We start from the raw sequence: 72,089 nt of genomic DNA on the forward strand, positions 1-72,089 counted from the left end.
ATGTAAATGTACAGACAGACACCTAACTGGACGGATACACTTGAATCACTGTTGGATATTATTTCTGGACAGGGAGGAAGTAATTCAGTTCAGTTCAGTTCATAGAGTGGGGAAAATATGTAAAACTTTCATTTTTTGCTCTTTTACTTCTGTATCATTTGCATATTTCACAAGGAGATTATTTCAGGAATTAACATTCATAATTTTTTATCTTAAAATCAGAGAACCAGTTCTAACAAAGCAACCACAGAAACGAGCTTATCCTTCTTCTAAGGCACATAAAACTCCATGTGTGATGTACTGTTGCACTAATCTCCACCAACATTTCTAAACAAGCATTTATTGCACACCTGCCAGGAATCATACTGGGTGCTGTTGTGTATTTTATCTCACTCGATCTTCACAAAATCCTCTTAAGACATAGATTCAATTTTTTATTTCAAAATTTTAAAACAGTACTGGGGGCACTTGGGGTTATTAGAAGGGAATAATTTATGTAATGCTTGATGTCGTACTTTTCTCATTTACCTTTTACCATAACATCCTCCTAAAATATGGTGAAATAGGAAGCTCAAGAGATTATTACTCCCAGTTTAAATGTGTGGAATCTAAAGCTCAAAAAGAATAAGTAATTCAGTCAAGATCACAGTGAATGATGAGCGAACACTATAAACAAGAATCCGATCTCCTGGGTCTCAACCTTATATTCTTGCCACCAGAGTGTGGCCCAACTGGCCTAGTCACATTGCCATCTTAATGCCAATATTTGTACATAGAGGCTTGGATATGAGCTCTTAGTGACCATCTAACCAGTGCCCCATCAATCCTGGCTACACAACAGAATCATGTGGGGAGCTTTAAAATACATTAATGCCTGGGGATTGTCCCAGACCAATTAAATCAGAACCCATACAGGCAGGGTTCAGACATCTGTATTTTGTAAATGCCCTTCAGTGATTCTAAGTCAGAACCAAGAGCCAACCTTATGAAGCCCAAAGGTGTCATCTGAAATGCTAACCCCAATTCATTGAAAGAGGTACAAGAGGGCCGTGTGGGAGGACGATGAGAGGGCATCTGGGCTCGGGGAGACTGTGTGAGCAGTGAGTGGGGTCTGCTGTGGAGGCAGGAGGATAGGTGACTCGGGAGACGTGTGCCGGGCAGTCCTGACCTAGGAGGAAACCGAGGCCGGAACACTTGAGTGGCTTGCCACGGTAACTAGAGGCGCTAGTGAGAGTCTAGTCTAGGCCCAGGTCTGCTAACGTCCCGCTCACTCCTCCACTTCCGTATGAAGCTGAGTAGCTCCCACACCAGTTCAGGAGCACCAGGAGGATGTCAGACCTGTGATTACCCTGACCGTGGCACCCATGACACACCTGCCGTCCTGTGAGTCTGCACCCAGCATCACTCACTGCAGCGTGCAGAGGCCCGCAGAGCAGGCGCGGCCCACGGCGGCCGGCGGGAGCCAGGCGCTTCCAGTCCCAGTGGCTCTCACTGCTGCCACCACTCAGGCTGACCTGAGCAGAGACCCGAGAGGAGCAACCCTGGGCCTGGGAGCTGCGGCCGCAGCCTCTGTTCATTACTAAGGCACGGGAGATGTCGCTCAGGAATGCACCTGGCAACAGGCAGCCAGCCACCTCCTGCCTGCCCCAGGCAATTTCTCTGGCAGCGTCCAAATCACTGCCTGTCTTTGAAGCCTCCGGGAGAGGTGACTTGTGTGTGTGTTTGTGTGTGTGAGAGAGAGTGTGTGTGTGTGTGTCTGTGTGACTCAGGGATCTGTCATAAACACCCCATGAGTCACCCACTTCCTGACCAACACACTGTGGAGACAGCTTCAGGATGCACAAAAGCACAGGAAAAGAGCCTTTGGGCCAGGAGCAGGTTATATGTTTTCAGGAAACTGGTTACTTTTAATATAAATACACACACACAGCCCCAAGCTAAAACTCAACAAGTTTAGGGTCTCTTAGTCGAGGCAATTCTGTTCGCAGTGGCTGTTTTCTATTGTGGCAAAATATACATTACATAAAATGTACCATTCTAACCATTTTTAAGTGTACAGTTCAGTAGCACGAACAGCAACCACACCGTTGTACAACCATCACCACCATCCATGCCCAGAACTTTTCATCTCCCCAAAGTGGACCTCTGTACTCAAAAACAAAGCTCTCCATTCTCCCTTCCCCCGCAGCACTATTAACCACCGATTTCCCTTCTGTCTCTATGAATCTGAAGACACTATCTGCCCATTGTGCTTTACTTCATGCATCATTTATCAATTCATCATTATCATTTTTAATGGAAAAAAGTGGGTAGTGCTTTGAATTCTTGGTATTTATTTCTTTAAGAACTCCCTAAATGTAAACAGAAATGATTCTCCTGAGTTTCTATTTCTACTGGGTAGCTATAGATGGAGAAATAGAGAAGGCCAGAGGGGGCTCCAAACGAACACAGAAGTGAGCTTCAGAGCACCAAACCCAACACACTCTAGCTGCTCAAAGAGACCCCCAAATGCCACAATCCAGTGCCTTCCCTGGGTGCGCAGCCATGACTTGGAAAGGCAGCCAGCTGATGTGTGAGCCACATCAGCACATGAGCCACACGGGGCTCCCCACCTTAGCAATTTCTCTGGGAAACCCATAAAAGAAACACAGAGCAAGCAATGAGCATCAGTGTCTTTGGCCCACACAGCTGAATGGTTGTTAACACTCTGTCGCGTAACACATCTGCAGACCAGCTCTGGCTCTGCACGCCTCTGCAGGAAGGGGAGGCGGTGCCCACAAGGACTGCAGCTTCTTCCAGGGGAACCTCACCAAGCACGCCTCCTGCACCCCGTCACTGGTCTTGGGCCAGTGTGGACAACCCCTCAGTGTACAGGCTTGAGAGAACCAGAAAGCGGTTCACTTCTGAGATGTCCTATGGAAGGTTTCTTCTAAGGAAAGATTTTCAATTTGGGTTCATAAACATTGTATCCCATGGCCCCATGACCCAAAGAAGGTAAAGAATCTCGGGATTTGTGAATACTTTCAGCTCAGACCATAAACCAACCACAACCAACATTGTAGGGAATACAAACACTTATGAAAGGTATAATCCCTTCCTTCAAGAAGCTTGAATCTGGTGAGGAGACTCAGTCTCCACGGAGGTGAGTCTGCCTACTGGATGCCGAACCCTCCTTGGAGGAAGGTGCTAACAGAGTTGAGTTCCACTGGGAAGGAAGGTTTCTGGAAGGAGTCCTGGAAATCTCAGGGGCCAGTTCTGTTAAAACACGTGGCCTTTTTTGGTGTACAGTCTGTTTTTTAAATTTCTGATCTTTAATCTCTTTGAAACAGGCCTTGACCATGAGCTACCAAGCCCATGAGCGGCTGATCAGTGAGAGGAGACCCACCCTCCACCCAGCTCTCCCTGAGGGAAGCCGAGGCGGCCCAGCACTGCCCATTTCTAGACGATCAGAGGCACCGTCAGAGACCTCGCCTGCTGATTCATTTCCACACCTTGTCGAGCTCCACCTACAGAACAATATGTAGAAACGTGTCAACAGCACACACCGAGTCCCGCCTCCACTCCCAACATCCTAAAGCAGCTACAAAGGAAATTAATGGTTTCTCCCAGAGGCTTTTATTTACGCAAATGTAAAACCCCTATAAATACTTTCCCAGATTTGTAGACCTCTTCTTCTTGTTTTCCTCCTGTTGCTTGGAATGAAAGAATGAGGATGGTACAAAAATAAGCCCCTTTAGTACTATGTAAGAGTGATAGTTTGGTGGCAAATTGCAGACAGTGGTTAAGTGAATCTAGGTGTGGTATTAGGACACTCATTGCAGTCAGTCACCTTTTCAAAATTAAACACAATCATGTCCCACACACACTTCCAACATCTCCCTCCCACTGCTCTCAGGACAAAGGTGAAATTCTCAGTGGGGCGTACGGGGCTTGCCTGCCTGTCCCTGGTGCTTCTCCAGCCTCATTCCACGTCCTTCTCCCTGCCCCACAGGTACGCCCCCGTGCTTTCAATTCTGCACTTGTATCACACTCCCTCTAGTCTCAGAACATTTACGCCTGCTATTCCTGCTCGGAATACAGTTCCTGCTCAACCCTTCATCTAGCTGATGCATTCTAGCCCTTGCATTCTCTAGAGCTCAACACAAACTTCATTTGCTCAACACAAACCTCAGTTCGACAGTTCCTGACCCTTGCATCTCCCTGTTTCTCTCCTTCTAGCCTCACCACCACACTCTCTTTCTTTATGTGCTGAATAAATGAGACTATCACTTCCTCTGTCACTCTCAGACCTCCTGTGAATACTGAGAAGTAGTATGGGATGGCAGATACAGAGTCAATGCATCAATCCAGTTTTCTAGTGTGCCCTTCTATATCACAGAGGCTGGAAAGATAAAAACCTAGTTTCCGGACTCCGTTTGCAAACGACTTGGATTTAGAAAGTTAAGAAGGCATGAGGTACGCATTCTGCTAGCACAGAGCAAAACTGGAACTAGAGCCCAGAGTTCTGACCTCCAACTTACAATGAATTATATTCTTAGAGCCAAAATTTCTGGGACTGGCTTCCTGATGATGGCAGAAGTAGACGCTCCCTGGGTAGAGCCAGTTCTGGGATCCAGCTCTGGTAGTCATTCGTGGAAGACCAGCCAGAAGACTGTTTCTTCTAAGCACCCGATTCTCTATACTAAATCTTTCTGCCTAAACTTCTAAAGTGGTTACTGTTACCTGCCCTGGACTCTGTTTGATATATATTGGAAAGAGCTTCTGGAACTATAAACTGCTATGGAAATGTGAGTTTATGGTTACTCATCACAAAACAGAGCTGCCTTCTGGAAAGGAGCCATGGGATTAGCCATCAGTCATAGAATGTGCAGTTTCAGGAAGAGTCACACTCTTGACACCGTCTCCCCTGTGTCAATAGCCGGTTTAAACCAGAATTCTCACCAGAAACACAGAAGTGTGCCTAAGTTTCACTTTGGAATCCAGCTTCCCTTCTATAGCCTTATTTCTCCCTATCTGGAAAACAGGAACAGTGTGAAGTTGGCAGCGTGTGGCTCCTGGGGAGGTTTTACTAGAAATGAACATCTCCTAGAGCGTAACCAGGAAGGGCCAACATTCCAGTATCAGGTGGAAAGCCCGTGAGTCATTCTCAGTGGCTCATACATCTCTCTCTCACTTTGGCGAATCTGCTCTGCACCCTTGATGCCTGCTCATCCTGCAGTCACTCCCAGCTCAGGCAGGGAGGGAGAGGGCTTCGGGGTCCTGCTCACTCCCCTCACGTTTTTCACCACACCGGGCAGACCATCTCAGCACCTGGTCATACAAGGCCTGGCTGAGGCTACTGGGGTGTCATCCAACAGGATGACAGCACAGAGGTCTTGCTTCTTCAGCACATAGTTTCTCCAGCCATCTACAAACCCTGGCTCAGCTACAGACAGCTCAGCTGGAATGCCCCAGGCGTGGCATTCATGAGCCTGAATGGAAAACCTGAAGCTCAGCAAGAGAGCTGGTGAAATTGAACAAACATCACCTAAAGCAGCCTCAGGGCCTCTGATTATAGTCCATCTCATTTTACCACTCCTTAAGGCTTGTGGTGATCACCTGCCAGGATGAAAGCATCTCAGCTCAAGGAGCTAGCAGGGCAGAAGGGATAACTGAGAGATTAAACACAGAGCGCTGGAGATGCGACTCAGGAGAAGTGGTGGGGACGGGGGGGGGGGGGGGTGGGGGGGGGTGGGGGGGGGGTGCAGGGAAGAGAAAGAGTAAATCCCCACCAGATAAACCTGTGTTCCAACTGGCCTGTATGAAAATGACCGCACGTCCCTTCAGGGTGAGAAATGTCCTTTTTTGATGGAATGGACAGCTCGTCAGTGTTCTTGGTAATACTGGGTACTCTGGCAGCAGTGTTTTGAGAATACTTCCTCAGACAAAGCTTGGGGCCAAGCTGCCCTTGGGGAAGGGGCAGCTGAGCTATAGAAACCCCCACATTCATCCTGTTTTCATCTAGGGAAGGTCCAGCCATATTTGTTTCACATGTTGCACTTCTTGAACAATTTCATTTTAAAAAAGAGATATTTGGGGTTTAAAAAGAGAGAGAGAGCTGGAAGGCCACTTATCTGAGAACAAAGCACTAGGCTAAGAATCAGGGAGCCTGGTTCTACCACTACTTTTCTGGGCAACCTTAGCAAGTTATTTCAGCCCCCTGGGCTTTAACTTCACCCAGACACAGGAAAAGTATTGGCTTCTAAAGGTTATTGTCACAGAGAACTAACTATATTCAATATCCACAGATAAATCATAATGGAGAATAATATAAAAAAGAATGTATATATGTGTATGACTGAGTCACTTTCTGTACAGCAGAAATTAACACAATATTATAAATCAACACAATATTGTAAATAAACTATATTTCAATTAAAAAGTAATTTTTTTAAAAAAAAGGGAAAAAAGGTCATTGCAAGGGTTCTATGGAGGAATGAGGCAAAGCCTGTATCCAGTAGTGTCCGTGGTCTCCTGGAAAACCCTCCCCAAGAGAAAGACAGAAGCAAATATACTTTAGACCGGGCTGGGACCCTAGAATGAGAAAGCACAGTCCCCAAGGACTGCCAGCTGAATTCTAGGAAAAAGGGACAGCAAATAAAACAGGAAAGGGCTACTGAGCTTAAAATTCATGAGCCACTGGGAGCAAAGCCTCACTGCTCTAGATCCATGCAGTGAAAAGCAACTCAGAGGTGAGATCAAGGACTCCCTGGAACTCTTTTGGGAGGCCGGTTCAGGTTGGGCACTGAGAGGCCCCCACGTGTGAACAGACACACAGCAGCATCCGTTCAGGGCAACTGAGCGACTGAACTGAACTGAACTGAGATCAAGAAAAAGTGTATTTAAGGACCTGGTGTTGTTTGACACAGCAGGCACGTGACAAGTAGTAGCTCTTATGCTTATTGTCAAAGTGATGAGCAGTTATATCTGCTCCTAGAAATTTGGCTTTGGAGTTTGATGAACAATACTACATATTTTAAACACTGATATTGAAATTCAGATCTGTAAACAACCTCTCGGGAGAGGTTTCATTACTTAATTTTAGGATGGCTCCATGGTAATACTGATACTTTAACCACCTTCCTATGGTAAAACCACCCTTTATTTTCCCCAAATAAATCTGAGGTTATAGTGAAAAATCATGTCAACAGGATACCGGGAGACCCAAGTATGTTGTATTGTGGTGTGGTGTGTTGTGCTGTGGTGTGGTGTGTTGTATTGTAGTGTGTTGTGCTGTGGTGTGGTGTGCTGTGCTGTGGTGTGCTGTGGTGTGTTGTATTGTGGTATGGTGTGTTGTGCTATGGTGTGGTGTGTTGTATTGTGATGTGTTGTGTTGTGGTGTGGTATGTTGTATTGTGGTGTGGTGTATTGTGGTGTGGTATGGTGTGTTGTGTTGTATTGTGGTATGGTGTGTTGTATTGTGGTGTGGTGTGTTGTATTGTGGTGTGTTGTGTTGTGCTGTGGTGTGTTGTGTTGTATTGTGGTGTGGTGTGTTGTATTGTGGTGTGATATGTTGTATTGTAGTGTGGTGTGCTGTGGTGTGCTGTGGTGTGTTGTATTGCGGTGTGGTGTGTTGTATTGTGGTGTGGTGTGTTGTATTGTGGTGTGGTGTGTTGTGGTGTGGTGTGGTGTGTTGTATTCTGGTGTGGTGTGTTGTATTGCAGTGTGGTGTGTTGTATTGCGGTGTGGTGTGTTGTGGTGTGGTGTGGTGTGTTGTATTGCGGTGTGGTGTGTTGTGGTGTGGTGTGGTGTGTTGTATTGCGGTGTGGTGTGTTGTGGTGTGGTGTGGTGTGTTGTGGTGTGGTGTGGTGTGCTGTGGTGTGCTGTGGTGTGCTGTGGTGTGGTCCACTCCACTCATGTTCACATTGTCTGAGCAGTTTCCTCATATGCCTAACAAGGAGATTAAAGCTAGAGGGGTTTTACAGATTTCTCCATTTTAACATTATATAATCTAAAATAATCTCTTTTTCCCTTATGCCCTGGTTTTGGGGTTTTTTTAACTAAACAGGGCTTCAGCATATATATATATGTATATATGTATATAGACATGTATGTACATGTATATGTATATATACATATATATGTGTGTATATATGTATCAAAGGGCTTCCCCGGTGGTTCAGTGGTAAAAAATTTGACTGTCAATGCAGGAGACACATGAGCCACGGGCTTGAACACTGGGTCAGGAAGATCCCCTGAAGGAGGGCAAGGCAGCCCACTCCAGTGTTCTTGCCTCGAGAATCCCATGAACAGAGGAGCTCTAGCTACTAGCCTACCAGGCTCCTTTGTCCATGGAGTTGACAACCAGTCTCCTCTGTCCATGGAGTCGACAACCAGGCTCCTCTGTCCATGGAGTCACAGTCAGTCATGACTGAAGCAACTGAGCATGCACACACTTCTTTAAATACCTTCTCTCTACATGCAATCACATTTCATATGTCTGGAGGTCAGGACTGCAACTTGTGGATCTTGAGGGAACACAGTTCAGCCAATGCTGCCAACAAGAGAAAGCCTGTTAGACAAGTGATGGCACCTTTATACAATAGAATAAATGCCATAGAGCCATTAAAGGAAAAGGCAGCACCTAAATCCTGAAATTCTACATCCTGGAATCATCCTCAAGATATATACAGTGGTTGTTGTTGTCTAGTTGCTAAGTCATGTCTGACTCTTTTGTGACCCCATAGACTGTAGCCTGCCAGGCTCCTCCATCCATGGAATTCTCCAGGCAAGAATACTAGAATGGGTTGCCATTCTCTTCTCCAGGGGATCTTCCTGACCCAAGGATAGAACCCAAATCTACTGTATTGGCAGGTGAATTCTTTATCACTGACCCACCAGGGAAGCCCCAAGATACATACTAAGTAATGAAAATTTTAAGTATAAAACAGTGTGCATAGTTGCTGTCATTTGCATTTAAAAGGAGAAGAAAATGATATACATCTTGTGCTGGTTGATGCATGGACTGTCTTGAAAGTCATATTTTTAAAAAAAAAAAAAGTGTCTCCAAAGAAAGGACCTGTTGGACTGGGGCATAGGAGAGGGAAAGAGATTTAACTTTCATTACAAATTTTCATGCAAATATTAAATATTCTGCATGAATGTACTGCCTAGTTTCTAAGGCCAATGAAATATTAAACATTAATTTAAAATGCTAGAAAAGTTTGGGTTTAGAAGGGTGCATAAACCACATTTAGGTTTGTTCTACAAAGCTCCAGCATGGCAAGGGGTTTTGCTTTATCTTGAATGATTTCCCCAGCCCTTGGATTGTTTCTGCACAGATACCTCTCCACAGATGTCTGTCTCCACGGCAGCTGGCCAGTGCTGCCTGTTCTCTTTTTGTAGTTCTCTCTCTCTCTCACACACACACACATACTAACATGATTGAAAGAAGAACTTTCCTGAATTTTGGAGCACTTGAGAGAGTTCCTGAAAGCACCTTGTCAGGTTATTTCCCACTGCTAGGATGAAGGAAAGCAGGGGAGGCATGGGAAAAGAGAAACCATCACTCCAAAAGGAATAGAGATGGAAGCACTGCAAAGCAAATAGCTGCAAATTTCACAAGTGTCATTCACCATCCACAAAGATTGCCTTTAGACAACATAATAATCCACTACGACATCTATTCTGTCTATGGGATTATTACAGCACAATTTTACCTTTCCATCTTCCACGGCATAGTATGATTTCTTTAATAGTCATTCTTTGTCTTTCCCAAGTTTTGGGGGTCAGACTAATTCAAATGATGACTTGGAGAAATTGAAGGGAGGGCTGTTGGCAGCCTGAAAAATCATGTGAGGACTCTCACGCCTTCAGCATCCTCACACAACTACAGGCCACTGCTCTCTAACCAGCCCTTTCCTTGGCATGACCTGGGATTATGTACTATGCTCTGTCTCAGGCCTGGAATATCGCTCCTTCTACCCTTCTCCAACCAAAGTCCTAGTTCTTCCGGGAAGCCTTGCTTGACCACAGCAACTTACATGCTCTTTCTCTTTTTTAAATTCATGTGGTGTAATTCAACAAGTGTTAATCAGGTCCCTGCTGTTGAGGTGGAAAGAACAGAGAACTATTCAACCTAATTCTCTGGGCTGGGGGGAAGGGGGACACTAAGAAGAAATGAGAGATAAGGGAAGAGACAAGGATGTCACAGGATCTGATACTGAGCCATGGTACAGCCAGTTTATGTGTGACCTTTAACTTCTAGAGATGGTTATTTCTGGTAGCAGTTGTAGGCTAGTGTCTACATGAGTCCTCTTCATTCAAAAACCACAGTGGGAGTAACCTAGAAGCCCCATTTCTAGCAAGTAGATGGGGGAAGACTTGTGCCATTACCATTTGGGTATGACACACATTACATGAATTTCGGGAATAGGCACAGGCTGACGAGGCCTGAAACTTACAGGCATGGGTTATACACACAGATGACCAAGACTTCACCCTTGATGTCACGGAGCCTGTATGAGTCAGGGTTCTCCAGGGAGACAGAACCAATAGGATATATACAGATACAAATGTATGTAAGGGGAGATTTAGGGGAACTGGTTCACAGGACTACGGAGGCCAAGAAGTCCCATGCACTGGCATCTGCAAACCGGAGACCCAGGGTAGCTTGTGATGTAACTCAGCCCTACCACAAAAGCCTGAGAACTAGGGGAGCCAGGGAGTAAGGCCTAATCTGAATCTAAAGGCCCCAGAAGCAGGAGCGCCAATGTCCCAGGGCAGGAGAGCGATGCCCCAGTTCAAACAGAGTAGATGTGCCCTTTCTCTGGTTTTTTGTTCCATCCAGGCCTTCAGTGGACTGGATGATATCCACCCACACTGGTGACAGTGATTGTCATCACCAGTTTGCTGATCCAAATGCTAATGCTAATCTCTTCTGAAAATACCTTCCAAGAATGATACCTATCCAAAAAATGCTATTTTACAAGCGAAGTGGACATCCCTTAGCCCAGTAAAGGTGACATAAAATTAGCCATCATAGAGACTGCAGCCATGAAATGAAAAGACGCTTGCTCCTTGGAAGAGAAGCTGTGACCAACCTAGGCAGCATAGTAAAAAGCAGAGACATCACTTTGCCGACAAAGGTCCATATAGTCAAAGCTATGGTTTTTCCAGCAGTCATGTATGGATGTGAGAGTTGGAAGATAAAGAAGGCTGAGAGTAGAATTGATGTTTTTGAACTGTGATGCTGGAGAAGACTCTTGAGACTCTTGAGAGTCCCCTGGACAGCAAGAAGATCAAAGCAGTGAATCCCAAAGGAAATCAACTCTGAATATTCATTGGCAGGACTGATGATGAAGCTGAAGCTCCAATACTTTGGCCACCTGATGCAAAGAGCTGATTCATTCAAAAAGACTCTAATGCTGGGGAAGACTGAAGGCAGGAGGAGAAGGGGGTGACAGAGAATGAGATGGTTGGATGGCACCATCAACTCAATGGACATGAATCTGAGAAAATACCAGGAGATAGTAAAGGACACAGAAACCTGGCCTGCTGCAGTCCATGAAGTCGCAGAGTCAGACATGACTTAGTGACTGAACAACAAGAGCCCCATCTCGCAGGAAAGACTGACATGTCAAAACAGATGTTCAAAAACAGCACAAGACATTGGGCAGCACAAAAGAAAGAGTGGGTACTTCTCTAAGAGAAAGCTTCCTGGTAGAAGCAAAGCTGTGAATAACAAGTTTAACTGGTAGACAAGGAAGGCAAGACACCACAGGCAGAAGGATCCTCAAGAAGAAAGGCATGAAGAAGTGAAGTGTAGGATGCTCCAGGTCAGAGCTGTTATAAAGTATAAAGAGAGCAGAAGTAGAAATTAAGAACGGAGAGAGGTATACAGAGATCAGATCATGGAGATCTTATATCTCAAAAAAGAACCAGTAGAGTTTCAAGGAAGAGAAAGGAAAAAAAGAATTTTCTTTTAAGAAAATTACCTTGGCAAAATGTGGAGGATATAGTGGGCTTCCCCAGTGGCTCAGACAGTAAAGACTCTGCTTGCATAGTAAACTGAGGAGAGGTTAGAGGCAGGCAGATCAGTTATGATGCTGTTAGACTTGAACTGAGGCACTGGCAGTGGAAATAAAGAGAAGAACATGGATTTGCAAGGTCAAGAATGTAGAACAAGTTTACGGTAGAGGGAGCTAATGGATACAGTTTGGTACACATTGAGTGTAAGATGCAGCAGGGCTACCCAGGTAGATATTTCCAATATAAGTTTTTGGAACTGGTGATGGCTTAGTCACTCAGTCGTGCCTGACTCTTTGCAACCCCATGGACAGTAGCCTGCCAGGCTCCTCTGTCCATGGGATTCTCCAGGCAAGAATACTGGAGTGGGTTTCCATGCCCTCCTCCATGGGATCTTTCCAAACCAGGGATGGAACCCCTGTCTTCTGCATTGCAAGAGGATTCTTTACCACTGAGCCACCAGGGAAGTTTTTGGACAGATGGTCCTAAAGTTAAAGAGAGAAGTCTGAGCCAGAGATAGGAATTTGGGAGTCTTGTGCATCCACATGGATGGTAACGCCATGGGCTTGGAGAAAATCAATGAGGATAGAAGGCAGGGAGCAGAGCAGAAGAAACAAGAAGATGGAATCCTGGCAGGAATGGCACAATAGATTAGATGGGATCTTGTAATATTTTCTGAATATTTCTCTTCCCAACTCAATTAAATTCTCCATGTTATCTTCTTCTTCTACTGTTAACCACTCCCTCTCCTTTTATTGGAGGGGGGCCATGCCTTGTGGCATGTGGAATCTTAGTTCCCCAACCAGGGTTCAAACCTGTGCCCTTGGTTTGTGGAAGTGTGGAGTCTTAACCACTGGACCCCAGGAAGTCCCACCCTCTCTCTTTTCAGCCTTCCTTACATCCTTTCCCAGGCCACTATGAACCTATTCAGTGTCTTTGTGCAAGTTCGAAAAGTGCACACCCTCTGAGCACTTGGCTTGGCAAGCAGCTTTGGATAAGTTAGAAAAAAGTACCCTTCCTTTGTACCAGTACAGAGCTCAATAAGTAGAGCCAAGATTGATTCACCACCTTAACCTGGGTCATTGTGCAGTACCCTAACACTGCTCAAGTTTATGGGGGGCAGCCCTGGCCCCCATTCAGCAAGATCTTCATAATAAGATTCCTAACAAGGCCCATAAGAGATACTTACAGATGACTCTTCAACTTCTTTGTGATTTAAAGTATTTTAAAGCAGTATTTCATTTCTTCCCTTTGTATCAGATTGTAATCTGACAGAGTTTGCTAATAATGGCCTTTCAAAACTGGACCCCAGCTCTTAACAGCTGAGAAATAAAAACACATGCTCATACACATGCAGTTCTTAATCCTTGTCCCTGATTCTAGTGGAAGAAAGTCCACAGAATCTTGCCTTTCAAAGGATAGCAGCTCTGAGATGCCAGTAACTTCACACTCTGTGGCTGTAACCTGGCCAGCTCCCAGCCACACGCCATGCCCAACCCATGTCTCTTTCAAGCCTTTCTTCAAAGCAGCTTCCTTCCTGCCTTTGTTCTCTGTTCTTTGGGAATAGTCTCTTTAGGAACAATTGATTTATATTATCATTGAACAGAATTGATTGAGATCCAACAGTCATCTTATCTAAACAGATTTATTCATGCCACATATCGACATGCAGTGTGCACAGTATAACCTTTCAGGCAAGGTCCATGCCTCTGCAAGCGCTCCTCCATGTTTAAAATTATGGTATAAATAATGATAGGATTCATTTCACTGATATTATTAATAATAAATTTCTGTGAATTTTATTTATTACACTCTCAAATGCCTGGGGTGGTTTTGAATGAAAAAGAGATTAGAGAGAACTTCAAAGAAGAGAGAACACTGGAATTAGTAAGCTTTGAAATAAGAAAAAAAGAGAGGAAAAATAAGACTGTTTTCAGCTGCATTGAAAGGAGCATTGAAGTTATCTAGACCAGTTAATTTTATTAAATTGTCATCCTCACATCTCGCACAAATAGAAGAAACTCACCCATAATCCTACCAGCCATCAAATTAAATTATTCTTATTTTTATGAGTTCCCCTCTAATCTTTGTCACATGTATATAAAATGGGTTCATAGTTTTAGTCACAGATCCTGCCTAGGTTCATCAGATTTCAAATATGAAATGAAATTCAAGTCAATAAGTATGAATTGAGCATTTATTATTACTTAAATCTCAGCCATGGGAAAGCTACCAGGCTACTGTTGCCCTATAGAGTTTAGGATCTCTGACATAGGTGTACCAGAGACAAAAGCAAGACAGGCTAAGAAGGAGACAGCTAGCTACTAGGAAAGAATGCCGGCATGAGGAGTCAGGTGCTGTGGGTTCTGATTATTTCAATCAGCTATGATCTTAGGCAAGTCTACCTCTCCGGTTGCTTCATTTCCCTCACCTGCAAAATGAAGGGATTGTACTGATCGATAGTTTTAAGCTCTGTTCCGCAAAAGGCTGCAAGAATATGCTGGGGCAGGAGGTGTGACGTCTCCCCACCTTCCTGCAATCAGAGCAGCTCCATCTTTGTCTACTTTTTATGCCGATGTATCAGACAACAAGACAGACCATGTGCATTCAGGGTGCTCTCAGAAAAGCAAGGACATAGGGCCACTCTGATTATCAACAGTATAAGCAGCCAGGGTTCAGAGAAGGGGGAGCTCAAGGAGGGAAGGAGAAGAATGGGAAAGGGCCATGGAGGAGCCAGGGTTTGGATGGTCCTTGAAGGAAGATGGTACAGAGGGTTTCCAACCCACAACAGTTCAGCTTACAATATTTTGACTTCACAGTGGTGCAAAAGTGCTGTGCATTCAGTAGAACTCGTACTTCAAAGTTCGAATTTTTATCTTTTCCTGGGTAGCAATTTGTGGCAGCAAGCTACAGCTCCCAGTCAGCCATGCAGTCACAAGAGTAAACAACCAATATATGTATGGTCACTCTGTACCCAGAAACCATTCTATTTTTCACCTTTAATACAGTACTCAATAAGTTACATGAGATATTTAACACTTTATTATAAAATAGGCTTTGTATTAGGCGATTTTTGCCCAGTTGTAGGCTAATGTGTGTGTTCTGAGCACATTTAACGTAGGCTACTCTAAGCTGTGATGCTTGGTAGGTTAAGTATATTAAATGCATTTTCAACTAACAATATTTTCAACATCCTATGGGTTTATCCAGAGAAGGCAATGGCACCCCACTCCAGTACTCTTGCCTGGAAAATCCCATGGACGGAGGAGCCTGGTGGGCTGCAGTCCATGGGGTTGTGAAGAGTCAGACAGGACTGAGCAACTTCACTTTCACTTTTCACTTTCATGCATTGGAGAAGGAAATGGCAACCCACTCCAGTGTTTTCACCTGGAGAATCCTAGGAACGAGGGAGCCTGGTGGGCTGCCGTCTATGGGGTTGCACAGAGTCGGACACGACTGAAGTGACTTAGCAGCAGCAGCAGCATGGGTTTAGCAGGATGTGATCCCATCAAAAGTCAAGGAAGACCTATACTTGGAAAGACAGAGGAAAGAGGTAAACAGAGCGCATTTCAGGGAAGGCATAGTGGTATGTTCAAGTCCCCAAAAGACAGGCACCCTTGGGCTGGAGCTGGGCCTGGGGAGCAGAGGAAAAGGCTATGGAGTAGGACAGAAAGAAGGGCACGCGTGCTTGAAGGGAAGCAGTAAATACAAGGCTGACAAAGTCAACTTTGGATTACTTTGTAAGATCTCCTGAAGATTTCTGAGCAAGGGAATGACATGCTAAAATTGGTGCGAAGAAGATTAGTCTGTCAGGGTTTCAAACGGCAAGCATTTCTTGATGCTTATTGAGGTGTCTGCCGGCACTGAGAATACAAAGCTGGAGAAGACAGCGGCTGTCCTTGAGGAGCCTGGCAGGGAGGAATGCAGAATGGGTTGAACAGCGGAGAGCAAGAGTTGGAGCTGGGTTAAGGAAGAAAAATTAGGACAGCGAAAGGGGGGAAGAGGAAGAGATGAGAGACACTGCAAAGTAAACATAAACAGGGCTTGATGGCTGGCTGAATAATGTAACTTGAAGAAAGTGAAAGTGCTAGTCGCCCGGTTGTGTCCAACTCTGTGATCCCATGGACTGCAGCCTGCCAGGCTCCTCTGCCCATGGAACTCTTCAGGCCAGAATACTGGAGTGGGTTATACCATTTCCTTCTCCAGGGAACCTTCCCAACCCAGGGATCAAACCCAGGTCTCCTGCAATGCAGGCAGGTCCTTTACCATCAGAGCCACTAGGGAAGGCCTAATGTAACTCAAAGAGAAGAGTAAATACTAACCACACTTTTTAATCCTGAAGCTTGAGAGTAGCTCCTTCTTTGGGAGCCACCAGTTGACCCTCTTTCCCAGCCTCCCTTGCAGCTGAGTATACCACAGAGGAAAGACTGTGAACAGAAGTAATGTGTCCCCTGGCCAGGTCTGATCCATAAAAATCTCCCACCTGTGTTTCTCCACTCTCCTTTCCATCCTCCTGATAAATGGAGAGAGCTCTAAGGCTGAAGGGGAGGTCAGATCCACAAGACTGAAGGAGGCCTACATGAAAGTCTGCCTGCCAAACAGAAGCACCGCCTGGGCTTCACATGGCTCACTGTGGTAAGCCACTGACATGCTGGCATTATTTGTTACCTCTATTAACTTATCCTGAGACGAAAACAACAGTCATGTCATTTTAACAACAAATACAGGAAGTCGAGATGGGCTTAGAGGATGAGATAATAAATTCAGTGTTTCATTTAGGGTTCTTTTGCTTTGAGATACTACTAAACCTAAGCTAAACTAACTTCTAAAGGGAGATAAAGGAGTTATTGATAACACTTCCAACTTTCAGTATAGCTTAGAAGGAAGTCTTTTCCACAAGGTTATGAGCCTCACTTTGATTGGTCCAACTTAAGTCACGTTCCCCACCTGAGAACCAATAATAAAAGCCCTCCTTGTCTTGAGCAGAGTAGCTCTGTACTCGGAAAACGATCAACTCTACCCAGAGCAAGGGTAAGGGAGATTCCCCAGAGGGAAAGCAGGATACCACTACTACAGAAGGGGAAATGGATGTCTGATGTTAAAAAGCAGTAGAAGTGCTTTACTTTCTGCTACAGGCATGCTTAATTATTTGGAATGTCCAAAAAGAAAGGATATGAAGTATGAAATTAAAACCTACATAGAACTGATACAAAGTTTAGTCCAGGCTGTGTGCATAAGAGATTTCCTTCCTTTTTTCTGACTCCCTAAATCAGAGAACATTAAAGGTAGAAAAAACAAAAAATTCCTTTTGGGGGTCTCATCTGATAACAGTGGCTTCACTGTGTCCCTTGCCTGTCTTTGCTACTGAGTCTTGATCTGAGAAGTTAAGAAAGTAACATATTTTAGGGACACAGGTGAGGAATACAAAAAGAGGTAATATATAATATTGAAAAGTATTTTGCAAACCTCACACTCCCATGGCCTTTTTTAAAATGCTGACTTTTAGACTCAGTTGATGAGGGCTGCTGAGTTGGGTTGCACAACCTCAGGACCAGCTTTCATTGAGAATTCAGATAACATGAAAACAGTGCCCCCTGGAGTTGTACATTAAACCACAACTGGATTCAGGAATTTTCTTTACATAAGAAAAGTCTTTACCTGGACACAGAGAATATGACTGACTATAATCTGAACCCAGCTTCTACAGCTCGGGAACATTATAAAGCCTTCCGCATACTTTTATAAAAATGCTTGATCTTACTTCAGACATTTACAGAGTGTATCCTACTCACTCCTGGATCATACTGCGTCCCCTGGATATGTCATGCCCCTCAGCTCCTCTCCTGAATCTGAGTCTGCCATCTTGGTTCCACCCTCTGAGGATCACTACAAAAATTTGCCTTAAACCAAGCATCTTATGAGCTTAAGAACTTAAGATTTAAGGTTGTCACAGAGGAAGAATCATATGTCAGACAGTAAAAATAAAATCCCCATTTGATTTTTCTGTTCTCTGCATAAACTCCTGTTTATAAGCCTCTCCTTATGAACTCAAAACCGCAAATTTATTTTGACCCCTTCCCATAAAGCTTTTCCTAAATCTTTCCCTGCTCCAGTCAGTATTTCAGTATCTTCTGTCCAGACTCCCTTTATAACATAACCATGCCATCCAAATTATTTTAACTTTAAAATAAGTCCTGAAATTAAGTCATGTAAAGCTTCCAACTTTGTTTTTCTTTTCAGGATTGCTTTGACTATTCTAGATACTTTAGTTTTAGACTTCCATTTTCAGTTTGTCAGTTCCTACCAAAAAAATCTGGGGAGAAATGACATCTTAACAAAATCATGTTTCTAATCCATGCACAAAGGATATTTCTCTCCATTTACTTAGGTCTTTTAAAATTTCAGCACTATTTTGTTCTTTTCAATGCTCAGGCCATATGCTAAATTTAACCCTAAGAATTTCATACTTTATGCTGTTATTTACATTTTAAAGTTTCAGTCTAATTGTATATAGCTATCGTATAGAAATACAGTTGTTTTTTATATGTTGAGCTTGTACCCTGCAACCTTGCTAAATAGGATGCAAAATGATATAGTCATGTTGGAAACAGTTTGGCAGTTTCTTATAGAGTTAAACATACACTTACCATATGACCTAGAAGTTTCACTTTAAGGAAATGGGAACATGTCCTCACAAAGATGGGTATGCAAATGTTCATAACAAACAAAACTAGAAACAACCCAAATATCCATCAACAGGTGCATAGATAAACAAATTGTGATATATCCCTACGAAAGAACACTACTCAGTGATAAAAAGGAATCAACTAGTAATACACACAGCAACATGGATGAATCTCATGGATTAATTTGAAAATTGTCCACAAAAGGAGGAAGACAAAAGAATATTATATGATTCCATTTATATAAAACTCTGGGAACTACAAATATATAATGACAGGAAGTAGATCAGTGTTTGCCTAGACCAAGGGTTAACAGTAAGAATAACTGGGAAGGGGCACAAGGGAACATTTTGGAAAGATATGAAAGTTGTGTGTCTCGGTGGTGATGACTACAATGCTATTTCCCCTTCGTGGATCACAGCTTTGTCATGGCAAAGGGGCTTGTGTAACTCAACAAAGCTATGAGCCATGCCATGCAGGGCCACCCAAGATGGAGGGATCATAGTGGAGAGTTCTGACCACTGCGGCCTGCTGGAGGAGGGAATGTTAGACCACTCTGGTGTTCTTGCTGCAAGAACCCCATGAACAGTATCAAAACGTAAAAAGATATGACTCCAAAAGATGAGGCCCCCAGGTTGGAAGGTATCTAATATGCTACTGGGGAAGACAAGAGGGCATTTGCTGATAGCTCCTGAACTGCTGGGCCAAAGCAGAAATGACACTCAGTTGTGGCTGGTGGTGAAAGTACAGTCCGATGCTATTAAGAACAGTACTGCATAGGAACCTGGAATGTTAGGTCCACGGAGAAGAAGTGACAGATTTTATTCTCTTGGGCTCCAAAATCACTGTGGACAGTGACTGCATCCATGAAATTAAAAGACATTTGCTCCATGGAAGGAAAGCTATGACAAACCTAGATAGCATATTAAAAAGCAGAGACATCACTTTGCTGACGAAGACCCATATAGTCAAAGCTATGGTTTTTCCAGTAGTCATGTATTGATGTGAGAGTCAGACCATAAAGAAGGCTGAGCACTGAAGGGTTGATGCTTTTGAGAAGACTCTTGCTAGAGAAGATGCTTGAGAATCCCTTGGACAGCAAGGAGATCAAACCAGTCAATCCTAAAGGAAATCAATCCTGAATATTCATTGGAAGGACTGATGCTGAAGTTGACGTTACAGTACTTTAGCCACCTGATATGTAGAACCAACTCATTGGAAAAGACCCTGATGCTGGGAAAGATTGAAGGCAAAAGAAGAGGGCAGCAGAGATGAGATGGCTAGATAGCATCACCAACTCAATGGACAAGGATTTGAGCAAGCTCCGGGAGATAGTAAAGGACAGGGAAGCCTAAAGTAATGCAATCCATGGGGTCACAAAGAGTTGGAGACGACTTAGAGGTGGAACAACAACAACACGATGCTATTTACATTAGTCAAAACTCACTAAATTGAGCATCAAAATGAATGCATCTCTTGCATGTACATTATACCTCTTTATTGAGAAACTGAAACTGCTCAGGCATTTAGAAAGCAAGAAGCATATATGCACCAAGAAACAACTGAACTTCAAGGACATAGCAAATAGGACAGAAAACAGGAATTCTTTCCCAAACTGACTGTTACCTCTACACACAGTGTTGACCAGTAGAACTTTCTGCTCTGTCTGATACAGTAGCCATTAGGTATATACGGCTATTAAGCTCTTTAAATGGGGTGGTACAAATGAGGAACTGAATTTTAATTTTATTTAATTTTAATTAATTAGGATATACATTTTAACAGCCACCTGTGGTTAGTGGCACATACTGGACATCCAGGGTAAGGAGTGAATTTCCTATGTCTCTGTGTGCCTGTTAATTCATCTCAGACCTGGTAGTAGCTCTTCAATAAAGATACAAAAAGGAAGAAACGAAATTAAACAGGATCCAAATAACCAAATGTTTACTGTAGCTGTGCCAAATGGCAGCGTGGACAGAACACCAGACGTGGTCCTTAGGGTTCCTCTTCTGTTAAAATTTGGCTTTTACTCACTGTAGACCTCGCACTGTCCTTGAGGCTAAAATGAGAAATGCAAGCAGGAAGACTAACCTTAAGCTGCAGAGCAGTGTGCAAACGGAAGGTGCGGGATGCGTTAACAATATGGTGGCCGCATCTGGGGCCACCAAGGGATGTTCAACTGCAGGATCAAGAGGGTAACGCTCAGGCCTTCCTGGAGCCACAGGAAGAGACTGCGTGTATACCTTGTTTCCAGCCTAGCTTTGACATGCTAATACTGCAATTTCCGAGGAATGCAAGACACCTGCGCTTCAATAACCTTTCGATTTACATACACACGCGTGACCTTCTCTATCCTAGCGCAACTCTACCAGTATTGATCGGTGGTTTGCAGGGGAGCGCGCTCTGCATAGGAAATGATGGTGGCGCGGCAGCGGCGGCGGCCTGGGGGGATAAAAGCTCTGGTGCTCACTACCGGCAAAGGAAAGCAAGCCCCACCGTGAATGACAACCCCCGCCGGAACAGAACTTGGAGTCCTCGTTTGCACTCTCCGTGGTTCAAAAGTTGTCCCGCTATCTCCAGGAACTGTTCGCTCCTCCCTCCAAGGCTGTCTTTTGTCTTTGAAAGCCCCGAGACCGACAGTTGGATTATTATCTGTGCGTGCAGGTGTTGTTGAAGAGACCAATTTGTGAACAATGGCCCTTCCCACGTTGTCCAAACAGAAAGACTGCGCCGCAGCTGTTATTTGCGGAACCTGTCACTGTTCGCCGCGCTGCCGCGGAGCCTCCAGCTGTCCCGGAGCGCGCTGCGCCCCGCGCCGCCCACCGCTGACAGCACCCCCCGGCCCTCCCCGCGCCGCCGCCGGCCGCCCACCGCCGCCGCCGGTGCGAGGTACCCGGAGGCCGGGCGCGCAGAGCCGCTCCACCCGCCCGGCAATGCGCGCCCGGCAGCCTGGCCGTGGTCTCGGCCTTCCTCCGGGCTGGCCCGGTTTCCAAAGCTCGCTCCTGGGGATCCTCCCTTCCCATTCCGTACTCATCATCGGGGCACGAAAACCGAATCCACGGGTGGAGTTGTTCAGCCAGCCTGATAGAACACGAGTTTAAAGAACAAGTCTTTATTTGGGCATTGATTTTAAAGATGTGACCCAAAGTTAGGGGCAGGTCCCCTTGCCCTGTAACATCCGGACGAAATTGTTTCGAACCCACCAATTCTACAGTCCAGGACAGTCCAAAGACCTCTCCCCTAGCGTCCTGCTAATTCCCCTGGGGTCTGAGGTCCTCCTGCTGCCGGATTCTGCGGCCGTTCTTCAGTTCCTCCACCTACCCTCAAGCCAAGTGCCCTTCCACTGGTTCCCAAAATAAATCTGCTGGCATGAAGCAGTTCCTGAGAGGTTTCACTGAAAACAAGGAGGGGGCTTTCCACAAGAAGAAGGGTCACTTCTCCAAGGACACTCTCAACCATTCTCCCCACCCCCTTCCCATAGCGACATCCCTTATGTTTCCACCCTGAGAGCGCCAAACTCCTCTCTCCCTACTGTATACACAGTCAGTCTCCATCCGCAGGCCCTTCGCCCAGGCTTCACTACCCGGTTTCTCCCAAGGACCCTCGGGTGTCAGGGCTCCCTCTCCTTCAGGGAAGAAGCACTGTTTTCTTCCTGGTACAAAGACCTTCAGTTCCCGCTGGTGTCCTGCTGGCGTCAGCATGTCTGCTGGGCTGCCAGTTTCTCAAAAAAGTTCCCTGGCCTCCAGCAGTCCGCTTTCTCATGACAGGACAATTCACATGGACTGGATGGCTGGCTCCACAAGGAGCAGGATTTCGTAAATAGCTTTCAGTCCTGAAATTCCAACAACAGTCTTAAAAACATCAATTGCTGATTCTTGCAGGATGCAGCTGCCATGCTTGCTGGGCAGTATATACTTAGATGGACATATTTTACAAGCGAAGCTAAATTCAAACTGACTAGCCTTTTCCAAGTCCCTGACAGGTGACTCCAGTGTTCCGAAAGCCTGTCCATACATCTACGTACCCATTTCAAGATTTCAGCCATGAGCATATAGCATTTCTTAGGTTATGGTACTATAGATATCTTATAGTAAAGAATATTTTGAGTCTGAGCTGAAAATATTTCCTAAATTTCTTCAGATACCAATTTCTAAGACCTCTGCAATTCTCAAGAATAGAGCTATAAAATAAGTTGAATAGTCCTGGACCTCTTCTTAACCACATTTTTTGTTAATGGAAATGCACTCTAAAATGACCAGTCATGTCCTTTACAGAGTAACCTTAAGTCCAGTTACCTAATTTGTAGTTAAAATTTTAAAATGTACGTTAGACGCATAAAATATAATTCCTTCTCCCTTCACTTTTACCCAAGAGACAAAGACCAATCAAAAAGAATTTTTTTAATCCTGATCTTAGATAACATATCCTGGTTTGTTCTGGATTTTTAAGGGTCTGAAGGAAAAGGAAATTTTTTGAAAGAAAGTTGAAATCAGTTTCCCAGAGAGAACATTAAAATTCAAGAGGTTTCCATTCTGAAAGGCTCTAGAATTTTGTCTACTGCCCTTGAATTCCATAACACAGAGGCAACAAAGTCGATTCACACAGGGGAGGGAGTGGGGCTTGCTGAACACAGGGCAAAACTCGTGTGATTCAAAGTGGTCCAGTCCTCGCAGAGCAGCAGTAGTTGCTTCAAACAGCAGCAAGCCTGTGCCTGCACCAATGTTCTAGGTTGGATAAGTGGCTGGCACCCACTGTCTCCAGGGCAGGGTTAAGATGTCACAGCCGCCCGGGGAGAAGAGCAGTTCTGTGCATGTTAACAAGCCCTGTGGAAGAAGGCAATCCACTTGGCTCAGCACCACATTAAGACTGGGGAAATACCAACTGGGCAAATATTTATCTTTGGGGACCTCCAAGAGACCTCTCAGGGGAGGGAAATAAATCTCTACACATGTTTACTCATAATGATTTCCAACAGGCCCATCTACATACAAGTCCAACATTTCATTAAACAGACTTCTTCAATGGCTGCCGCACTGGGTAAATACATTATAAATAAAGGCACAGATCCTCTTTTCAGGGTGCATGGAGGCTTAATGTTTGAGTACATGATACCCATCTCCCAAACCAATCCCTTCTCTGGGGGCCCAGGAAGCAAAGAGTTTGCTGAAGGATTTTAATTTCCTTTTTTTGATGGAGTTGTTTATGGAGCGACTTCCATTTGAAGGAGCATACGCTCATTTTCACAGTTTTGGAAAAACAGAAATTTGAAAGAAGGGGAGATTAAAAAAAAACAGTGTAAGGGTGGCTCACCCTTGATCTATCCAAGGAAACTCAAGAACGTTCATTGAACATGATTTTAAAAATGAGTTCCACAGGGCCTATTTCCTCATCTGGCGGGAACAACAAAGCTAATGTTGGACTCCAGTTTGAGTGCAAGAAGAAAATGAGCATGACGTCAGACCACCTTCCCACAGCAAGGCCCCAGGTGATGCTGAGAAGGCACTTGGTTTCGGACAAGGCTCTGGCATGTCCACACACACACACACACACACACACACACACACACACACGCACACACTCCTTTCACACAATAGCTGGATGTAAAGAAAGCAGGGAAATCACTCTCCAGGCTACAGATTCTCCTATGTCATAGTCACCCCTCCCTCCTCCTGCTAACTCTCACTGACAGCTGGGCTGGGCAATGACTCAGAAAGCCAGGCAGTGGGGAGAAACTAGCTCGCCACCATGGCTCAAGAAAATACTGAGGCCTTTTCAAGTATGTGTTTTAGTGGCACTCAGACATGTCAGATTCTTTGTGACCCCATGGACAATAGTCCGCCAGGCTCCTCTGTCCATAGGATTCTCCAGGCAAGAATACTGGAGTGGGTTACCATTTCCTTCTCCAGGGGATCTTCCTGACCCAGGGATAGAACCTGGGTCTCCTGAATTGCAGGTGGATTCTTTACCATCTGAGCCGCCAGGGAAGCCCTTTTCAAGTATAATTAACTCATAAACTTACTAGTGATCAGAAGAGGGAAGAAGGGGGCCAATGAAGGGTACAGATGTGTTTTGGGTCAAGGTGGGAGATGAAAGGCATGAGGACAATAGTTAGTGGAAAAGTGCTAGCCCCTATTTTCATGAACATGACTCATGTAAACTAGAAAATAATATTCTGATAACTTGTGCACACTTCTTCATGCACATTCTGCCATGGGGAGATCTGAGTTCAGCAAAGCGCCACCCTCCCGCCCCACCCCGAACTCAATGATGAAACCAAGTCCCATTAGCACTGCATATTACTTACTGGGAACAGCTTTGCGGAGTATATCAGGATCTCTGGAAGGGATGGTTGAGAGCAACAGCATGAAACTCAGACCTGAGCCAAAGTGAGAGCTGAGTAGCAAGACACACCACAACCAGACGGAGGAAAAACAGTGCCAAACCACAGTGTCTTCAACCCTAAAAGCATTTCCATTGAACATGGTGGCTCCTTTCTCTGTGTATGGTATCTAATTTGGCCATCATGAATGATAACACCAAAGGAAACACAACCGAAACACATCTGATTGTGTTTGTGGGTAGCACCTGGGTCTGCTCTTTTTTCTCTGGACATAAAGCAAAATGTCTCTACCCTCCATCTTCACTACTCAGGGAGCAGGGCAACAGCTTGCTCTCATCTAACCCCATAGTGATCACATTATAGACGTCTGCCACCCTGACCCTTGCCTGTCCCTCCCTGTCACAGCTGGCTGCTCACAGCGACCATGACGACATGATTGCAGCTCCGAAAGTGGAACGTTAGGGAGGATAACACCCTCAGATTCTCAACACTCAATCACACGCTCCCCAGCCTGATGTTCCAGACTATACACTCCCATCTACATGACTTGCATCTGATTTATGGAACAAACCCTACTGCTTCTGGCTCTTATTCAGCCCCACATACAAAGGAATGAGTAAAAGCTGTTTTCTCCACAGCAGTATCTCGCCTCCTTGGCAGGTGGAGAGGATGATGTATGGAATAACTGGCATCTCCTCCTCCTCCTTGGAAAAGGATTCAGCACACACCAGCCCCGTCAGCCAACCCACCAGCCAGCTGACTCTCCGGGGGCCTCGGAGGGCCGAGCAGCAAGGCTGGCCCCAGCTGCCAGTTCCAGGAGAATAAGCCACTGCATTGGTTCTGCCCTCTCCTGGAGCCCAACTCCTCAGGCAGCCTCAGCCTCCAAGCCCACAGTATATGCTCCAGAACCCCATAAAAGCCTCTCCCATTGTTCTGTGAAATCAACTAAAATGTCACAGGAACTTTCTCTTAAGGCCCTTTCTAAAAGCCTATCTGAACCACTAAAGCCTCCCTTTAATCTACCCATGTTTCCTCTATGCATGTATGCTAAGTCACTTCAGCCATCCGACTCTTTGTGACCCTATGATGCTGGGAAAGACTGAGGGCAAGAGGAGTAAGGGGCGACAGAGGACAAGATGGCTGAATGGCATCACTGGCTCAATAGACATGAGTCTGAGCGAACTCTGGGGGATAGTGAAGAACAGGGAAGCCTGGCCTGCTGCAGTCCATGGGGTCGCAAAGAGTCAGTCATGACCTAGCGACTGAACAACAGTGGAGAAGTTTAGAGTTAGAGCTCGTGAAATCACGAGGACCCCTAAAACCCTATCCCCACCTTGAAGCTGCAGCTTGACAGCCCAAGTACAGACATTGATTATGATGCCAAGATACCCCAGAGTCTTTCTAGAAGTAGCTTCAGAGGACAGTCGACCAGCTTTTTTCTATCACAAAGACAGCCCATTTCCCTGGCGCATGGCAAGATTTAAGTAAGATCATTCTGACAAACACAGTGGCCCAGGGCAGACTAAACTGTTGTGTGGCTGTGGCAATAAGCCCTGCCATTAATTTAGCGTCTACCAAGTCATACACACTATCCAGATAGCCTTGACTATACTGTCTCATTGAACCCACACCCCAACCTTGTGAGGTTAAGTATCACTCCCCACTCCATTTTAGAGGTGAGGAAACTGAGCCCCAGTCCCAAGATCCAACGATGAGCAAGCGGTGGTCCCAGGCTCCGAACCCGGTTCTACCTGACTGTAAATTTCCCCTGTTGCTGCCATCTGCTGAATCTCCCAAGTATGTTATTTTCATTCTAATTTCTCATTTCCCTCCCCGTTGTTACTAGCCTTAACAACAACAATAAGACATTTTGGTGCCATCCCTCGGGAAGCACGAGCATCATTTCCCAGCTTAGGAATTAGAATAACAGCTCATTGCACCAACAGATGATGTGGTGCCAGGCCATCAGAGAACTGGTTGCAGCCAGTGGAGGCTGTCCTCTGAGAAGGAGAGGCCAGTTTGAGAAGGCGAGATTTTCACTTCCCACTGAGGAGAGAGTGCAGAGGCGCCCTTAATCAGGGGATCTGTGCCTTTCTGGTTCCATACAGCTTCCTGTTACTTAGCAGAGTTGTTGGGGAGGGAACTCTTTGGTGTCATTATCTCATCACAAGCCACCACGAAAAAATCTCCAGGAAATGAACCCCACTATCTTCCTGGCATTTGCTACCTCACTCCAGCTCAGGTATTTTTTAGTGTATGTCCCATGCCATATTTGAGCATACTCTTTTCTTAAAAAATTATTTGTTGCTTATCTGAAATTCAAACGTAACCAGGGTCTTGTATTTTACCTTGTATTTCACACAGCACTACTCTCTTCAAAAAAAAATAAGGGTGCTAATAAAGGTCAAAAACTATCACACAGATGGTGACTGGAACATAACCAAGGCAGGTAGGCCCTGAATTAAGATCCAGAGAATCCTGACCATACCCACACACAGAGCCCTCCCTTGGGGCCTGATGAGAGTATCTTCTGACCAGGAAAGGCCTAAGCGAAGCAGTTGGAGCCCCTAAGCACCCGAAGAGAAGTAGATGAGTCAATACTACGTTGAGCTCTTTAGATGCAAATACACAGTTCGTTTCTCCTTTCCTGTTGAGGGTGAGTGTCCATGTAAATTCTCCTTTGCTAGAGACAGGAAAACCCCTTCCATCTCCCACACTAGCACATTTTTAACAAAGCAGCTAAGATCTCACCAGCTGAAACTCCTCTTTCACAAAGATCTGCTTGGAGGAACAGATGGGAAGAATGGCAGTTACACAGCCAAAAACAATTACACTGGATGCCAGAGCAAGTTCACACTCGTAACTACCAGTTCTGTCCAATGTTTTCATTTTTCAAGTGCAAGCATGTTGTTGAAATCTAGATGCCACTTCAAAACGAGATTCTGAAGGAGCAGCAAGGGGGTTTCACTAGCACCGAATTCTTTCCTTCTTTGCTGCTCTACAGCAAAACAAACCTCAGCGTCACTATCACCTTCTATGGAAAGCCTGTTCTATTCTCCCTGAGAAATCCAACACCCAACCAACCAGGAGAGCAGCTTCCCCAAGTTCCTGTTGTAGTTCTGAAATTCTGTTTTCTGCTTGGCCTCTCCAACCTGGCTCTTATCACTAAGTTACCTGGACCACACACCCACAAAAGGCAACACCTGCCTTTGCAAGAACTTAGGACCAACAGCCTGAACCCGGCTTCCTCTGGACAAGCCCAATCCCCCCGCCCCAGGCTACCCATATCTGTGCCAGGCGGTCCCTTCCAGCTTCCTAACAGCCTGGTTCAGTGCATCTGAGCTCCAGGCCTGGGGCAAGACCAGGGTGACCTGAAACCTTCGCTAACCCTAAAGCAGTTTCAGTTATTTTTCTCTGGGTCTAGGGCTGGTGGTTCCTGAGGGGGCAGCGAGCCTGCCCCTCAGAAGGAGCCTATCCAGGAGGATAGGAACAAGGCTCTCCAGGAGGATGTTTTATTCAAAAAAGCAAAATTAGTAGCATGCCATTTTATACTGGAAAACTTTATTATTTCTGCAACACAAACTATAGAAAAGAAAGGGCAAACATTTACAGGGATCAGTGTTTCACATTTTGTAGTAACAATAATAGCTAATATTTGGGAGCTGCCTAACACCAGGCACCATGCTGAGCATTTTACAGGCATTATTTGGTTTACTCCCCAGCCATCCCATAAGGCAGTACCATCATCATCCCCTCAGGCCCCTTGGGCCCCTTGGCTCCTCAGCCAAGTACAGAGACAAAGGCATGTCCCAGTGAGGGGCAAGGCTACAACTGAATCCCCACGCCTTATCAAAGCAAACCCTCACCATCACTCCAAACCATATTCAAGGACCAGCTCATGTTTAGCCATTGCCTCAGACACCACTGGCTCTCTCTCCTGCTGCAGGGACCTGAGACTACACTGCGAATCAGGAAAAACAACTATAAAATCAGTTATTACTGTGTCATTTCCAACAGCCTACTAGACCATACACATGCGGCAGGGTGTCTGTAGGATAAAACTAATAAAATCATATGTAGACCTGGCTCCTTCCTGTTAAATTCTTGCCAAGGAAGAAAATCTTCAGTGAAGTCCAGGCAAAAACCAAGTTTGGCTGAATATCTTCAGCCACTGAAAGAAATCAGTATGTCACAGCACTTGATTAGTGCCTTAACACAGCAAGTTCTAAAGCAATGTTGTTCTCCTGAAAGTGAGACAACTTTATAAGCAATGATTACTTCTTTCTCCCTATCCCCCTCCTTAAGATGACTCTTAAAGGGTTATTCATTCACTAGACAGGCATTAATTGAATTCTGTGATGATGAGGCATCACTGGCATGGTGATAAACCCAAGATGTATCAGGTGCCAATCCTGTAATTGAGAGCATTGTAATTCATTGGGGAAAGATATATACTTTTTAAAGACAAATACATGTGTATTGTTTTTCTATTGCTATGTTAACAAATTACCACAAGCTGATTCCCTCACAGTCTTGTAGGTTAGAGGTCTAGGCATAGAGTGGTTGGGTTCTCTGTTCAGATCTCACAGGGTCGAAATCAAGATGGTCTGAGCTTCTCAGCTGGGGCTCGGTATCCTCTTCCAAACTCATTCAAGTTGTAGGCAGAATTCTCTTCCTTGCAGTTATAAGACTGAGATCCCCACCTCCTCCATGACTGTCAGCCAGGCTGCTATCAGCCCCTAGACACCACCTCCCTCTCTTGCCACATGGCCTCTACCTTCAAGCCAGCAATGGCACCTATCAATAGAATCATTTTGCTTTGAATCTCTGACTTTCTCCCGGGAGCCAGCCAGAGAAAACACTGTGCTTTTGAAGGGCCCACTGAATTAGGTCCAGTCCATGGCATCTCATCCTAGTCACAGGTTCTCTTTGATTGACATTCAAGGAGAGGAGACTAGATAATTGCGTAGGTCATTGGGGGTCATCTTAGAATTCTACCTGCCACAGTAGGCATGCATTTATGTAAAAATACTGTGTTTTCAACCATTGTTGACAGTGGTTCCCCACCCCACCTTGAGGAGATTAGAACATGGGAGGAAGCAAGGATGTTTGCTTCATATACATCATAATACATCATATAGTAGTCAGAGAATAAATGTCCTGGATGAAATATGCAAAGGACCCTCGCTGAGAAACACTAAACTAAATGGAACAGAAAGAGCATTAAAATTTGATGGAATGCTAGCGCCCTTCTTTGCGTAACAAAAGACCCATTAAAAACTGACATGCCTCCTCTTTTACAGTGATAGATTCCCACCCATCAGGCAAAGAAACTAAATGGGTAGAAACTAATGCTAAGTCACATAATAATGGAAGCCCAGGAACTTCCCGAAAACTTCCCTGGTGGCTCAGGTGGTAAAGAATCTGCCTGCAACGCGGGAGACCTGGGTTCAATCCCTGGGTTGGGAAGATCCCCTGCAGAAGGAAATGGCAACCCACTCCAGTATTCTTGCCTGGAGAATTCCATAAGCAGAGGAGCCTGGTGGGCTACAGTCCACTGGGTTTCAAAGAGTGGACACGACTGAGCAACTAACATATAGCCGGTAGTAACCTCCCAAAACAGGACTAGGCTTCTTGCTAAAGAAGGAAATATTTCTTTTCTTAAAGAGATTTCTGACTTAATTATTCACCACCTTCTTCCCCATTGATTGTCTGCTTGGAGGATACTTAAGTTTAACAGGTCAACCAATGCAGGGATCAAGCTAAATACTGTTCCCACTGGTGTTTTATACTAAGGGAAAACTCGATCTTGAATCTCAGCCCTGTGGTTTAGCACACTGCTGTGGAAGCCAGAGGACAGAGGAAGGCTATCCTGAGAATGAGGGTATTTCCTGTGGAAGGAGGCAACTCTGGGGAGCAGAGGGCAGGGGCATAAGGTCCTTGCTAGCTGGAGGTTACAAGTGTTTGAGCAGGGTCTTGAATGAAGAGAAGTTTTGTGTTTTTGAGATTAGGCAGGGAGAAGCTCAGCAGTGAAGAGGAAGGGAGTACGGCAGTGAAACTAGAGAAGGTTACTCTTTTAGGAGGAAGCTAGAACATGTTTGGAGGCTGAAAAGGGTTCAGTGGAAAAGATCAGAATGAAAACCAGACAAATGACACAAAAGAAAAGGAGAAGAAAAAGCAGGAGGGGATGGGATATAAGATGCAGCAGGAAAGTATTAACTATGGGCACTTCTGCTTTTGTGATATGAGGAAGGAAGAAAGGATGGGTGAAAACACAGAGATGTTGAAATGGGTAGGAAGAGTGAGTTAGGTCAGATTGCCTCGGTCTCAGTAACTGGACCTCCACCAGCGAGGGTTTTTAAAATGCAGTATATCTTACATATTTAGAAAGAGCCCACTGTTTCCTCTAAATATATCCATCCCTGTCGTGGGGGGTTAGGGGAAGATAATGTTCAAAACTAAAAGGAATAAAAGCACCCATAACTTAGGAAGGGAACTGGCGTCTGCTGAATTATTAGTAGTAAAACATGACATTTCACTAAAAAGAGATGGAGACAGAACAGAAGTGTTTCTTAAGGGCATAGAAGAAGAATGTGCAAGGTAGCCAAAGTCCAAAGGTTCCTAAAAGAGAGCCACCGATACCAGCTCCTCTACCCACAAACCTTCAGGAAAATGTGTTTTCATAGTAGAAGGACCCCTGCCATGACCAGATGGACGGGGAAAGTCCTGTTTACTCAGCTTTCTTCCTATTTGTCTATAACCAGCCAGGCGTTTACAGAAACAGAGAAAAGTCATTCCCCTATAGTACCAATATGCTAGCTCAATAAATGGCAGGACTATCTTCCATTCACATTTTGAAGGAAATGTTATAATTGTTAGAGAAGAATTATTTTGTCTCTTGTAGAAAGAGTAATTTTGTACTGTACCAAATGTATCTAAATTAAGTAAAAAGTCTGGGGAAAATTTTACCCAATGAAATCAGTTTTTCCTAAGTGAGCAACTACAGCAAAAAGAGGGGTAAATGTTTTAGCCACTTCTGGTCAATAACCAGCTCAGTCTCCATGTTTGTAAATAGATCATACAACCTTACCACTCTTAATACAACCTTGTCCTCAAATCTAGTTCTATCTGACAAGTTAGACCTTACTGCAGCTTGGGAATAGAGCTTTGGTTCTTACAATTTTTTAATAAATCAGAAACACTTCAATTTAACTGCTTTGGGTCAGCTGTGAGCCATTATTCAGTGGGAATTGATGGGTACAAATAATGTAGTGCAAATAAATACGGAAATTTTTGATGCACCAAGAAAAAGAATGATATATACGCAGTGCTGTTCTACTACAAATATTGTAAGTAATCAAAAAGGTTTGGCATACTGTGTGAATTTCAGAGAAGGTTTATTATGTCAGTCAAACCATGTAAAGAGTGATGTGCATTTTGAAACAGGTGCTAAGATTTAGCAGAAAATGACAAGCTCAAACAGCAATATAGGAAGAGAAAGAGGGAGAAATAGATTGTTTTGATTGCATTTTTACAATCATCTAAGCAAAATCCAGGCCAGCTTTTTACAAAAACCTACCTAAGGCAAGTCACAATGAAGGGCTGGCTGGCAAGCCTCTAACATACCCTAGAGAAATGTATTATGATTCAGGAATATTTTTAAAATGTACTATTCAGCAAGAATACAGTAGCTCTCCTATAGATTAGAAATTTGAGCACGTTCAAGGCCATTAAGGACAGCCCAGAGCAAAATAAAAGAGAGCAAATCTTGGTACTGTTAGGCTTAGATATATCTTCCTTAAAAAAAAAAAAAAAAAAAAAAACAAGAGAAAAGGAAAATGCATTTTTTTATTTGTACTTTAGCCCTGGAGCCAGTGCCAATGTAGCTCGCTTCATCCCTGCCTCCGTATGTTGCATCAGGTGGTTACAAACATCTGCCACCTGTAGGGGTGTCAGTGCTGAGGCTCAAAGAGAGATTGAGAGTAAATGACAGTGCCCAGCGGAGCAGGGACAGGGTGACCAACTCTCCTGTTTGCCCAAGACTGGGGTTCTTCTCAATACTCGAGATACTCAGTGCTAAAGGCAGAAGAGTGGCAGGCAAACTGGGATGACAGGTCACCCTAGCAGGCACAGAGGAAACCGCAGGCGTGCTTCCTGGGGAAGACTGAGCAGGTCGAGGCTGCACCACCCCAGGCTGTTGGAGAACTGGGACTGTTGTTCCTGGCTTGGTCCCCCAGGCATGTATGCCATGGCGAGGCTCCCTGAAGCTGTACACTCTACCCAGTACCCCTTCCTTCCCTGGCAGGTACCTTGGAGAACTCAAGACGCACAGACACACACACACATATACACACTGTATATCTCTGCTGTAAACATTTTATATTTACATGCTAGAAAATGAAAGAGTAAGGGAAAGCAAAAGGAATAAAACATTTCATTTCCTAGGCTCTGAATCATACTTATTTTGATTAAATTTTTTTCTAATTATAAGCAATATCCTCATTATAAAAAAAAAGTATACAGAAAAGAGGAAAAAATAAAAGAGCCGACTTCCATTCTATTCAAGTATGTGGTGTGTGCTAAGTCGCTTCAGTCATGTCCAACTCTTTGCGACCCTATGGACTGTAGCCTGCCAGGCTGTCTGTGGAGTGGGTTGCCATGCCCTCCTCCACCCAGGGATCAAACTCATGCCTTTTATATCTCCTACATCGGGAGGCAGGTTCTTTACCACTCGCGCCACCTGGGAAGCCCCTATTCAAGTATAACCACTCATACACTTAGATGGACTTCCAGCTCTATACATGGTCCTTAACCTTGACAACATGTTAAAGTAACCTGGGAAGCTTTTGTAAAATAGTGAAGCATGGACGGAGCCCCGAGAGATTCTGATTTCATTGGTCTGGTCTGATTTTATGGGTCTGGCATCAGGTTTTGTGTTTTTGTTTTTGTTTTTGTTTTTGTTTTTGCTGTGCCAGGTCTTAGCTGCCATGTGTAGGATCTTCGTTAGGATATGTGGGATCTTCAGCTGGGACATGCAGGCTCTGGTTCCCTGACAGGGGATCAAACCCTGGACCCCTTGCATTGGGAGCGTGGAGTCTTAACTGCTGGACCACCAGTGAAGTCCCCAGCATCACTATTTTTTAAAGTTACCTCCAGAGATTCTAAGCCCCCAGAAAATCCGGGAACCACTGCTTTAGGCCCTTTTCAAAGTGCCAATCGCCTCACACACACAGAACCATACACACAAACAGACATGTTTACATCATACCTAGCACGCTTTTTTCAGTCAGCAATATTTAGTGAATAGATGCCCATGTCAATAAATCAATTTTATAATACTCTAAGTGGTAGCAAGATATTACAATGTATGGGTTAATTCATTTAATATATTCTTATTGTTGAATACTTTTATTGTTTCCAGATTTTGCTCTCACGGCTGCACTGGGAATAATAATTAAAAGTCTGGGCTTTAGAGTAGGCTTGGTTTGGTTTGAGTCCCAGACACTGCCTGCATTAGCTGAGAGTGACCGCAGGCAAGTCATTTAAACTCTCTAGGCCTCAGATTCCCCATCTGTTAACTGAAGGTAAGTGGTGCCTGTCTTTTAAATGAGATAATACATACAAAGCACTGACGATGAGTTTAAAATGCATTAGATATTACATAACTATTAACCTTTGCCCATTTCCTAAATTATTTTCTTAGAAAAAAAAGCCAGACGCTCAATTTTGAGTCTAACAGTGTACATAATTTTGAGACTTGTGATATGATTACCACACTACCCTCCTACAAAAGTGTAAGTTGAGAGTATCATGTAATTACCAAAGCATCTATTCTTAGAGTAAAAGAGGCCTCCACCCACTTCACCCCTTACTCTTGTTGCACCAATTTTATCTCTTAAGTTCATGATGTAGTTATGATGCATGAACATGGTAGAATGAGCTGTAAAATTTGAAAATAAGTTATAACATTGCTGTAAGAATTAAATTTGGAAAAGATAATAATATCTGCATTTATTTATAATTTATCTCCTAATTGCCTGGCCAAAATATGTAGTTTAGGGAGAAAAACATGCTATAAGACAGCTAATACAATAGACATTTAGGGAAAAAGCTTACTGTTTGAAAAAGAAAAGGAAAGATATGAGATGGTCATGAATTTCAGCTCTGAGCTTCCTAGCAAAATAAGTGAAAATAGAAACATATTTTCTACTCCAAAATAAAAGGGAAGCACATAACTTTATCTAGAAACAAATGTCTTCCTGTTACTAAATTCTAAAGAAAAGAATCACCATGCATTTCTTTATGTAAAGGCCACCAAGTAACATAACAAACAATACAGTTTGGCCCAAATTTGTGGCAGATGTTAAAACTTTTTCAAGTAACCATTTTTCATTTGGATCCTTAGAAAAATCATCAGCTTTGATCACCAAACAGGCTGAAAAGTCAGCCTTCAGTAGTGAGAACCATGAGAGTTAATTTTATGTGCAGTTTAACTGGGCCACAGGGTGCCCAGATATTACAGAATCCAGCATCATTCTGGGTGTGTCTTTGAGGGTATTTTTGGATGAGATTAATTAACATTCAAATCAGTAAACTGATTAAAACAGATTGCTCTTCCTAAAATGGGTGGGCCTCATCCAATCAGTTGAAGGTCTGAAAAGAACAGACTCACCTTCCCAAGTTAAAAAGAACTGCCTGACTGCCTCCTGCTGGCACATGCTTTTTCTTCCTGCCTTTGGAAGAAAGACAGAAACATCCAGTCTTTCTGGGCCTCAAGCCTGCCAGCATTCAGACTGGAACTACATCTCTCTCCTGCCTCCCTCATCATACAAGCCAATTCCTTAAAATAAACTTCTTTCTCTGTCTGTATACATCCTATTGGGCCTGTTTCTCTGGAGAACCCTAATACAAAAATTAATGAGCCTTTCATGGATTTTCACACAAACAGAGAGCCCAGAGGTAGAAGGACGAAATTCTCATTAATAAACCTTCATGATCCATCCACCTCCAGTCAAAGGTTTCCATAGCAACCTGAGTTCCAAAGCAAGGCTCAGGTCACATTTCCACAAATTGAAATGGAATAGATGAGTGGAAATAAGCAACCTCTTATGATCAACCAAGAAAACGAAGAATAATGAAAGAGTAGCACCAGTGCCTGAGTTGAATTAATTTACCAAGATTTAGGACTATGAAACACTGGGCACACACACTCTACCACACAGATTTATTCTTAAGGTCAAAGCAATGTTTTCACACCATTACCATTTCATACATGAAGAGATTTTTCTTCCTTTTTCTTAATTCCTGCAAACTCATTCTGAGAGGCCACATGGTACTGTATGTATCAAGAGTGCGAGCGCTCCAGTTTTACATTGTGAATACCAATTTCATCACTGGCTAGTTGCGATGACCTTGGACATGTTATTTATCATATATATGCCTCCGTTTGCTCTTTTGTTCACTAGGAATAAGAATCTAATCTGTCTCAGGATCTAACCAATAAATAGAAACTACTTTTAAGCATTTGCAATAGAAAGAGGTCAATGCAGGGAATTATTTCCACTGATGAAGGGGAAGCTGAGACAAGGCAGGAAGCTGCTGCTGACCCTGGAGTAGAAGACAAAGAGAGGAGATGAAGTTATGGAAGTCCAGGGTCAGCTGAGGAAGCTAGGTCTCTGAGTGCTCGTCTGCAGCTGCAGCCGGAGCAGCCTCCCAAGGCAGAGGTGGGGTAGGGGAGGGGACCTCCCTGGCTTCTCCCACCCCGCAACCTTTCAGTCCTACCAACGCCTTCCGCCTTCCACTGGACATACCATCCAGATGCCACCTGGCAAACACACCCTAGAGTTGGCTGTCCTGAGGCGCAGAGCAGGGGCTCCATCTGAGGGCCCAGGGCCGCAGAGCCAGCACAGGGCTGCAAGGCTTAAGTGACAAGACTCATAAAGTCCCTCGGTCTGCTCGATGTGGTAGAGTCCTTTAAGTTGTATATTTTAGATTGGGGCTGTTGTGTCTCACTCGCCTCTTCTTTACTCCCTTCAACAAGTTTTCCACTCCTTATGGTTTCTCTTTGTCCTCCTCCTCTCTCATCACCCAGTTCTTTCCTCCCACTTCCTCACCCACACTCAACAGCAGACAGCAAGTTGGCTAGCCTCCCGATGAAACTACAGACTCTATGAAATCCGAGGGGTGGTGGTGTCAAGTTTGGCTGCCAAAGCCAGTGATGTCCTCCTCTTCTCAGAGCTGGAGCCCCCTGCCTCCACACAGCAGCTCACAGAGGCATGGCCACACACCAAGCGTGGTGCCAACACAAGCAAGGCAAGGGAATGTGCTGGCCTTTGATCCTGAAGACCTCCCTCGCCAGACCCATCACCAGGGGCCATGCAAGCTTGTGCATTTGCTGCAGAGGTATCTCCTTCAAACACCCTGGCGAGGTCTGATGACCAGAAGAAGAGTGAAAGAGATGACCTCGAAGTCCCCTTCTACCCCATCCTACAACATTCCTAATAAAGTCAATTCCTATTAAAAAAAAAAAAAGGCCCTCATTGCAGGTAGATTCTTTACCATCTGAGGGCTTCCCTAGTGGCTCAAACGGTAATGAAAATGAGGGAGACTCGGGTTCACTCCCTGGTTTGGGAATCCCCTGGAGGAGGAAATGGCAACCCACTCCCATATTCTTGCCTGGAGAATCCCATGGACAGAGGAGCCTGGTGGGCTACAGTCCACAGGGTCGCAGAAGTCAAACTCGACTGAGCAACTAACACAACTCCTATAAGGGGACCCACAGAATGGAGGTCACCCCCACAGCCCAGCACACACGGCAGATAGAAACCTAAGTCAGCCTGCACTCAGGGGAAACATCTGTCAGGGAACCTTGTCTAACCCCAGTAACAATCCTCCAACTCAGCTTTTAGCGAGCTCACCTTACCCTAGAAAATAGGACCTGCTGGCCTTATAGGAAAGTTCCCAGCCTTCCAGCCAATCACATGCTATTTCCATGTTGCCTCTTCTAATACACTCTAAGACTCACTCTAGCGCAGAAGTCCTCCAGAAGAGAGCTCCACTGCCCATGAGGCACTGGACTCCCCCAGTCCATGGACTGACTCCCCTTGTACGAAGGACAGCAAACTCACTACTAAATCGTTTTAGTTTTGTCATTTGACACTACAATGATTTCCATTTGTGTAAGGCTGGGTTGTGGCACCTTTCCCGCCTGCCTGTATTACATTTCGCCAGAAGTAAATCTATTTCTGCTTTATTGACTATGCCAAAGCCTTTGACTGTGTGGATCACAATAAACTGTGGAAAATTCTGAAAGAGATGGGAATACCAGACCACCTGACCTGCCTCTTGAGAAATCTGTATGCAGGTCAGGAAGCAACAGTTAGAACTAGACATGGAACAAAAGGCTGGTTCCAAATAGGAAAAGGAGTACGTCAAGGCTGTATATTGTCACCCTGCTTATTTAACTTCTATGCAGAGTACATCATGAGAAACGCTGGACTGGAAGAAACACAAGCTGGAATCAAGATTGCCAGGAGAAATATCAATAACCTCAGATATGCAGATGACACCACCCTTATGGCAGAAAGTGAAGAGGAACTAAAAAGCCTCTTGATGAAAGTGAAAGAGGAGAGTGAAAAAGTTGGCTTAAAGCTCAACATTCAGAAAACAAAGATCATGGCATCTGGTCCCATTACTTCATGGGAAATAGATGGGGAAACAGTGGAAACAGTGTCAGACTTTATTTTGGGGGGCTCCAAAATCACTGCAGATGGTGACTGCAGCCATGAAATTAAAAGACGCTTGCTCCTTGGAAGAAAAGTTATGACCAACCTAGATAGTATATTCAAAAGCAGAGACATTACTTTGCCAACTAAGGTCCGTCTAGTCAAGGCTATGGTTTTTCCTGTGGTCATGTATGGATGTGAGAGTTGGACTGTGAAGAAGGCTGAGCGCTGAAGAATTGATGCTTTTGAACTGTGGTGTTGGAGAAGACTCTTGAGAGTCCCTTGGACTGCAAGGAGATCCAACCAGTCCATTCTGAAGGAGATCAACCCTGGGATTTCTTTGGAAGGAATGATGCTAAAGCTGAAACTCCAGTACTTTGGCCACCTCATGCAAAGAGTTGACTCATTGGAAAAGACTCTGATGCTGGGAGGAATTGGCGGCAGGAGGAGAAGGGGACGACAGAGGATGAGATGGCTGGATGACATCACGGACTCGATGGATGTGAATCTGAGTGAACTCCGGGAGTTGGTGATGGACAGGGAGGCCTGGCATGCTGCGATTCATGGGGTCACAAAGAGTTGGACACGACTGAGCGACTGAACTGAACTGAACTGAAAAGTCCCCAAAGTCCTCGGATCTGGTACCAAGAAAGGTTTTCTGTTATAGGACAGGCATTGAAGAACAAAAGACCCCAAGGCTTATCCTAGGAGCAGCATAGAGCATAATATTCTCAAATCCAACCCTCCTTATAAATAATTTTTAGATGCATAGATTAAAATAATTCAGAATTAAGAAGGGAAATTTATGGCAATAAAAATGATTCCATGGCACAAGGCCTATACTGAGACTTTCCTGCCAATTTATATCTTCATCATCCTCAAAACCCTTGTACATTTTTCCTTCACATTCCTTCTCCAGGGTGTATAAAAAAATTATTCCTCTGATACTGCCTTTAACAGTTAACACCCAGATGTGAACTGAATCCATCAGTCTGACCAGCCCATACAAGGCTACTTGTTAAATCTGACTAGAAAGCAGTTGGTTAAAAACTCAACTATTTGCTTTGTACCAGATTGATACAAGTCAGGTCACAATTTTAGCCATTTAACAATTAACAATTAATGGCTTAACAATTAACCCTTTCTACCTGTGGGCTTCCCTGGTGGCTCAGATGGTAAGGAATTCACCTGCAATGTGGGAGACCTGGGTTCAATGCCCGGGTTTGGAAGATCCCCTGGAGGAGGGCAATCCACTCCAGTGTTCTTGCCTGGAGAATCCCTGTGGACAGAGGAGCCTGGTGGGCGATAGTCCAGAGGGTCGCACAGAGTCAAACACAACTGAGCAACAAAGCACAGCACAGCTCTACCTGTGGTTCTCAAGCTATGTTTCCCAAACCAGCAGCATCAGCGTCAGCATCACCCATGAACTTGTCAGAAATACAAATGTTCAAGTTTCACCCAGCCTACTAAAAGACAGAAATCATGGAGGGTGGGGCTCAGCAATTTGTGTTTAACAAGCCCTCCAGATGATTCTGATGTAGGTAACGTCTGAAAACCACTGTGCCAGAAGCACACACACACACACACACATACGGGGTCACAAAGAGTCGGACACGACTGAGCGACTGAATGGAACTGAACTGAACTGAAAAGTCCCCAAAGTCCCCAAACCAACCAATTGCAGTGAAACAGATGGCACATATTATTGCTCCTTTTTCTAATGACACGAATTTGAATTTAAATCCCAGATCGCCCCACAGTCTGAAGTCTACAGTCTTTTTAACACCTATTTTATTCAGTACTCACTGTACTAGGAAGGCTTTTACTATTAAGGGAGGGTAATTTCAAGCAAGAAGACAATGGAAATTAGAACACCGCTGCTATTGTCCTATCAAAAGGAACAAAATCCCCCTCTATCAAACAGTCATTTTATGTTTGGGGCGGGGGAAAGAAAGGCTATAAGCCTTTGCCAAGCATGCCACACTTTTGCTCATAAATGCTCCTTTGCTATAATTGAGTGAACTTGCACAAGTGCCCTTCTGTACCCACCAAGAAATAGCAGGTCCCAATATGGGAATGGAGCCATATTTCCCTGCTTTGTTCCCAACCTTGTAAAAGCTCTTCATCCTCTCCAAGTAGAGGGGAATTTTGGCAAAGAATTCTCCAGGGTGACAAAAAGCACTTTCTCTCTCTCTTTTGTTGTGCTGTTAGTTTTGAAACCCTTTTGCCCTGAGAACAATACACTGCAGAGTTACTTTCTGTTGCTGCCTTCCACAGTGCTTTCTCCATCCCTGAGGATAATAGTCGGCCATTTTAACATCAGAGGCCACACTGTGGCTGCTGAGAATCTAAGTGTAATGTAAGTCAGGCATGTGAGCACTATTAGTCCAACTCTTAGCTGAACTGCTCTAAGGGGTTTAATTTTTAAAAAGCAACGTGGCACTCCAGTTAGAAGGCCAGTGAGCAGGAAATGGACTCCCACATCAATAGCATGCTAACCACCCCGGTGGCACACAACCCAGAAGGTAATTTGGGGAACTTAGGAAGCTGGAGAAGATGAATAAATAAGAGAAGAACCAACCAATTTCCTTTTTCCTTTTTATGAAGACTGTGATTGTAGGCTGTAATCTTCTTTTCGTCATTAGTGAAATAAGGGGAAGGGGGGAGTTTAAAATACGTGGTAGTGTTAAATAACCCATAACTAAATGCATGGGCAACACTGAAAATATACGTCAGATGGAAACACGATGAGGGACTGGAAATCTAATGTAAGGGTTGGTTCTAAATACAACTCCCTAAGCAAAACTCTTCAAAAAATCTCTACTAGCACTAAACCAGAAGTAAATATTTCCAAGCATTGCTCCCAATGATATAAAACTAGCTATAACTCACTATCAGTTCAGTTCAGTTCAGTTGCTCAGTCGTGTCCGACTCTTTGCGACCCCATGAATCGCAGCACGCCAGGCCTTCCTGTCCATCACCAACTCCCGGAGTTCACTATAGCCTCAAGTAAAATGAAGATTTGCTGGTGAGCTTGATAATTAAATCATTCTAGACAGTCAATCTGGGCAAATCATGTCCCAAAGCTAATGTTTCTCCTTGTAATTATCTGATGTCTGTCTACAACGATCAAATTAACCAAATAATTGCCGAGTCTCCAACATGATGTGCAGACAAGCTGCAAAGCGTCCACTGGGGCTTCTCCATTTGCTCTGTCTCTTTCTTCCATATCTCACCATTTACCCTTCCATCCTTTTCCCTCCCAAACTTACTTGGGCTAATAGAAGTTAGGCCACCTGGGCCTATGATTTACAGGATTTATTTATAATGTTCCAACCCTGGCTTTTGCTGTAAGCAGTATCTACTTCTGATGGTTTCAAGCATTCCACCAGAAATATGCTTACCTGTGAGAGGACAGAGAACAAACAGGGCTAGATGCACAGACAAGGGCTTCACAGTTTGCAAAGTGCTGTTGCATAGCCTTGTTTGTCTCGTCTCCTAGCCCTGAGATGGCAATTATTTTACATGCATACAAACTGTGTCTTCTAATGACTTTCCCAAGACAAAGGTCTAATAAATTCAAAGACATCCTAGAACTCAGGTCTCCTGCTCCTGAGTGCTCTGAGACTGGGCTGGAATGTATTACCAGGAGTCAAATGCCAAAGGTGTAATTCTGACTCCCTTAACGTGAGGGTAGAATATAGAAGAACTCCTGCAGGATGGGAATGAATGAGTATGCCTGAGGCCGACATCCATACATGTAAGGTTTATGTCTCTTAACTAGAACTTCCTAACCATGTCATTGACATCCCCACCCTTCACAGAGCCAGTGACGATGAGACACTGAAGGCTTCTATCCTTCCAGGTAGGGCTAAAAAGGATGACAACTGTAATACTTCTAGAGCCCTAAGACAATATCTATTCTAGGTTAGTAATTCCAACTTGCTTGGGCCTGATATTGATTTCATTTCAGGAGACCCAGACCCCTACACAACTTGAGTTATGATTGAGAACAAGGAGGATGTGCAGTCACGTTCAGTTGCTCAGTCGTGTCCAACTCTTTGCGACCCCATGGACTGTAGCCCACCAGCCTCCTCTGTCCACGGGATTCTCCAGGTGAGAATACTGGAGCAAGTTGCCATTTCCTCCTTCAGGAGATTTTCCCAATCAACCAGGGAAGAGCCCCTGGAGAAGATCTTCCTGGGTCTCCTACACTGGCAGGCGGATTCTTTACCACTGAGCCACCGGGGAAGCCCCCTTCAAATTCCCTGGAGACAGGAAGCCCCATAAGTTAAGGAGGAAATTTAGCCTGATTAAGACTAAGGTCTCTTTGGGTACCATCTTGGCTGGATTTCACAGATTGGGGTATTGTTCCAGAGCTGGAAGTTGGCTTAACCATAGGTAGTTAGACCCAAGGAGAGCTATTCATTTTATCCAAACTCTGTCAACACTGGTTTTTAATTAAGAGGTAATTTACTGAATTAAACTGAGTAAAACCTTTCTTAGGATTCGACACTTGCACGCTCCAATCAGGACACCCCTCCTCTATACAGAGGTTCTTCAGTGAGAGTGGTATTATTGAAAAAAAAGGTAGACATTTGAGAATGTTATAATAAGTGTTACATGTAAAATTAAGGGTTCAGTTCAGTTCAGTTCAGTCGCTCAGTCATGTCCGACTCTTTGAGACCCCATGAGTCGCAGCACACCAGGCCTCCCTGTCCATCACCAACTCCCGGAGTTCACTCAGACTCGCATCCATCGAGTCGGTGATGCCATCCAGCCATCTCATCCTCTGTTGTCCCCTTCTCCTCCTGCCCCCAATCCCTCCCAGCATCAGAGTCTTTTCCAATGAGTCAACTCTTCGCATGAGGTGGCCAAAGTACTGGAGTTTCAGCTTTAGCATCATTCCTTCCGAAGAAATCCCAGGGCTGATCTCCTTTAGAATGGACTGGTTGGATCTCCTTGCAGTCCAAGGGACTCTCAGGAGTCTTCTCCAACACCACAGTTCAAAAGCATCAATTCTTCGGTGCTCAGCTTTCTTCACAGTCCAACTCTCACATCCATACATGACCACAGGAAAAACCATAGCCTTGACTAGACGGACCTTTGTTCGCAAAGTAATGTCTCTGCTTTTCAATATGCTATCTAGGTTGGTTATAACGTTTCTTCCAAGGAGCAAGCGTCTTTTAATTTCATGGCTGCAGTCACCATCTGCAGAGATTTTGGAGCCCCCCAAAATAAAGTCTGACACTGTTTCCACTGTTTCCCCATCTATTTCCCATGAAGTGATGGGACCAGAGGCCATGATCTTCGTTTTCTGAATGTTGAGCTTTAAGCCAACTTTTTCACTCTCCTCTTTCACTTTCATCAAGAGGCTTTTTAGCTCCTCTTCACTTTCTGCCATAAAAGTGGTGTCATCTGCCTATCTGAGGTTGTTGATACTTCTCCCAGCAATCTTGATTCCAGCTTGTGCTTCTTCCAGCCCAGCGTTTCTCATGATGTACTCTGCATATAAGTTAAATAAGCAGGGTGACAATATACAGCCTTGACGTACTCCTTTTCCTATTTGGAACCAGTCCGTTGTTCCATGTCCAGTTCTAACTGTTGCTTCCTGGTTTCTCAAGAGGCAGGTCAAATTAAGGGTAGAGTAGCTTTAATGCATGGAGCAAACAGAAAGTAAATGGTTCTAAAATGTAAAAGTAACTGATGGGAGAGAAATTTCTCAGTGTGCATAGAACAAGGTCCAGAAAAGACCTATGCTTTTACTTGAAGCAAAAGTGTGGGATACTTTAGGAAGATCAGCCACATAAAGCATCCCATAAAGGTGCAGAAATAAGGAAGCAGGTTAAGAGACACTCGTGCTGGATCACAGAGTTAAGAGGAGAGAACTGTAACTAGTATGTATCCAGTACTCCTCTATATCATTTAGAATCCATTTCATGGTAAAAATAAAATAAACTCAAACTGACTAAAAACAATAAAATTGGTTTATTGATTCCTATACTGGAAGTCAGGGTTGGATCTGAGTCAGTGACTTGACTATATCATCATGAATCCAAGTTCCACCCTTCTTTCTGCTCTGATACTGTGGAGGAGCTCAGCTTGGGCTCTCAGTCAGAGCCCAAACACGTGACCTCTCTATGTATCTTGATCTTCTCACATGGTGGCTGGGTTCCAAGAGGGAGCATCCCAAGGTTTTTTTTTTTAATTGAAGTATAGCTGTGGTGGCTCAGATGGTAAAGAATTTGCCTACAATGTGGGATACAAAGGTTCAGTCCCTGGGTTGGGAAGATCCCCTGGAGAAGGGAATGGCTATCCACTCTAGTATTGTTAACTGGAGGATTCCATGGACAGAGGAGCCTGGCAAGCTACAATCCATGGGGCTGCAAAGAGTCAGACATGACTAAGTGATTAATGCTTTCTCCTTTTCTATAGTTGATTTATAATGATGTGTTAGTTTCTGGAGTACAGCAAAGTGATTCAGTTATATATATACGTAATTTTTCATATTCTTTTTCACTATGGTTTATGGATGTGAGAGTTGGACTGTGAAGAAGGCTGAGCGCCGAAGAATTGATGCTTTTGAACTGTGGTGTTGGAGAAGACTCTTGAGAGTCCCTTGGACTGCAAGGAGATCCAACCAGTCCATTCTGAAGGAGATCAGCCCTGGGATTTCTTCGGAAGGAATGATGCTAAAGCTGAAACTCCAGTACTTTGGCCACCTCATGCGAAGAGTTGACTCACTGGAAAAGACTCTGATGCTGGGAGGGATTGGGGGCAGGAGGAGAAGGGGACAACAGAGGATGAGATGGCTGGATGGCATCACGGACTCGATGGAGGTAAGTCTGAGTGAACTCCAGGAGTGGTGATGGACAGGGAGGCCTGGCGTGCTGCGATTCATGGGGTCGCAAAGAGTCGGACACAACTGAGCGACTGAACTGAACTGAACTGATGGTTTATCACACAATATTGAAAACAGTTCACTGTATTACACAGTAGGACTTTATCGTTTATCTGTTTTTTATATAATAGTTTGTATGCTAATCCCAAACTCCTAATATGTCCCTCCCTCCTTTCCCCATCAACAACCTCAGATATGTGGATGGTACCACTCTAATGGCAGAAACCAAAGAAGAACTAAAGAGCCTCTTGATGAGGGTGAAGGAGGAGAAAGAAAGAGCCGGCTTAAAACTAAATATTTTAAAAACTAAGATCATGGCATCTGGCCCCATTAGTTCATGGCAATTAGAAGGGAAAAATGTGGAAGCAGTAATAGATCTCCTCTTGGTCTCTAAAATCACTGCAGATGGTGACTGCAGCCATGAAATCAGAAGATGATTGCTTCTTGGCAAGAAAGCTATGACAAACCTTGTCAGTGTGTTGAAAAGCAGAGACATTACTCTGCTGACAAAGGTCCATATAGTCAAGGCTATGGTCTTCCCAGTGGTCACATATGGCTGTGAGGGCTGGACCATAAATAAATTTTGCAGAACATGAAAGAATTGATGTCTTCGAACTGTGGTGCTAGAGAAGACTCCTGAAAGTCCCCTGGACAGCAAAGAGATCAAACCAATCAATCTTAAGGGAGATCAACCCTGAATACTTGTTGGGAAGGACTGATGCTAAAGCTGAAGCTCCAGTATTTTGGTCATCGGATTCGAATAGCTGACTCATTGGAAAATCCCTGATGCTGGGGAAGATTGAGGGCAGATGGAGAAGAGGGCATCAGAGGATGAGATGACTGGATGGCATCACCGATGCAATGGACATGGACTTGTGCAAACCCTGGGAGATGGTGAGGGACAGGAAGGCTGGCTTACTGCAGTCCATGGGATCGCAAAGAGTTGACCACGACTGGGTGACTGAACAACCACCTTTCCCCTTTGGTAACCATCGTAAGTTTGTTTTCTATGTCTGTGAGTCTGTTTCTATTTTGTAAATAAGTTCATTTGAATCATATTTTAGATTCCACATAAAAGTGCTATCGTATGGTATTTGTCTTTCTCTGTCTGACTTATTTCACTTAGTGTGATAATATCTAGGTCTGGTACGTCCCTGGTGGTCCAGTGGTTAGCAATGCACCTTGTGATGACGGGTTCAGTCTCTGGTGGGGAACTAAGACCCCACATGCTGCAGAGTAACTAAGCCCCCATGCCACAGCTACTGAGCCCCTGAGCTCTGGAGCCTGTGCCCCTCAAGGAAAGACTCCGTGTGCTGCAGCTAAGACCCAATGCAGCCAAATATGTAAATAATGAAGAAAGAAATATTTTTTAAAAAATCTCTAGGTCCATCCATGTTGCTGTAAATGGCATTATTTCATTCTTTCTTATGGCTGAGTAGTGTTCTATTGTGGAGAAGAAAATGGCAACCCACTCCAGTACTCTTGCCTGGAGAATCCCAGGGATGGTGGGAGCCTGGTGGGCTGCCATCCATAGGGTCACTAAGAGTCAGACACGACTGAGCAAACTTCACTTTGACTTTTCATTTGCATACATTGGAGAAGGAAATGGCAACCCACTCCAGTACTCTTGCCTGGAGAATCCCAGGGATGGTGGGAACCTGGTGGGCTGCCGTCTGTGGGGTCGCACCGAGTCGGACACGACTGAAGCGACTCAGCAGCAGCAGTGTTCTATTGTATATACGTACCTCATCTTCTTTATCTGTTCATCTGTCAGTGGTCATTTAGGTTGCTTCCATGACTTAGCTATTGTGAATAGTGCTGCTATGACCAACGGGGTTTTCTCCAGTTATAGAGAGCATCCTAAGATTGGATATTCCAAGGGGCCCCAGAGGAAGCCGCAAGGCTTCTTATGACCTATTCTTCGAAGTCTCAGAATGTCATTTCTACAATATTCTATTGGTTAAGCAAGTCACTAAGGCCAACCTAGATTTAAGGGGAAGTGGGGTAGTCTCCATCTCTTCAGGGAAAGAATAACATATGTGTACAGACAGGGAAGGCTATCTATTGCAACATGAATGACTGAACATCATAGAGGCAAGGTCGCTATTCAGAAACCTCTGTCACTGCCAGGGTGCTAAATTCCTGGCATTTGAGACCCTCAGGCTGAGCCAATTTACTTTTCCAGGCTCATCTTCCTCTATCATCAGTCACTCATCACTGCCTCAGTCAACCCTGTGCTTTTCCCTCCGTGCTTCTGCCTATGACATGTCCTTCTCTGCAAAAGCCTTCCCCCATTCACTTCTTCCCAACCAAATCTTGCCCCATTGAGGCCCAGCTCAAATCCCTCCTGCCCCTGTACCACCCCTGGCTCAGACGATTTCAGACTTCTCTGAACTCATCCTACACCACTGATTAAGCTCTTCCCGAGGGGCAGTTTACTGGGCAATATTACATCTAATGGCATGGCCCCAGGATAGAGAATGGATGAGGATGTACAGGCTTTTGCCCCTTATTCTCCTGGTTTAATATTTCATGGCAAACATTTAGTATTATAAAAACAAATTGAACCAAGAGCGAATAGAAAGTCACTAGAAAATTTGATAAGGGCTAGAATAAACTCCAAAGTTTCATAAAGAGAAATAGTTTACTCTGGGAATACTTTAAAAAAAAAACTTCTCTAAATGGTATTAGTTCATGACTCAGTCCCCTATTAATAATGTTTCACTGCTCAGCAGTGCGCCTTTCTCTGGTTTATCATCTTCATACTCCAGTGTTTTTGCTAAGACTACTTAGCAAGAGTGAGGAATGGAATTGGGAGGGTCAGGAAACTTTGAGAGCTGCACCAGGCACACCCTGCAACCTGCACAAAATATTTGACAATTGAGCTCTCAACTCAAAAGTCACCCTTAGCCCTGAGCCTGGACTCATCATCTTTTATGAACGTGGAAAGAGGGGTCAGATATGAATCAGATCAAAGCCACTTCCCTCTTTAGGCTATTTCACAATGTATAGCCTTGAAAATTGCCATCCCAGGAGAGAATATCTGCTCTTTTCCTGACTCTGTTTTTCACAAGTTCTATAAATGGACTCTTCTGCTACCTCAGCCTTTGTTCAACATTGGTTCCCTCAAGTTAAAAAAAGAAAAGAAAGACACAGAGGAGCAGCCTCCATGAGAAGGTCCTTCAGGCCCTCTTCTGGCTTTCAGACAGGAATCCACATTTCTAACTAATAAGATATTTCATCTATCCAGGCCCAGAGAAAAAGAAGCCCATGGCTGCCTTGGAATTATCAACCCTGATTGGAAGGCATGTCTCCTCCTGACCACAATCCCTGTTGGTAGTCCAGGATCGCTCTGCCAACCCCTTCATGAGCTCCACAGAAGGGACAGTGCCATAAAAACCCATGTTACTTCCTAGATGTATCTGCTGGAGCAAACAGATGGCAGGTGGGCCTGTCCTTGCCTCTCTAAGGCTCTGTGTGTGTGTGTGTGTATGTGTGTGTGTGTGTGTGTGTGTGTGTGTGTTAGTCAGTCGTGTCCAATTCTTTGCGACCCCATAGCCCACCAGGCTCCTCTGTCCATGGGATTCTCCAGGCAAGAATCCTGGAGTGGGTTGCCATTCCCTTCTCTGGGGTATCTTCCTGACCCAGGGATCAAACCCAGGTCTCCTGCATTGCAGGCAATTCTTTACCATCTGAGCCACCAGGGAAGCCCGTAAGGTGGTGTGGGAGATGCCTATAAACAGAGATACCCTTGATATCTATAAACAAGCCAGGCAGGTGTTGCCCCTGCAAGAGACACAGGTAAAGAAATAAAGATGAAAGGAGGTCCCTGAGTATTTCCATGTGGCTGTACCTTAGAAAGGCATTCATACAGTGAATACTGTGAAAGATAGATACCATTTCTCCTCTTTACTAATCCAGCCCCATACAAGACCATTACAAAGACAAACTCCCATGAAGGCCCCAATTAGGGAACAGGGAGAGGGTCAAGAGTGGACAAACACAGCTGGCTGTAAGTCAGAATTCCAGCCTGTCTTCAACAATCTAAATCCTTCTTGCTGGTGTGGAAAGGAGATAGCAGACAACCATATTCTACTCTGGAGGAGGAATACTTCACTGCCAAAATGGACCAGAGCTTATTTTCAGGGCAGGGTTACAAGGCCACTCTGCCCTCAGCCATTAACCTCCATGCCCCAGCTTCCCAGCACATGTTTACCAAAGTGGGTAAGTCAAGGAGCGGGGGTCATGATGGCCCAGCCAGTTGCATGCCTGGCTACTACATGGCTGTCTACTCTTCTCCCCCTTGAGTTATGATGAAACAGATGGATAGAACTCACAGAACTCCCTCACCAACAAGTCCTCTCAGACAACTCTATTTGCAAAAACACTTTGTGTACCAAAAGAAGTACATTAATTGGGGCCAGAAGAGCCAAGTGCCTTGCAGGCTACCATATAAACAAAGTCACTACAGCTCCTGACAACCGCATGGCTTCCTAACCCCATTTAACCTCAGCCTCACTGAAATCTTCACTTTTGAGCAAAAGCTTGAATTGAGGGAGCAAGCGAAAGGGGTGTCTGGGTAAGCAGTTTTCCAGACAAAGGGAATGGCCAAACTAAGGAACTGCCACTGGATTTCCCTTCCCCACATTCTGGAACGTCACCCCATGAGCACATCAATGGCCAGGAGGAACCAGAGGCAGGGAGGCCAGAGCAGGCCAACCTTAGGGTGATGGCGAGAGAGAAACCTAATAGACCCAGAGGTTTTGCCTCTTTCCCTTTTCATGCCCACTTCCTCCCAGAATGAGTCCCTCCACTCCTTCAGTTCAAAACTAGAGGCAGGGAAGCCGGAGCAGGCCAACCTTAGCAAGGGAGACCCCAGAATCCCCTTTAAGCCCTTAGGGTGATGGGAGAGAGGAACTTAATAGACCCAGAGGTTTTGCCTCCTTCTATTTTCACATCCACTTCCTTCCGGAGTGAGTCCCTCCACTCCTCTAGTTCAGAATCTCCCATGGTCCCTACACAAAGGTCCCACTTCCTGCTGGACACCTCCAGATACGTTCCCACAAGTATTTCATATCCACATGTCCCACATGGACCACAGCATCTTTCCCCAAAAACCTTTCCTTCTCCTCTTCAATTCAGAAGTTCACCCAAGCTGGAAACTTGCCTTTCTTCTCTCTCCCTCATGGCCTATATCCAACAAGATGAACTGTCCTATTAATTCTATCTGCCTCATGTCTCCAGAATCCCTCCTCTTCTCTGCCTCCTCTGCAATTATCTTACTTCAGACATTGATCACATCCTAACCAGTCTCTAGCCTGTCCACAATGATTGTTCTAAACCCAAATCTGACCGTGTCTCTCCTTTGCCTGAACTCCTTCAATGGCCTCCCATAGCATAAAGTCCGGGCTCCTCACAATGCCATAGAAGTCCCCCAGGAACGACCTCAGCCTGATCACTGATCATTCTCTACTCAAACCCTGTGCCAGCCATCTGCACCGTACCACTGTGGTCCCTGGAACCATCTACGCTTTCCAGATGTACCTTTGCATCTGGAATACCTGTCCCATCCACCTATGTCTGGTTTGTTCTCATTTATTCTCCAAGACTCAGCTGAGATATCACCTCCTATGGGAGACTCTCCTCACCTCCCCGGGGTCTGTCAGTGCCCCTCTTGTGCTCCATCACACACTGTGAGCATCCCCACCATATGCTCATAACCTGAATTATAAGGGTTCCTCTCTCTCGCTCGCTCTCGCTCGCTCTCTCACTAATCTTTGAACTTATTTAAGGCAAAAGCTGTTCTATCCCTCTAGGTCAAATAAATGGGAACCATCCCAGAGCCACATTAAAAAACAACAACAATGAAAGCATTCTCCGTCCACAGAAGAAACCATGACTTTGTTTGGTATGGGGACCAGAAGCAACTGCTTCAAGTTTGAGAAGTTATACTAGAAATACAGATAGGAGTCCCGAGGCATAACAATTCTGAGGAGTGGGATTTCAGCAGGAGACCAGACTTTCAGCTTCCAGTAACAGACCTGGGGCCTCTGTATTAAGATGTATATAAATGAGTGTGAGCAAGTTTTTGTTAAAATATACAGATCATCAAAGAAAAGACGGGCAGCAGAGATATTATGAGTCCTAGGTAAACAGAAGGAGAAAATAACACCTAAAATGTTAAGTTGACTGTTTAAAAATATCTTCATTTATTGAAAGTGTTCATTTTCTCCAGTGGAACACAAAATTTTTTTTATCATTGAACATGTATCAGATTAACTGGGTTGTAAATCAATTTAGTTAAAGCAGCAAAGTCTATGCAGGTGGCTCTTTACTGTTTATTGCACATGCCAAGAAGTTTTCTACTGAAATTTCTCAAAAATCAGAGGTAAGATGTAATGTTCAAGGAGTAGAGGGAATCTGGGAGCTCCCCAGTGGTCTAGTAGAGAGGATTCTGGGCTTTCACTGCTGTGGCCCAGGTTCAATCTCTGATCAAGGAACTGATGAAGAAGGAGGAGAAAGAGGAAAAAGAGAAGAGGAAAGATGATCCCTTGGTTACATAGGGGGAGGATCCATGACTATCTTCACAAAATGCAAGTGTCTTAGTCATAAATGAACCCTGGCTGACTTGTGTACCTTTTCTGACATCTTACCTCCTGTCCTCACATACCCACATGACCCAGGCCACCTCCAGTCCCATCTCCCAGTTATGGCTGATAAGGTAAACCAAATTGAAATGTGACCTGAATCATGGTTCTGCACGGTTTTAGCTAAACAAAGCAGAGAACCAGATAGAAAGGTTATAAAACTTAAAGTTACATTTCTACTTCAAAAGAAAAAATTTAAAGACAAACCTTTTCCCTTTATGAAATAAGTTTCTAAAACTTGAACAGTATGGCAGCAAGGCAAACACACTCCCAAACACCAGTCAATTTAACCAAGACTTCTTTTGGAAATGTATTCTAAGAAGTCACCTCTACAAGGAAAAAAAAAAAAAAAAAAAACTGTTTCTTTTGGTGGCTCATGAGGGGTGGATGGAAATACTTATTACAAGGAATAGAAATATATTCTTAATCTAATTAATAAACTCTCACCGGCCTTCCTTGCATAGCTATTGGTAGGTTTCTATCTTCAAAAATAAAGAACACCTTCTGGACGGATGCCCAGCTAGAGGCAAACCTGCCGGGTGTGGAGACACATATGCCATCCTGTGACACCCATTTGCCACAGGACACCGCTTTCCTCACTTTTCCCAGTGATGAAGGTGGAGCTGTAGTGAGCCCTTGTCATGCTTCCTGGGCTCAAATGGGCTCTGAGTTTTGATTTATGACCTCGAAACAGACTTTTTCTATATGTGAACTAACCAGCTAATGGGGGGATTAAATGCATGAATTCGACTTATGGGTTCTAGAAAGCCAAGCCTATATTTAGCAGCATGCTACAGATCACACCAGCCTATATGGTACAAGTATTACTAAACCGATTAACTAATTCATTACTATTTATGATTGAGAATCTACTGTGTTCCAAGCACCGTGCTAAATTTTTCACCTGATAGTGATGTTTAGCATATCCCAGTATATAATTTCTGGACTTCTGGACACTTTAAATAATTTTAAGATTCAATTTAGACTTCTACCCTCCAGGAGAAAAGTGGAAGTGAAAGTGTTAGTCGCTCAGTCATGTCCAACTCTGTGCAACCCCATGTAGCCCACCAGGCTCCTCTGTCCATGGGATTCTCCAGGCAAGAATACTAGAGTGGGTTGCCATTTCCTTCTCAAGGGGATCTTCCCGACCCAGGGATCAAACCAGGGTCTCCGCACTGTGGGAAGACTCTTTACTGTCTGAGCCACCACGGAAGTCCATAGAGGAAGATGGTCTCCCCCAGGAGACCATCCCTGACTCTCCCAGGCTAGGGAAGTTATCCTCCTTCTGAACCACCTGTGTCCATATCTCTACCACTGGGCTGACCCCACATTTTCTAGTTCTCTTTGTGTGTCTGTCTCCAAACTCAAACATAAAATCCATGAAGGCAGGAGACTCCGCTGGCAAATCCTCAGAGCCACCTCCGGCACAGTGCTACTGTGTAGTAAGTAGTGTATTTTGGTTAAAGATAAGAAAAAAATAGCAAATGAATGGAGAAAACCATATCCATAAACTGGGACTTAAAGTAAACTTCAAGATGGACTTCTCCGATCATGGCAATGATTCTCAGCAGGTCCAGGTGGTACTGGTCATTCTGGGATGGTCATTCCTTCCTCTACTTATTTAAGAACTACCTGTGTCAAGAACTATGCTAAGCATGCATTCATAAACAAAAGACAGAGTGCTTGGCCTGGGAGCCTGAGGACTAGCAGTGCCCTTGAGTGTGTGCTCAGTTGTATCCAACTCTTTGAGCCCCATGGACTGTAGCCTGCCAGGCTCCTCTGTTGATGGGATTTTCTGCTCTTGGAACAACACCAATCTATGCCTGGCCTTTTGGAAATGCCATGTTTCTATTTAATTCTATCACATTCTAGGAAAATACTTCCTGCAGGAAATAATGGCATTTTACACAGAGGCAATATAATATTACGATCCTAAAAGCACATCATGAAAAAAAAAAAAGTAAACCAAACCTAATAAGCTGGTTTTGTGTTTTCCTATTAAATTTATTAGATGTTTATAATAATTATTAAATAAATAGCAACAAGTACCAAGAATTAACATAAATTTATGGACAACAAGCTTTCATTTCAGAGAACTGAATCCATTTTCTGTGACCTGACATATTACCACAATAGTTTGACTTCAGTGGGAAAACGCCACTGTTCTATATGTTCACTTCCACAGATTACTTTTGAATGGCTGAAGTTAGCGGTTGAGGTATATACACGCATGTGTGCGCACTCAGTCCCTTCAGTCGTGTCCGACTCTGCATCCCTATGGACTGTAGCCCACCAGGTTCCTCAGTCCATGGGATTCTCCAGGCAAGAATACTGGACTGGGTTATGATGCCCTTCTCCAGGGGGTCTTCCCAACCCAGGGATCAGACCTGCATCTCCTGTGTCCCCTGCATTGCAGGCATATTCTTTACCACTGAGCCACGGGTAAAGTTGTGAGGTATATACATACTCAAATGTTAAAGGGTGACGCCTACAGGCAGATAACATCCTGCAGCTCAGATCTATTAGGTCTCAAAGAAGACACCAAAGGAATCACATCAGAAACAAAAACTGTTAGTTTGGGAATTCTTTGTTCCCCAGTATCCAAATCCTCTTCCTATTTGGGTGAAATCCTCCGATGTAAACGCCCCCAACTTCTATTACAGAAGCTAAACTAGATAGACCCTCCTCTCAATCTATTAGACAAGATCAACTGTAATTTTGAATCTTAAGAAAGAGACCTCAGGAAGAAGGGATGGGTAGATTAGGGTTGCAGCAATGGCAGAGTCCAACAGTGGTACTTGGGCCCAGAAATGGGATCAGAATGTCCTGATTAGATGAATTCTGCTGCCTGGCCTCCCTTAGTTCCTGTCTATTGTCACCATCTGCTTTTCCAAACTTCATGTCAATTCTGTGAACTATCCAACATCTTTCCAATAAATTATTTTTCCATTTAAGGTAGCCAGAGTAAGTTTCTGTGCTTAGAATCAAGAATGGTAGCTGATATACTAAATAATGTTTATTGCACGACTTCTACATGTCAGGTGTCGTGCCAAGTCCTACACATGCATTATCTCATCTAGTCCTGCCCCAGTAAAACCCTATAAAATAAGAATAGAGAGGGAAAGAGAGGCCAAAAGACTAATTTGCCCAAGTCATACAACTAGCTTGGCAGAACCAGAATACAAAATCATCCAGTTTCACATTAGAGCCAATTCTCTTAATCGTTTCACTATCAGACAAAGGAAAATACTCTGGGGCTTTTGAAAGTATGAAATTGGAAGACAAGACGTGAGACATAGTTATATAGCTTATAGGCATTGTGAGCTAATAAATCACAGGGATAAGTCTTGCAAATGTATAAGGAAAATGAAATATTAAACTGAGACTGAAGACAATTTTTCCATGCAGTTGATGAAGCTCCAGTGCTCTTGTTGCAAGAGGCTCTTTCCAAAGCTCTAAATTTAAATTTTTCTTTACACATTTTTATTCTTTTTCTTAAAGAAGGCCCTTCAAACATAGTAAAGCTTCAGACTCCACAAAACCTGGACCTACCCCCTGGATGAGACCATGAATTTCTTAAATTAGAGACTCATTTTCTAGCTTCAGATCTGGAGATCAAACAGAGAATCAGAGACCTATGGAATATGGATAACAGCACAGACAACCCTCAAGGTCACTTTCACTCTGCTGTGTCCAAGGGGAGAAAGCAAGAGAGTTAAGAGTTGCTCCTCGTCACTCCAGATTGGGTTCAGTATGTACTTGGGGACCCATGGGTCCCCAGAAAACTGGCTTCCTTCTCATACTCCTCTGTGCTGCCAGCAGGGACACCAGCAGAGCCAGAACTGCATGTGGGTCCCCCTGTCTCAGGCACAGAGAGTCACCAGGGCCCCTTTCTTATGGAACCAGCTTGATGGGGGCCTGACCGTCAAGAGGAAAGGGCAGAGAGCCAAGTCTCATCAGAGACACTAGGAGAATCCTACCTTTCTTTAAAATTTTGATATTTTGTCTGCATGGATTTTTTTCACATTAATTTTTATTTTTAAATTGGATTAAAATAGTATTTGCCTTGATTACTGAGGGTTTTTTGGTGCTCCCTTAAATTTTTCACCCAAAAGAAGGAATTTACTCGCCTTACCCTCATCTGGGCACTGAGCAGGCAAACGGAGAATCACCAGGCATGCAAAGTCTGGGGTTTCCCTCAAAACACCAATAACTCATCCACTCATTCTGCTCTATTTCTAACATAGCCCTGTCACCTAAACTAAAACCATTTTACTATAATCCACATGCATCATCCGTCTTTATATCTGAATCTCATGAGCCTTTCTTACTCTAAGGGATAGGCAAAAAAAGCCAAACCTCATAACTAAGCCATATTGTCTGGAAGGTTCTTGGCCCTAGGGTAGGACTGTCCTACCAAGACAAATAATAGTTAGGCCAGTGGTTTTTTGCCCTGGCTGGACATTCAAATCAGCTGGGGAGCTTTTTGAAAATGCCAGTGCCAGAATCCTGCTTCCAGAGATTCTGATTTTATTGGCATAAAGTGATACCCAGGCAAGGTTTTTTAAAGACCTTTATGGAGGTGCAATTTACATACCATGAAATTCATCCATTGTAAGTTTAGTGACTTTTTTTTTGGTAAACATATACAGTTGTGCACCCAGAACTACAATCTGGAATGGATCCTTCTCTTCACCCCAAAAACTCCCCAGTGCCAGTTTCAGGCAGTCCCTGCACTCACCCCAGCCCTAGGCACCACTGCTCTGTTCCAGTCTCTAGACTTCAAGCATGAGCACTTTTTAAAAGCTTTTAAGTGATTCTTGTGCAGACACAGTGAAGAATTACCATTCCAGACACCAAACAGATAAACTCTCTCCTTAGTCCTGCCTCACAAAATTTAGATAGCTTCTGGTAGAATTTTTCCATATTGAAAAATCTCTAATTACAAATCAAAAAATGTTGGTGGAACAGAATACTTTTGGGGACAAATAGTCTGTAATCAACTCTACTAAAATACACTAAGTAAAAAAAAAAAAAAATGCCTGTACGTGTATTTACACTCCTAATAAGTATGAAATGCCACATTTCTACACAGGCCTAGGATACAGAGTCCTTTGGCTCTGTGGTAAAAAAATAAAAGCCCACTGTGCTCTCTTCAAAGTCATAGTCATTGCCTGAGAAATTAACAAAGGAACATCTATCTCAGACTGAAAAATTATGAGGATTACGAACAACTTGCCCTTAGACATTCAAAAAGTCTTCAGGGGAAAAGATTTAGAGAAGAACAAAGTACCTTTAATGGTATGTTGCACAAACATAAATATGATCTCACACTGTCACAGGAAAATTCTAGAAAAAAAGTCACTGGAAAGTTATCCTGCAGAGCTGATGTCCTTCTGTCATTTTAGGCATGCAGGGCAAGCAAGCACTTGTGAAGGGGTGAGCCTGAGGAACAGGAATGAACTTGACAGAATTCACAGAAATGCCAGCCCCAGAGGGCTATAAAGGCATGTGAGTAAACCACAGCCCGAGGCTGCTGGGTGAGTCAACATTTTCTCAACGCAAGCAGTTCTTCTACCTTCGTGGGTCCGGACAGCGAACCGCAGACAGCACCAGCTGTCAACACAGCCAGGACGTGGGAAATGTTATGGGGTACAGCTGGAACATGACCCCACCCACACCACTCCCTAAGGTTGCAACGCTTTAGAACAGTGCTCTCAGCCGAGGAGGTGCTGTCTCCGATTAGGCCACTGAAGTTCTCCAACAAGGTTGCCCGGAGTCAGAAGAGCAGCTTCTGAGAAAGTGGCCCTTAATTGCCAATAAAGAAAGTTTGGATTTTGTCAAGTGGATGGCCCCCAACTATGCTTTCTTTGTATTTAGATTTTTAATTCCTAACATCTATTAAGGTACTGGGAGGCAAATATTAAGCTATTTCCTCCTCTGATTATCAATACTGAATTCTTAGGCCACAAGAAAACCTCAAATGACTTTGAAAAAAAAATCACCTGAGAAGACTGGATCAAGAAGGCTGATGTGTTCCATCCTACCCTTCCCTTGCCAAATCATCAGAAATGACAGGAAAAAAGTTTTAAATAAATAAAATTAGAAAACTGAAGGCAAGCAAAGAAAGGCAGCCTCTGGGACCAGTAATAATGAGCCCTCCCCAAAAGACAAAGTTCAGAAGGAATCAGATCATGACTCTAAAACAAACGCAGCGGGGACAGTGGTGGGGATGGCTTCAAGGGATCCTAACGAGAGGGAGAAGATACTGGGAGCCTGTGTGGATAACAAGGTTCTGGCCACCATCAGAACTGGAGGAGCAGCCAGGCCAAGTGGTTACAAACACACACACGCGCGCACACACACACACACACATACACACACACTGCTCGTAGGAGCAGTAAGCCCAAGGGGCATATTTTGGGCCAGAGAATCAAGGTGGTACTTCTAGTAGCTGGCCTCACCCAGGAGGAGTGGAAGTGTCTCGGCTTGAAGACTCCACTGACTCACCCCGCCTGGCCTCACACCCTGCTGCCGCCCTGCCAGCAGAGGACAGCACGTTCTCAGACACATCACCCGGAACTCTCACTGGCCCAGATACACATACACAATCACAAATCACAGAATAGTTGAAGAAAACCTTTACTGTAACACAGAGACACCAATTACAACTAAGGGAACTTATCGCCCAGCAGCCCCTCTCCCATCCCTCAAAAAAAAACCCGGTCTTTAAAAATCCAGTAGATGAGCTACATAGCAGAATGGACAAACACAGATTAAGAAAGCTGACAGGTGGAGATTCAACAACAGACAAATCCTCCCAGAAGAGAAAAGGATGACAGACGCATGAAGGGATACATCCAGAAGAGAGATGAGCCCCTCAAAAACGATGAAAGAACATTTCCCAGAGCTGCAAGATATATCTTGCAGACAAAATTAGGACTACTTATATTTTCTTTATGCTTTTTTGTGTTTTTCTGATCTTATTCAATGAGCATTGTAGAGTCGGGCCATTCAAGATGGCTGTTCTCTAGCTCTCTTTACATCCCCTGCTTGGCCAGTCCCTGCTTCACCTATACCAACACACGTAACTAGCCAATTCTCTTAATTATAGGGCTTAATCAGTAATTTCCTACGTTCTCTGGTAACTGATGAGCCAGCCTGACGTCAATTCCTTCTATAAGAAGTAGCCTCCTTCCCCCCGCAGTGGTAAAGGCTGCTGCTATGTTCTGCCTACTGTCGGCTGCACATACTGGGCCGTCTCTCCACAACTCAGCTTCAGACATGTAAGATTCAATAAACCACTGATGCTTCTGTCGCTGTCTCTGGGCTCTTTCTTCAGTCTCATGGCTGGGCAATTACAAGATTTGCAGGCCTGTAGGGTGCAGCCCAATAAGCACACTACTAGGAGGGGAAAATCTAATTACATATAAGGTCTGAAAAGAATAAACAAAAGAAAATTACCTAAACTACATGACAGGCTTCCTAAGGGAAATGGAGAAGGTTAAAGTCAATCAAAATTTCCCCCAAAGAGATCGATCACATGTGAAAATTGATCATCAACTAGAAGTCACAGAAATTTTGCTGGAGGTCTTTGAAAACAGGAGAAATGCTGATCTTTTCTACTTAAAAATTGGAGAAGGATCCTCCCACAGTTTCTAGACTTATCATCCTAACTACATGTCAGAACTAGAGGTGGTCTTATGGGGCCTTGAAAATGCACAGTAAGAGACTGAGCTGTCTTTGTAAGGCAATAGAAAGCCAAAGATGGCTTTCGAGGCATATTTGAGGCAGAACCATGATCGTCCAGGGAGAAGGAGGTGGTGTCCCAGGACAGAAAACCCAAGGAGTAAATGTCTGCTTAGCAAAGGTCTCAAGGGTTGCCCTTTACAGCTCTGTCAAGAAACAAACAGAACCTCTCTCAGAGCACGTTCCCATGCCCCAAACCAACACCCACGTGAGCCTCTGAGCTCTTTGTGCCACAGCCACCCTAGGGAGGTAAAATAGTGCCATTGTACTTTGTAATTGCAGGTTCCTCCTTGTGTTGGAGAGACACTCAGGAGGGTTTCCAGGGTCCAAAAATATATCATGGCATGATGGAAAGTGAGCCCAACCCCTCGCATGGCAAGATGCTACTTTCTGGGGTCTTTTTACATTTATTGCTTCTCTTTTTCCCTCTGACCTTAGAATTTACAAAACAATTTAGACTTACGTACAACCTGTCCCTGTGCGGTTACTTCCCCTAGCATCCGATAGTTCTAAGCTCTGCTAGGGGACTAAAGCGGGGAAGTGGGGAGTTTCCATTTAAAACTATAAATGTATATTTTTAAAATAGTAAAGCGTCACCAGTACTCAAACACCAACAAACGGAACAAATAGAGGGACCCAGAAAGGATGCCAGTGATTTAATTGTAAAACCAGGTCCAAGTCTTCGCAGCAGATCTTGAATTAGATAGTTTCATATTTTCAATAAATGAACTTAGTACCTACTCTGTGCCAGGCATCATGCTCTTGCTAAGAATACAGTGCCTTCTGAGCCCTGAGAGGGGCAGTGGGACAGTCTGGTGAGGAAGAGACAAAGCTTGCCTACTCCAGCCCTCCCGAGACAAGGCCTCCAGGAACGTCAGGGGTCCAGTGAGGGAGGCAGTGAGCAGCTGGCACATGCAGCAGAGGTGAGGGACCCTTGCCCACTGGGATGCCCAGAGACACCTTCGTGGTGGCATCAGAGCTGAGTCTAGAATGATGAGAATTCCAACAGGCAAAGCCATGTGGGAGGGCAATGAAAGGCAGAAAGAACAGTTTGCGAGAAAAACAGAGGAAAGAGACAACTTCTGGTCTTAAATTGCAGCTCCCAGGTCACTGCAACTCTGTAGTCATTCATCTGGCCAGGAGACTCCTGCAGAGAGGCGTTTCTGAATGAAAGGAAGCCTTGTCCTTGACATGGATGCTGATGGGAATGAGCAGGAAGGGGCACAGGGAAGAATATTGGGAGGCAGAGGTTGGAGATGAGGAGGACCAAAGGCCTTTTCTTCCTTAGAAAACTGAGTTGAAGTGGCATCTTTTCTCATCTGTCTCAGAGCTGTCCTCTCAACCTATCCTGGTTACCATCCCTCCAACCCAGCCTGGCTTTTAGAACAGTCTTGGGAACTCAGTGGTGAGAAACAGACTGACCAACCATGGGGAATTACATCTGATATGAGCATTTCCAAACCAGATGTAAAGTAATTACCTATGATCAATCATAACCCAGGAATGTGTGCTGACGTCTGCAAATAGATAAAGGACACCAAGGAGCCCACTCAAGAGGCTGGAGAAGACAAGTACCCAGTAATCCTGTGAAATTAGTATGATCCCCTTCCATGTAGCCACAAGTCATTACACTCTTGCAAATTTCTCAGCTATACCAATCCGCTCAATAATGGGCCTCCTTCCTGGCTAACTGCTGGGAGGGCAGTAAGTAGGGAAGCAATAGGTTCAGATTCTGGCTATAACTCAACTCTGGAGGAAGCTTGCTCCCTCTGAGAAATAGCTGATGGCATCTCAGCCACTGCTGCCTCTATCATCCATAGGCAAGGCCTGGCCCAACTCTGAGCCACAGGCCCTCTAGCCCCACCAGGCTTCCAGCAGACAGGAGAGGCCAAGGAGTACGGCTCTGTAAAGCACCTTAAAACCTGCTGATGAAGGGATGAGTTACACATCCACACCACAGAAAACTGTTCAGTTGTTGAAATGAAGCTTCGTCTGTGCCAACAAAGGAAGATATCCAAGACAGGACTCTAAGTGGAGAATGCAGGCTGCAGTGCGTCTATACGGAATTAGTTCATTTGTTTATATAAAATATTTCAAAATACATATATTCCTGCAAGTACATGGTAAGTTTCTGGAATGATACAAAAGAAATTATTCTATTTCTGGAAGTATGAGAGGCAGAGGGAACTTCTCTTTTATTTTATATCCTTTTTGCTGCTTGACCCATGAACTTCCAGATGTTCAAGCTGGATTTAGAAAAGGCAGAGGAACCAGAGATCAAATTGCCAACATCTGTTGGATCATCTAAAAAGCAAGAGAGTTCCAGAAAAACATCTACTTCTGCTTTATTGACTATGCCAAAGACTTTGACTGTGTGGATCACAATAAACTGTGGAAAATTCTTAAAGAGATGGGAATACCAGACCACCTTACCTACCTCCTGAGAAATCTGTATGCATGTCAAGAAGCAACAGTCAGAACTGGACATGGAACAACAGACTGGTTCCAAATTGGGTAAGGAGTATGTCAAGGCTGTATATTATCACCCTGCTTATTTAACTTATATGCAGAATACATCATATGAAATGCTGGGCTGGATGAAGCACAAGCTGGAAGCAAGACTGCCAGGAGAAATATCAATAACCTCAGGTAGGCAGATGACACCACCCTTATGGCAGAAAGCGAAGAAGAACTAAACAGCCTCTTGATGAAAGTGAAAGAAGAGAGTTAAAAAGTTGGCTTAAAGCTCAACATTCAGAAAACGAAGATCATGGCATCCGGTTCCATTTCTTCATGGCAAAAAGATGGGGAAACAATGGAAACAGTGAGAAACTTTATTTTCTTAGGCTCCAAAATCACTGCAGATGGTAACTGCAGCCATGAAATTAAAAGATGCTTGCTCCTTGGAAGAAAAGCTATGACAAACCTAGACAGCATATCAAAAAGCAGAGACATTACTTTGCCAACCAAGTTCCATCTAGTCAAAGCTATGGTTTTTCCAGTGGTCATGTATGGATGAGAAAGTTTGACCATAAAGAAGGCTGAGTGCCGAAGAATTGATGCTTTTGACCTGTGGTGTTGGAGAAGACTCTTGAGAGTCCCTTGGACTGCAAGGAGATCCAACCAGTCCAATATTCAGGCAATCAGTCCTGAATATTCATTGGAAGGACTGATGCTGAAGCTGAAACTCCAATACTTTGGCCACCTAATGCAAAGAACTGACTCATTGGAAAAGATCCTGATGCTGGGCAAGATTGAAGGCAGGAAGAGAAGGGGACGACAGAGGATGAGATGCTTGGATGGCATCACCGACTCGATGGACATGAGTTTGAGCAAGCTCCAGGAGTTGGTGATGGACAGGGAAGCGTGGTGTGCTGCAGTCCATGGAGTCACAAAGAGTTGGACGTGACTGAGCGATTGAACTGAATAATTCAAGAAATAGTTTGAAAATCTTTTCTAAATGATATGATAAAAGAGGCCAAGAAAAACTATTATAAATATGATGTCTCTAGGATACAGAAGCTTGAAAAAATCATCTTCCTACTTTTATTTCTCTAGCCTGATATACATTTCTGTATTAATACCACAGCTTTGCTAGGCTTACTATGGTGCTGCTCCCATTCAATGGAGCTTAAGCTTTATAGTGAAATCAAATGAAATGTGAGTGTATGCACAAGTTGTATTTTCGAAGAGATATAAACATGTCTAAACACTGAACAAATCAATACCTAACACACTCACACTTTATGCAAAGGCTTCTGTAATATTGGTTTGGCCTGCTGAGCATCCCTTTGCATTTGGAACTAAACTATCCTCATCTGACTCCATGGGATCCTGGTAGAGTTGTCTATCATGGTGCCACAATCCCCATCCTGCCTCAAAGAGATAGGCTCACGGCTCTGGCTGGCCCATCACAGTACCCCATTCTCCTCACTACAATTACTTGTCCAGCGATAGGCAAGTGTCCTAACCTGGAACAGTTAGAATATTCCCTAAGATTTGACATGTGGGCACTAGAAGAGAAATGGTGTCTCTCTTACTGCAGGAGCTTAAGATCACAAAGGCTTGAAAAAAGGAGAGTGAAGGACAGAGCTGATGGCATCACCTTAAGTTCCAGATTCAGTCACATTTGAAATCACAATTACTTCCCTTGGCATTCCCATTCGTAAGGATCAATAAATTCCTCCTCGTGGCTTAAGCTGGATTCTGTTGGTTTTCTCCCTTGCAACTTACAGGGTCCTAACTAATTAATATCTCCATTTCCTCACTGGAGTTTTAACTAAGCACTGCAAGACTGTGACTATCAGCCAAACTCAAGATTCAAAGTCATAGTCTATATTCTAATATTCTGAATGTCATTGTTAAGGAGGATATCCTATTTTTTCTTCAGGAAAAGGAGGTACAAGGAACTTTCTATATGGAATTTCCCCAAGGTCATATAATTTATCAGAATCCAAGTCCAGAGAAAAAATAATTTCCCTAACCTTTTCTTTAAAAAAAAAAAAAACAACCTTTTTTCAAAAGCAATGGAGAGAACTGTCTACACAATCTACAAAGGATAGGGAAAGAGAGATTCAGTCTTAATGATGTCTTAGTTCAGGAACAGTAAGGACCAAAACTAACCAACCTCAGTTCTCCAAGACTTTCAGAATGCTCATCTAAAGCATTATTTTACAGTATAAATGAAAGCTCTACTGATGAGGGTTTATAGTAAGTTCTGCTTTCTCAATGGGAAGCAAAATAAAAGCCTGATAAGTAACTGAAGAAACAATGCAGCGTAAAATTGGTTAAACTGTCTAAACCAGTGGAAAAATGGTTGACAAGAAAGGAAATTCACAAAGGAACTTTTTCAGTGCAAATGGTAGAGCAGAAGGAGAAGGTGAGGAGACTGTACGCGGAGCTGAGCTTTCGAGGGAAGTCAGGCATCTGGCTCAGCCAGGATTCTACAGAAATGTGCTGTATTCAGAAATTCTGTAATCAAAGCCAGTTTACCCACACACAAAAATTGCCCTGAAGAAAGAATGTACAGTTCAGATAAAAATAAACAGTAGAAACTCCGATGTGAATCCTGCACCACCTCATGCAGCTAAGGAATACAGGACTCAGATAACATCTCTGAACCCCAGCTTCCTCACCTGTAAAGGAAGGGACTGGACCAGATGGTCTCTGACATGTTTTCTAGATGAACAAGTAATAACACTTATAGTTTCTCACTCTGAGCTTCAGAGATGCTATACAGTTTAAAAAGGAAATTTCCATTTTTAGTCTGTCAGGCAAGCACTGAAATATGAAAACCATAAGGAAATAGTTGACTTGCTTCTTTCTTTATGTGCAAAAAGTATGGATACTTCCCAAAAAGATATTAAAGGAAAGCACAGAATCTATAGGCATCTGGGCACATTATAGCCAGAGATTAACTGATCACATGCGAAAAGGTAGTTAGGCACAGGAAGGCTCCATCCCAAAACTAAATCCATATTCTTCATTCTTTGCAGTACATTTTACACTTACAGAATTGGCTAAGTGAGAAGAAAAGAGAGACGCATATTATCACAACTTGCTCAAAAGAGTGAAAAATTAGAAACTCCCTAATATCCTTCCCTGGTATTCCAGCTGGTAAAGAATCCACCTGCAATGCAGGAGACCCTGATTCGATTCCTGGGTCAGGAAAAATCCCCTGGAGAAGGGATAGGCTACCCACTCCAGTATTCTTGAGCTTGCCTGATGGCTCAGATAGTAAAGAATCTGCCTGTAACGAGGTAGACCTGGGTTCGATCCCTGGGGTAGGAAGATCCCCTAGAGCAGGGCATAGCAACCCACTCCAGTATTCTTATCTGGAGAATTCCATGGACAGAGGAGACTGGCAGGCTACAACTCATGGGGTCGCAAAGTCAGACACAACTAAGCAACTAAGCACAGCACAGCACAGGATTGGTTAAACACATCATCTTTAAGTTACAATCACGCAGACCTTTCTTAAAAAATAACATTTTCTACCTGTTTTCAAAGATTAGGTTCATTTAGGGAATATGGAAATGTACAATGATATAAGGAAGAAACTAAAGTCATTGATAATTCTACCACTTTGAGAAAAACAATGATAAGTGTGTATATATATATGTGTATGTATATATATATATATATATATACACACACTGCTAAGTCGCTTCAGTCGTGTCTGACTCTATGTGACCCCATAGACGGCAGCCCACTAGGGTTACCCCCGTCCCTGGGATTCTCCAGGCAAGAACACTGGAGTAGGTTGCCATTTCCTTCTCCAGTGCATGAAAGTGGAAAGTGAACGTGAAGTCTCTCAGTTGTGTCCAACTCTTAGTGACCCCATGGACTGTAGCCTACCAGGCTCCTCCGTCCATGGGATTTTCCAGGCAAGAGTACTGGAGTGGGTTGCCATTGCCTTCTCCGAAGAGAAGACTTTCACTTTCTTTCACACACACATATATATAATTCATACCCCTTATATTTTGTAACCTATTTTTAAAAACATAGCAGTATTCTATGGGAATTTTCTCAGGGTATTAAGTATTCTTCTAAACATGATTTTAAATTATTGAATTACTTTTTATTGTGTAAGTAAGATCATGTGTTTAGTGCTTCCCTGGCAGGTGGTAGCTCAGACAGTAAAGAATCCACCTGCATTGCAGAAGACCCTGGTTCGATTCCTGGTTCGGACTTATTTGACTTCAGATTACATATTTACCTTATGGAAAAAATAATATTCCTTCCCTTCTGTTCTAGCACCCAGGAAGCTCATCATGTATCTGGGTCTCTGTGGAGAGGCTGCCAGACTAAAACTGTAGACTGGGAATATGTAGATGCAATATTTGGGTCAGGAAGGTCTTTTTAAACAAAACAGAAAACCCAGAAGCTAAGTAAGAGACTAATAAATTTGACTCTGTAAAAATGAAAATTTATGAAATGTAAATACTGTAAATGAAGTCAAAAGGATGAATAGATATGAGCCAAAAGTCTAATTTCTTTAGTATACAAAAAGAATTTTCAATCCATAAGAAAACGTCCAACAATCCAACAGAAAGCAGGCAAAGGGAAAAAAGATCTGCTCACAGAATTCAAATTGCTTTATTCATGTGAAAAAGAATAGACCTCACTCAAAATTTAAAGAATGCACATGAAAACAACGACATGCTACTTTTTAATCTTTCACACTGGCAAGTAGGACTTAAAAGGTCAATAAACCTATTGCTAAGAAAGGGGGGGTGGGGAGTAGCCACTGAGGACTCTATGACTTGGTGCTGCCTTTACCTGCAAAGAAAGAAAGTGAAAGTCACTCAGTAGTGTCCAACTCTTTTTGACCCTATGGACCGTTCCGTTGCACGCCAGGCTCCTCTGTCCATGGAGTTCTCCAGGCAAAATCAATGGAGTGGGTTGTCATTCCCTTCTCCAAGGGATCTTCCCAACCCAGGGATCGAATCCAGGTCTCCCGCCTGGCCAGAAAGATATAGAAAATGAAAAATGAAAATATTCTTCGTCAAGACAGCTCCTCTTCTAAGAATTTATCCTATAGACACAGTTACACACATGGTTCAATCACATATACACAGATGTTCACTGAATTGTTTGTAACAGCAAAAGACTGGAAACAACCTCGATATCCTTCAATCAAAGACTGATTGAATAATTACAATTTGCTGCCTATCAGAACACCACCAGGCAGCCATTCTAAAAGAATGTTCCGGATCCACCTGTGCTGAAGTGAGGCCATCCAAGATGTATTATAAAGGGAGAAGAGAAGCCCTGCACAGGTTTTGTGTACAGAAGAAGCTTAACAGGAGATATCCGTATACTTTTGTTCTGGAATAAATCAAAAGGAAGTAGTAAAAACGGCTGCCTCTGAGAAGAGGGCTTGGGGCCATATAAAGGGGGGAAGGTTTCTGTACTGCTTGCATTTTCTACCATATGTATTTATTATTTTTCCATTTTAAAAACTAGCTAATCGGGGATTCCCTGGCTGTCCAGTGGTTAGGATGTCATGCTTTCACTGCCAAAGGCTGGGGTTCAATCCCTGATGGGGGATTTAAGATTCCACAGCTGCATGGCATGGCCAAAGGTGGGGGTGGGGAACGAAAACAATAGGAATCAAAGAGAGGAAGGGAGAAAGAGATACTAAAAAAAAAAAAAAAAAAAAAAATTGTATTCGCTAGTTGCTTTCAATAAACATTAATATTTAAGCAGAGTGGGAGATTCCATGGTGCTTCGAGCTCTTGCGTCAGGAGAACGGGGACTTCATATCCCAGTCCAGCAACGAGCACTCATGGAAAGTCAAACACAGACAATTTTTTAAATAAAATTAAAGACGTGCAGATATAAAGAAAATTAAAGCGACGCAACGAAAAAACGGGAGTAGCTCTTTCCACCAGTGAACAGCAGTGCGAACCAGTGCGGCGGAGCCCGAGGACCACGCGCTGCCCTAACCGCGATCGAAGCCTCTCCCCCATCCCCCAGCCCTCTCTCCCACGAAAGGGACCACTCTTTCGTGCCATCCTAGGGGGCGACAACATAGCGAGGCGACAACTCCGGGAAGACGGTGAACAGCAAGGACGGCCGGAACTCACGGCCTACCAGATGGTGGCGCAGGGCAGCTCCGCGGGAGGGCGAGGTGCAGCCCCTGGGATATACTGTCAAATACAAACTTCGCCGGAATTTGGCAATCTCTGCGTCCGCCGCCGCCCCGGAGGCCTGGCAGCAGCTGCACCGCGACCTGCCGTCTCCACCTGCGCGCAAGGCTGAAGCCGGCCGCTCCCGAGCGCCCCTGCCTGGCCCGGGTGCGCATCCGTAGGGCCACAGTGCGACCCAGCGGGCCTCCGGGGAAACTGCGCCCGACGGTCGCCCCGGCAACCGGTGGGACAAGGACCGGGAGAGTTACCGCCTCCCGCTATAACAGTCTCAAGAAAAGGTGATGTGGAAGAATAGTCTCTTTCCTACTTTGTAAACGGAGGGAGGCGATCTGTTTGCCAAGCCACTTGCTAAACTCACAGGTAGATCTTACTGCATTCAGCCTCTGGGTGAAAATCGACTCGCCGGAAAGTTCTGGTTTGAGATGCCTGCAGTGTTTTATTCAGAATTCTAGACAACTGGTCATTTATGAAGTCCAAGGAAGAAACTATTAATTTTTATCTGAAGAATGACCCTTATGGTCTAGTAAAATCTATGGGTAGTAGAACTGACTATATGCAGGCTCGACCACAATGCCACCTCCTTCTTGAAATCCACCCCTGGGTAAGTAGAAGTGTCCCCTGTTCACTGTCATGGCCTGTGTGAGGGACTTCCTCTGAGAATCACATCTGCACACCATCCTGATTACTGGAGCTGCACGCTCCCTGAGGCTGAGACCATGTCTTACTCACTGTTAGGAGTAGGGGGAAAGATAAGCCTTGCAGACCCTGGGAACAGTGAAGAAAACAGAAGAAAGAAGCCATGTCACAACAGCAATTTTGTGTCATTTGAATAGTTTATCGAACACTAAATTGCTCTCCTTGGTTCAGCAGGCCAGCATTCCTCAAAGGTTGCCCCCTGTGTATTAGTTTCAGGCCATATTAATATCATAAAATTTGAGTATCAGGTAATTCTGAATATAGAGTAATCTCACATTTTGCAAGGGAAAAACCTCTCAGAAAACACGGTTGAGGTTTTGGGGGCCTTTTGGCCAACTTGAAAATATAAATATTTCAGCAATAGGTAAGAGAGTTAAATGTCTGTCTATAGGATTGACTTCATCCCTTTAGTTACATTTTAAAGTGTAATTAACATGTGGAATAGCAGGTTGATATTGCAATATTGCTTTTTTCCTCTCACTTTTTATGACTCGATTTTACTTAAACTCTCACCTGAGTCTTTCAATATCTCAGTCATCCCAAGAGGCCCTTCTTAAAGCATCTAACACAGTTGCTTTTGTTTGCATGCAGTATTTTTTAAATCCATGTATAGTGCTGTCACTGGACATTTTAATCCTAAACCATGATTATATAAATTCAGGGTTGTTTTTTTTTTCAAATTTGTGCTATAGGTTTAGATTTATCTCTTTGACATAATCCCTAACTATATTGCTTTTAATCACTGCTTTTTACATGCATACCAAATATCTGCATAGGGAGGTCATACCCTGTATTAGTAAAGGTCTAGCCTCAGAACAGGATCTGTTCTGACTAGTTTAAGCAAGAGGAGATTTGTAACAGGGTATCATATAATTTCCAGAATCACTGGAGTGGGGAGTTTGGCAAGAAACAGGCTCTAGACTGAGCTTCCAAAAATAATTCCAAAGCCACACCAGAAGACCAGCCAGAGAACAAGAAGCCACAAGCCAAATCTGGCCCTGCTGCTGTAGCACACACCGATACTGGGCCATTTCTGCTGCAGTCAGAATGCTGCTGGCGGAGCTGAGAGTCTGCTGGTGCATATCACCTCTGCTGACCATCCACAAACCAAACTGAATGCCTTGTTCCAAAGCCAAGTTTCATGCAAGTGAATCTCTTTTTTGGAACCTAAAGTACATCCAAAATGCTCACTGCAGTGTCTAAGAAAACTTCTAAGAAGTTTCCAGTTTCTTCAATATAAGAAGACAGATCAAAATAAAATTAGAAAAGACAATGAGCAAGCTGGTCCATAGCATCTGCTTCGTACTCTCAAGAATAGTTACCAATTTTGCGTTATATTTATTTGTTCCCTTCTTTTTTAAAAAGCTAATTCCATCAGACAACATTTACCAGCAATTAAAACTAACACAGATTAAAGTTGTTTTAGGATAAAGTTTTCCTCACACAGTATTTTAGTTCTTCAAAAGTAAATGATTGAGAAACTGGCTTTTGAAATATGAGCTCTTGAAAGCCCTTGAATATAAGGAAACTCCATCTTATATATCTATGAAGGATAATTTGGGAGAAGAAAACCTCACTTCATATTTGGGCATAGACAGTAGTTGTTCCATGAAAAGTTTTGTGTTTTTTTTTTAAGAGTTTTATGGGCAAATGGATTACAGGCATACCTCGGAGACATTGTGGGTTTGGTTCCAGACCACCTCAATAAAGCAAATACTGCAATAAATCAAGTCATGTGACTTTTTTGGTTTCCCATTGCATATAAGTTTTACTTACCCTGTGTGCATACTAAGTCACTTCAGTCATGTCTGACTCTTTGGAACCCTATGGACTCTACCCCACCAGGCTCCTCTGTCCATGGAATTTTCCAGGCAAGAATACTGGAGTGGGTTGCCATTTTCTACATCCAGGAGATCTTCCTGACCCAGGGACTGAACCCGCCTCTCCTAAGTCTCCTGTATCGGCAGGCAGGCAGGTTCTTTACCACTAGCGCCACCTGGGAAACCCTGTAGTCTATTAAGTGTGCAAAAGCATTATATCTTTAAAAATGTACATATCTTAATTTCTTTAAACTTTATTGCTAAAAAATGTTAACCATCATTTGACAACCAAGGACTCTCTCAAGGACTTAGCAAGAGTAATGATTCTAAACTATGGCCACACATCACTACTAAAGATCATCCCAGATTTACAGCCATAAAATGAAATCAAGATTTATCCCGTTATTAGACTTCTCCCCACCAGATTCTATTTTGGTCCAGGATAAAGTGCACACTCTAAATCCTTTGCAACCAAATCCTCCATCAGTCTTCTTGCCCTATATTAATCCTTGCTCTAGCCAAACTTATCTACACACTGAATTTCCTACTGCCACATTTTTGCCATGTAAAATACCTTCCCCAGTGCTTCACCTGGACACTTCTTTGAGCAAACTCTAAGAGATAATGGAGGACAGAGGAGCCTGGTGTGCCGCAGTCCATGGGGTCGCCAAGAGTTGCACACAAACCTAGCAACTGAACAACAACAATGCCTCACCTATTATTAGCCTACATTCATTTCTAGTGATGCCTCCTAGATAAAGCCTCCCTTGTCACCCCAGGAAGCAGGGCTCCCTCTGTCCTCCCTCTGTCCTGTATTTGGCACAGGCCATTTGTCAAGTGCCTGGTTTTAGAGTTCTTTGCATGCAAGC

The sequence above is a fragment of the Budorcas taxicolor genome, chromosome 2, assembly GCF_023091745.1.
Source record: "Budorcas taxicolor isolate Tak-1 chromosome 2, Takin1.1, whole genome shotgun sequence".
Classification (NCBI taxonomy): Eukaryota; Metazoa; Chordata; class Mammalia; order Artiodactyla; family Bovidae; genus Budorcas; species Budorcas taxicolor.